The sequence below is a fragment of the Gopherus evgoodei genome, chromosome 7 (assembly GCF_007399415.2).
Source record: "Gopherus evgoodei ecotype Sinaloan lineage chromosome 7, rGopEvg1_v1.p, whole genome shotgun sequence".
Taxonomy (NCBI): domain Eukaryota; kingdom Metazoa; phylum Chordata; order Testudines; family Testudinidae; genus Gopherus; species Gopherus evgoodei.
This window is the reverse complement of record NC_044328.1, coordinates 36,797,060-36,869,148: the sequence shown is the minus strand read 5'-3', so window position 1 is coordinate 36,869,148 and position 72,089 is coordinate 36,797,060. Positions and strand designations below refer to the sequence as shown.

Below are 72,089 nucleotides of genomic sequence, written 5' to 3'. Positions count from 1 at the left end.
TACCCTGTCAGCAAGGAATGAGGGTAAGAAAGAATCCATTATATAACCTCTTTGCCACTTGCTGATTGCCCTACACAAATTTTTTAAAAAATCCTTCATTAGATAGCACTTGATTTATATGATAAACTTCACAATAGTTTAGGGCAAAAATACTGTGCTATTTACCACAGTGGACAGTAGAGGCCTGATACTGGGAGGTGTATGAATAGCATTTGATCCTACTGCTAATGGGGTTTTGCTGTGTGATCACAGTTTCATACAGATGGGAATATTGCTCAACTGATTTTGGTCATACCCCATAGTCTTCCACTGTGGAATTCTTCTTGGGCCATGTAGTTTCATCTCTGTTCCTCTTCAGTTTTTATATATTCCTTAATGAAAAATTTGGGTGTAGGGCATCGCTGTTATACTAATCATAGAATCATAGAACTGGAAGGGACCTTGAGAGGTCATCTAGTCCAGTCCCCTGCACTCATGGCAGGACTAAGTGTTATCTAATGGTACCTGCCTCCAGTTCTTGAGCAGGACATTAGCTGTTATGGCACCTGCATCATAGACATCCATGATTTGTTGGCTCAATTTGTTGTGTATGAGTACCAACAAAGTCAAAATTAGTTTGGTTGGACTGGGCAAGAACTGTGATGTGAATACTATTTCCCTAGCCTGCATTGTCTTTGAGAAATTATTTGGGTAGCCTGGAGCCTGGGCATAACTTCTGACCAGTGGGGAATGCAAGGCCATCTGATGTCAGGCATGATTAGGGCTCAGGTACATTTTTTTATACTTTGAAAATCAAACATTGTCGCTAGCTAGTGGAATCTGACTTAAAGTCTTTTAGCTAACATTAGATTTTGTTTTGCAGCTTTATTTTCTGTGCTATGCTAGTAAAATCTGCTTATTGAAACCAGTCACTTACGAGGCACCTCAGACAGGAGCTGAAGTCAGACAAAGCTTATCAGAGGTGATTAAGAGTTTAAGATCAGGCTGAGAGAGAAAGGGAATTATGATTCCCATCGCCAGACTGCACCTGAAATGTAGTTAGGGGAAGATCCCTGACTTGGGTGGGAGATGGGCCAGAGATTGTTATGGCAATGCCTAGATAAGTTTTACTATTTTCCTGAACTATTAGCAACTATACAATAACTTTTAATGTACACAATATATATAGGATATCCCAGTCCCGTAAGGGCGTGCATATTTTCAACAGGAGGAGGTTCCTCAGAGTTTCAAAACATGAAGCCTTGGGTGTGGGGGGGTTTTCTAACAATACCACTTGTTGCCTTGTGAAAAGAAAATGCAATAGTAAAACCACAAGAAGTGCCAGGAGTACTCAAGAGCAGTATCTGATTTTTTTAAATTGTATTCCTTTAAGTGGTCATTGATTAGCTGTTGACTTTTGAAGCAAGAGAATATTACACACAAAAGTTGGGTTCTTCATTTTTAGAACAAAATAATCAGTGCATCTCATTTATTTCTCCTTTTCAACTTTATAAATCAAAAAACTTCTATTCTTGTTACAGGTCTGACCAACGTATTGGTAAGTAAGGACAGGAACTCAAAGAGGCTTTGAAAGCTGGACTTCTTGCATTACAAATTATATTTCATATGTGCTATGAATACGGTGACCACATGTCCCGATTTTATAGGAACAGTCCCTATTTTGGGGTCTTTTTCTTATATAGGCTCTTATTACCTCCACATCCCATCATGATTTTTCATATTTGCTGTCTGATCACACTAGTTATGGAGATGTCCATAGAAGTAATGTTTCTGATGAGTTCTAAGAGGGTTTTGCCATTGACTTCAGTAGATACAGGATCAGAGCTTAAAGCAATATAACAAAGTTGTGAAGTCAGGTCATGCATGGGTCATACTGGCAACTAATGAGTAGCCTTTGAGCCTCAGCTTTGAAATGTATTACATATTTCCTTGTAGTTTTCACAAAAATATTTCATAGCAATTTAATTGCAATTCAGATAACTATTTAAAAAAAATCAAAGCAATAAATATATACCAGCTTCTGTGACAATAATATGTGCCTATAAAAAAGCAATAATTAGGCTTTAGTTGATTTAAAAGAAGACATTTGCTCTGTAATTAGAGGTGGAAAAGACCTATTATATTGTCTAGTCCATCACCCACCCAGTGCACATTAGTAGTAATTAAGACATTACAAGGAATTAAAGAGAAAAATGCAGGGAACCAGAATAGATATCCCAAGTGGCCCAACCCTAAGTGATAAATAGTTCAAGTGTACAGCATTACAGGGACTATCATCATTAAGTTTTATTGTAGATAATGAAAACTGTTAATAAATATAACAACAGACCAAGAGCTACAAAACAATAAGATCTGAAAAAAAAGCCAACTGTACTGAATGTCAGTGAAGATTTTAGAACCAGGTAGTTTTTATTCTTTTTAACACCTTAAAGAAGAAGAGTCCATTTACTTATACAATGAACATATAACAAAAACTGATCATGAGTTCTTTAGACCTCAGTTCAGTACAATTATGTGACTGAATTTCTACTAAAACATCCTCCAGGCGAAAATCTGCCTTTCATTCAGTTATTCCAATAGGAATGTTACACATGCATTTGATAGCACAATTTGGCCGATAAACTTAAGAGACACCTCAGAGTGATACAGTTTTCTGTACATTATGTAATTTCCTTTAGCTTCACAGTTAGATCGTTAAGTAAAACTGAACACAGCCCATTAATGTAACAATGTTCCGAGGTAGCTATCACTGCTTCCACTTTAAATCACAAGGACAATTTTAAACACATTATAATTAAAGCCCATCCTGCAAAATCTTTACAGATCAACTCAACTTGGCAGGAAAAAGGGGGAGCAGAAATTATAAATACAAAATAGTCAAAGAGCAAGTGAAAAGAAATGCCACTTTTGGAATAAAAAAATATTACTTTTAGTCAAATAGCTATATACACATATAGGTAGCTATAGTGACTACATTTTGCATGACATTAAGTTTCTCACTGAAGGACACACCCTAGCAAAAGTGGAGTTACAGGACTGAGGCCTAAATGAGTATGTAAGATCACATGCATGCATTTGACTTTATGCACTAAGAGATATCCCCTTGATTTCAGATAAAGCACATTCACTTGTCTTTGCATCTCCAGGCTCTCATTCTGTAATGGTGGGACCCTTAGATAGCAGGTTGTGTCCAAGTACAGATATTTATCAAGCAGCAGCTCAAGGAAGAGGTGTCAACTATAACCATTCACATCTCAAGTGGTTTTAAAAAATTGAGAACTAGCTTAGAAGAAATACAGTACTTCATAGTCTTTCACTGTAACGTGTGACACATAAGGCTCGTATGATTAGCGTAACAAACTAGACAGAACACATGCCACTGCACAGTGACTGAGACAACTGCAATGACAAAGCACCAAGGCACTAATTCAGTCCTAGCATTAGTGAATTTTTAATTCTCCTCTGCTGCTCTCTCTGAGGTCTGCTTTAGCCCCAGTCATGAGCAAGTGGCCTAGCAGCATGCTAGTCATTTCCTAGTTCAAAAATGTGGTCTTTCTCAATGAACCCCAAAACAATACACACTATAGCAAGTGCAAATCAAATAACTTTGGCCATAGAGAGAAAATTAACAGATAAAGGTTTATTTTTATGTATATAGCACAGTTTCTTCTGGGTTATTTGTTTTTAGCCCTACAAAAAGCCCTCCTTTTTCTCTACTCCACTCCCTCTGGGCTAGTTTGGTGCATAAGACGAGTGTAATGAAATGCTTCATAGACAAACAGTTCAGGTGTGCTGAGGAGAAGTACAGTAGAATTTTATGGGGCTCTCCAAAAATGGCATATTTGTAGCTTTCATACAATTGCGCCTTTGACAATGTTTTGAGATTACATATTCTTAATTAAAATTAATTTACAAGGTGGTTTTTGCTTTTTGTTTTCTTCCTTCTTTCTATTGCAGGCAGTATTCTTTTCTTCTCCCTTTTTTAATGCCTGTCTTTCCCCAACCTGATTTCTCCTTGTCATTTCCTTCCTCCATATTCTTTCATTCTGTCCCTCCCTACCCTCCATGCTCATCGCTCACATGGCCACTCAGGTGTAGTCACTGCACTCACTCGCTCTCACAGGTGCCCCAATTTCTCATTCTAACACACTTAAACAGGTTACCCAGTTTCACTCCTTCCGGTGCTTCCTATCAAACAAATTTACTCGCTTTAAAGCAGCAGCAGGTTGGTTGGTCTCTGGTGCTCTTTCTAGTGTTTCTATTATACGTTACATTGATGACAGCAGCAACTTGCAGAGGAATATGGGACTTCTAAGAAAGAGTAAGGGTTGGAGCAATGTGACCCCCAAAATACACAGTTTTTTAAGACTAAAATTTGTTATTTATTCACCCTACCCCTTGCTTTCCTGAAAAGTGGGGTTAAAGCAATGATTTTGGCCCTGCCTTAAAATAATATTAAGGAGTAAACAGATGAAGTGCAATACAAAAGGTAGCCACTGTGTGACATTTTAGTGTTTGTCTGATAGATTGAAAGTAATACTGGAAATTATTTTAAGTATGCAGGGTTGGAATATTTTACACTCCATGTGCTGTATTAGCTTTGCACTAAACAATCCTATTTAGTTGTCTTTTTGGACTTTGGATTTGTATATATGTACTTAGATACTTTGTTTTCCAAAGCTGTCACAAGGACCCTGATCCTACAAACATGTCAACAAATGCTCAACTTTAAATATGTGACTTAGTGTCATTTAGTTCAATGGGATTATTCACAAACATAAATCTAAGTGATTGCAGGATCAAGACCTACATTTGTCAGAATGCACAAGGGCATGTAATCGTTTTGGGCTCTGCACTATTCAGTATTGGACAAAAGACGGTTACTCACCTTTATAACTGTTGTTCTTTGAGGTGTGTTGCTCATATCCATTCCAGTTAGGTGTGCGTGCCGTGCGTGCACGCTCGTCAGAAGATTTTTACCCTAGCAACTCTGGTGGGTCGGCAGGTCGCCCCCTGGAGTGGTGCCGCCATGGCGCTGGATATATACCCCTGCCGACCAGACAGCTCCTCAGTTTCTTCTTGCCGGCTATTCCGACAGTAGGGAAGGAGGGCAGGTTTGGAATGGATATGAGCAACATATCTCGAAGAACAACAGTTACAGAGATGAGTAACCATCTTTTGTTCTTTGAGTGATTGCTCATATCCATTCCAATTAGGTGATTCCCAAGCCTTACCTAGGCGGTGGGGTCGGAGTGAGATGTCGCAGAGTGTAACACTGCGGAGCCAAAGGCTGCGTCATCTCTAGACTGCTGAACCAGAGCATAGTGGGAGGCAAAGGTGTGGACCGAGGACCAGGTAGCTGCATGACAAATTTCATGAATAGGCACATGAGCGAGGAAATCAGCCAATGAGGCCTGAGCCCTGGTAGAGTGCACAGTCACTTGGCTCGATGGGACGTGAGCCAAGTCGTAACAGGTGCAGATGCACAACGTTACCCAGGAGGAAATCCGCTGCGAGGAGACGGGTAGGCCCTTGATATGCTCAGCCACCGCGACGAAGAGTTGGAGGGTTCTGCGAAATGGCTTTGTTCTCTAGATATAAAAAGCGAGTGCTCTACGGACGTCTAGCGAGTGTAGCTGCTGCTCCCTGCGAGACGAATGTGCCTTTGGGAAGAAGACAGGCAGGAAGATCTCCTGGTTAACATGGAACGCTGATACCACTTTGGGGAGAAAGGCTGGATGTGATCGCAACTGCACCTTGTCCCTGTGGAACACAGTATATGGGGGACCTACCGTGAGGGCCCGAAGCTCCGAGACTCATCTTGCTGATGTGATGGCCACCAGGAATGTGGTTTTCCATGAGAGGTAGAGAAGGAAGCAAGTTGCTAACGGCTCGAATGGGGCAGACATGAGTCTGGCAAGAACAAGGTTAAGGTACCACATAGGGACAAGGCGGCGTACCTGGGGGTAGAGGTGCTCTAGGCCCTTAAGGAATCTAGACACCATCGGGTGTGAGAATACTGAGCAGCCATTCTCCTCTGGGTGGAAGGTAGAGATGGCCGCCAAATGGACCCTCAGAGATGATACCACTAGGCCCTGTTGTTTGAGGGATCAGATGTAATCCAAGATGTTGGAAATGGAGACCTCAGTGGGAAGGAAGTTCCACTCCACGCACCAGCACGCAAAACGCTTCCACTTGGCCAAATATGTCGCTCTAGTGGAAGGCTTCCTGCTACCCAGGAGCACCTGTTGCACTGGGGTAGAGCAACGCAGCTCAGACTGGGTGAGCAACGCAGAAGCCATGCCGTGAGGTGGAGGGACTGAAGGTCCGGGTGACGCAGTTTGCCGTGGTCCTGGGTGATCAGGTCCAGGTGAAGAGGCAGGGGGACAGGGTCGGCTATGGACAGGGCTAGCAACATGGTGTACCAGTGCTGCTGAGGCCACACTGGAGCTATCATGATTAAGTGGGCTTTGTCCCTGCGTACTTTCAGTAGGACCCTGTGGACGAGCGGAAATGGTGGAAAGGCGTACAGCAGGTGTGTCATCCATGGTACAAGGAAGGCGTCCACCACTGAACCCGGTGAGAGGCCTTGAAAGGAGCAGAACATCTGGCATTTCCTGTTCCCGCAGGATGCAAAGATGTCTATCCGGGGAAACCCCCACCTCCGGAAGAGCGAAAGAGCAACGTCCGGGCGAAATGACCATTCGTGGGAAAGGAAGGATCTGCTGAGGCATCCGCCAACGTGTTCCAAACTCCTGGGAGAAAGGACACAATGAGGTGCATAGAGCAGGCTATGCAGAAGTCCCAGAGTCGTAAGGTTTCTTGACAAGGGGTGAAGATCTAATGCCGCCCTGTTTGTTTATATAGTGCATGGCCGTTATGTTGTCGGTGAATACTGACACACAATGGCCCTGTAAGTGCTATTGGAACGTCTGGCAAGCAAGGCGGACCGCTCTCAGCTCCAGGACGTTGATGTGGAGGGTCAGCTCTTGAGATGACCAAAAGCCCTGGGTGCGTAGGTGCCCGAGGTGAGCCCCCCAACCCAGGGATGATGCGTCCGTTGTCAGGGACACCGAGGGCTGGGGCGGATGGAACGGGAGCCCTGCACACACCATGGAGGGATCCAGACACCACTCTAAGGAGTCGAGGACGGTCGGGAGAATGGTGATGACCATGTCCATAGGGTCCCTGGCTGGTCGGTATTGTGAGTTGAGCCACGAGTGGAGAGGCCGGAGGCGCAGTCTGGCGTAGTTCGTTATGAACGTACAGGCTGCCATGTGGCCCAGGAGAATGAGGCAAGTGTGCACCAAAGTCAACGGCGCCTCTCGCAGTCTCCGGATGATGGCTCCCATAGTCTGGAATCGTGGCAGTGGTAGACAGGCTTTGGTAAGAGTGGAGTCCAGGGTGGTGCCAATAAATTCTATCCGCTGAGTGGAGATCAGAGTTGATTTTTCCACATTGATCATTAGACCTAGATGTAGGAAAAGGTCCTTGAAAATGCGGACGTGACTGAGGACTCGTGCCTCAGAGGTCCCGTGGATGAGCCAGTCATCTAGATAAGGAAACACGTGTATCCGACTGCGGCGGAGGTGGGCGGCGACTACAGCCATACATTTGGTGAATACTCTTGGGGCTGTAGAGAGGCCGAATGGGAGGACCGCGAACTGAAAATGTTGGCGGTTGGCCATGAACCGGAGGAACCTCCTGTGAGGTGGGATGATGGCTGTGTGGAAGGAGGCATCTTTCATGTAGAGGGCAGCATACCAGTCTCCAGGATCCAGGGATGGGATAATGGTCCCCAGGGATACCATATGGAACTTCAACTTTATCATGTATCTGTTGAGTTCCCGCAGATCGAGGATAGGTCTGAGACCTCCCTTTGCCTTGGGGATCAGGAAGTAGCGGGAATAAAACCCTTTGCCCCGCTCGTGTTCCGGTACCTCCTCTATGGCTCCTTTGGCAAGAAGCATTTGCACCTCCTGTAGGAGGAGTTGCTCATGAGAGGGGTCCCTGAAGAGGGACAAGGGAGGGTGGTGGAAGGGGGGGTTGAAATAAATTGGAGGTGGTATCCAAGTTCCAGCGTGCGTAAGACCAAACGATCTGATGTTAGCTGGGACTACGCAGGGAGGAAAAAGGAAAGACGGTTGGAAAAAGGAGGGGACGGATCCTTTAAAGAAACTAGTACAACGCCCTCGGGCGCACCTTCAAAAGGAAGGTTTTGGCCCTGAGGAAGGCTTGGAGAGCTTTGGTTTTGGCCCTCTTGGTTGCCCGATTGCCTTCGGCGACTGGTTCTGCCTCGCCGTCTGGCGAAGTCTTGTCTCTGCCAGGGCTGAGGGTAAGGGCGGTGTGGTTGGGGCCGGAAGGGCCTGCGCTGAGTCACTGGCGTGTGCATTCCTAATGAGCGCACAATGACCCTGTTGTCTTTTAGGCTCTGCAGCCTAGGGTCAGTTTTATACGAGAACAGCCCTTGGCCCTCAAATGAAAGATCCTGGATAGTGTGTTGGAGCTCCGGGGGAAGGCTGGAGACCTGCAGCCATGAGGTCTTTTTATCAATACATTAGAAGCAAGAGGAAGACTAAGGACAGGGTAGGCCCACTGCTCAATGAGGAGGGGGTAACAGTAACGGGAGACTTGGAAATGGCAGAGATGCTTAATGACTTCTTTGTTTCGGTCTTCACTGAGAAGTCTGAAGGAATGTCTAGTATAGTGAATGCTTACGGGAAGAGGGTAGGTTTAGAAGAGAAAATAAGGAAAGAGCAAGTAAAAAATCACTTAGAAAAGTTAGATGCCTGCAAGTCACCAGGGCCTGATGAAATGCATCCTAGAATACTCAAGGAGTTAATAGAGGAGGTATCTGAGCCTCTAGCTATTATCTTTGGGAAATCATGGGAGACGGGGGAGATTCCAGAAGACTGGAAGGGGGCAAATATAGTGCCCATCTATAAAAAGGGAAATAAAAACAACCCAGGAAACTACAGACCAGTTAGTTTAACTTCTGTGCCAGGGAAGATAATGGAGCAGGTAATCAAAGAAATCATCTGCAAACACTTGGAAGGTGGTAAGGTGATAGGGAATAGCCAGCATGGATTTGTAAAGAACAAATCATGTCAAACTAATCTGATAGCATTCTTTGATAGGATAACGAGCCTTGTGGATAAGGGAGAAGCGGTGGATGTGTGGACCTAGACTTTAGTAAGGCATTTGATAAAGTTTTGCATGATATTCTTATAGATAAGCTAGGAAAGTACAATTTAGATGGGGCTACTATAAGGTGGGTGCATAACTGGCTGGATAACCGTATTCAGAGAGTAGTTTTTAATGGCTCCCAATCCTGCTGGAAAGGTATAACAAGTGGGGTTCCGCAGGGGTCTGTTTTGGGACCGGTTCTGTTCAATATCTTCATCAACGATTTAGATGTTGGCATAGAAAGTACGCTTATTAAGTTTGCGGACGATACCAAACTGGGAGGGATTGCAACTGCTCTGGAGGACAGGGTCAAAATTCAAAATGATCTGGACAAATTGGAGAAATGGTCTGAGGTAAACAGGATGAAGTTCAATAAAGATAAATGCAAAGTGCTCCACTTAGGAAGGAACAATCAGTTTCACACATACAGAATGGGAAGAGACTGTCTAGGAAGGAGTATGGCAGAAAGAGATCTAGGGGTCATAGTGGACCACAAGCTTAATATGAGTCAACAGTGTGATACTGTTGCAAAAAAAGCAAACGTGATTCTGGGATGCATTAACAGGTGTGTTGTAAACAAGACACGAGAAGTCATTCTTCTGCTTTACTCTGCGCTGGTTAGGCCTCAACTGGAGTATTGTGTCCAGTTCTGGGCACCGCATTTCAAGAAAGATGTGGAGAAATTGGAGAGGGTCCAGAGAAGAGCAACAAGAATGATTAAAGGTCTTGAGAACATGACCTATGAAGGAAGGCTGAAGGAATTGGGTTTATTTAGTTTGGAAAAGAGAAGACTGAGAGGGGACCTGATATCAGTTTTCAGGTATCTAAAAGGGTGTCATCAGGAGGAGGGAGAAAACTTGTTCACCTTAGCCTCCAATGATAGAACAAGAAGCAATGGGCTTAAACTGCAGCAAGGGAGATTTAGGTTGGACATTAGGAAAAAGTTCCTAACTGTCAGGGTAGTTAAACACTGGAATAGATTGCCTAGGGAAGTTGTGGAATCTCCATCGCTGGAGATATTTAAGAGTAGGTTAGATAAATGTCTATCAGGGATGGTCTAGACAGTATTTGGTCCTGCCATGAGGGCAGGGGACTGGACTCGATGACCTCTCGAGGTCCCTTCCAGTCCTAGAGTCTGAGTCTGAGTCTGAGATACAGCGCATCACGCCAGAGGCCAGAGTCCTGGCAGCTGAGTCCGCGGCATCCAGGGAAGCCTGGAGGGAAGTTCTTGCTACCTTCTTTCCTTCATCGAGGATCGCCAAGAACTCCTGTTGTGCGTCCTGCGGAACCAACTCCTTAAATTTGTCCGCTGCCGCCCAGGTGTTGTAACTATAGCGGCTAAGGAGGGCTTGCTGATTGGACACACGGAGTTGGAGAGCCCCTGCAGAATAGACTTTTCGCCCTAGCAAGTCCATGCGCCTTGCATCCTTTGATTTAGGGGCTGGAGCCTGCAGGCCATGGCGCTCCCTCTCATTAACTGACTGGACAACGAGGGAGCAAGGAGGAGGGTGGCCATAGAGATATTCATAGCCCGTGGAGGGCACCATGTATATTACGCTCTCGCAGCAGGTGGGACAGAGGCCGGAGACTGCCAGATCGTAGTGGCATTGGCCTGTATGGTCTTAATGAAGGGAAGAGCCAGTCTAGTGGGGACATCCGATGACAAAATGTCCACCACTGGATCCTGTACCTCCAGGACCTCCTCGGCTTGCAAGTTCATATTTTGTGCAACACGCCTGAGGAGGTCCTGGTGGGCCCTGAGGTCAATTGGTGGAGGGCCGACAGATGAGGTTCCAGCTACAGCCTCATCAGGGGAGGATGAAGAGGAGAGACCTGGAACAAGCGGGTCTGATGAGGGCTCCGCCTGGTGGATCGTGTCTGTCTCCCTGGGGAGCTCGGAGTCCTGAGGCTGGGTCAACCCTTCCTCCATAGGAGGAGGATGAGGATGGGTGATCGTGGCCTCTGGCATCCTGTGTTCTGAGGTGGTCGAGCGCGATGGACCAGGGTGAGTGCCTTGGGCCTGATGGTATGCCCAAGGCATCCAGAAACGCCACTGCTGCGGTCCATGATCTTGAGGCTGGGGCTCATGGAATAATGCAGCAGGCACGTCGGTGTCTGGGGCGTATGCACTATCCACCTGAGAAGACACGGACGGGTGTCGGGACGGCCATGGAGGAGCCAAACGAGGCTGGTATGTGTCCTTCGCTCCCATCGCTGGAGATCTCCTCGGTGCCGGGGATCGGTACCAGGAATCATACCGGTGCTGAGACCGAGACTGGGACCTGCAACCAGCGTGGTGCCGGGAGGTCGACCTGGATCTCGAATGTGTGCGGCGGGACCAGCTGCAAGAGTCTCGGTACTGGGAGCGGTGCCTAGAGCTGGAGCAGTACCGAGAGTACCAGGCAGGACGAGAGGTGGATCTGTGCCACGATTACAACCAGTACCACCTAGGTGAGCGGTGCCAGGACTGCGAGCAGCGTCTAGACCTGGACCTTCCATGAGACCGCGAGCGGTGCCGGGACCTGGATCGAGATCAGTGCCGGCTCGTCGATTCCATTGAAGGGGGTCTCATAGCGGCTGGCTTGCCTCTGGAATGCAGAACCTGCACTGGCAGTGCCGGGGGTTGAGGCAGGGTAGACTCAGTCATTGCGATAAGGTCCCTGGCTGAGGAGAATGTCTCCGGTGTGGAGGGGACCATAAGCTCGACCACAGGTCTCGCCAGGAAGCTCTCAAGGACCAGATTCGACGGCCCTCGCAGGACCAGAGTCGACGGTACCACAGTTGTCTGTGCCACAACAGGAGTAGGTGCCAGGCGATCCGAACGAGTCTGCGTCGAAGGTGTGGAGGAAGCTGATAACCTCCAATCAGGCCCCTGTGCTGGAGAAGGCCGGTGCCGAGGTGTCTTGGCAGAGCCGGCGCGGTCCGGTGCCAGAAAAGTGCTGTCAGTGCTTGGTGCCGAGGACGGAGGGTTCAGGGCTGCCTCCATAAGGAGAGTCTTTAAGTGAAAGTCCCTCTCCTTTTTAGTCCGCGGCTTAAAGGCCTTGCAAATGCGGCACTTGTCGGAGATGTGTGATTCCCCGAGGCACTCTAGGCAAGAGTCGTGGGGATCGCTCGTAGGCATCGGCTTTTTACAGGCTGAGCACGGTTTAAACCTCAGTGAACTGTGCATGGGCCCCGGCACCGGGTGCGGGGAAGGGATAATGCCCAAGCCCCGCTAAACTATATACAGTAACTATCTAATAGCTATAAGACTAATTACACTATAGACTAAGTCAACGATATACAACAAGAGATCAAATGAACAAGGAGAAGCTAGGGAAGTGGAGGACAGCTAAGCCGCTCTCCACTGTTCCAATGGCAGACACGGGCGGTAAGAAGGAACTGAAGAGTGGTCGGGTCAGCAGGAGTATATATCCAGAGCCATGGCAGTGCCACTCCTGGGAGCGACCTGCCGACCCACCGGAGTTGCTAGGGTAAAAATCTTCTGACGAGCATGCATGCGCAGCGCACACACCTAACTGGAATGGACAGGGCCGGCGCTACCATTTAGGCAGCCTAGGCAATCACCTAGGGCTCCAGAATAATTGGTGGGTGCCGTTTTGTCGGAGGGGGTGGCAGGTGGCTCCGGTGGAGCTGCCGCAGTGGTGCCTGTGGAGAAACCGCTGGTGCGCAGCTCTGGTGGAGCTGCCGCAGTGGCGCCTGCGGATGGTCGTCTCCTCTTGCGGCTCTGGTGGACCGCCCGCAGGCATGACTGCAGCAGCTCCACCGGAGCCGCAGGACCAGCGCACTGGGTGGCGAAATTGCCGTGCGCCTAGGGCACTCAAACCCTAGCGCTGGTCCTGGCAATGGATATGAGCAATCACTCGAAGAAGAACTACATTTTTTCAAGTCCTAACACTCAGCATTTCCAGACCTTCTTTGCATGTTCAAATACTATCAATATATACAAATCCAAACTTTTGGGCACACTTAAGCTTTGTCATTAAAAATTGTTCAGCCTGGAATTGTTACCTGAAATCTGGGATACACAAATTTATAGATCAGTGAAGCCACTTTTAAAAGTTGGTCCTTTACCAGTATGTGACCCAATACAAAGTGGTTAAAAACTAAGCTTTACAGATATTTCAACCAAAAAACCCTTGCTACATTGTAAAATAGTTGTTAACATTTGAGATGGCCCAGAGTTAAAATGCTGAATCCCTGCACTCTCAGCTTGTTCAAAATCTTAACTGGGGACACATCTGAAGTCCTCAGAAGGTCCAGATCCCATTAACTGCTCTGCATGAGCTCTGTGCAGAGGCTCATTGGCTTTGATATGGCTTGATGTTGATGTGACAGTCCACCGACCCAAAGCAACTTAGAGCATTGGGGCCCAAAATGCTATGTTTATACCCCTCAGTGATGGGCTGTTCAAAAGCTAGAGCTGGATCTAAAGTCTTGTCCCTTCTCTGCATAAATGTAAAGGGGGAGGTCACTTTCCTTTTTGTCCTCTTATTTTTCTGACAAAGTATCTCAACTTACTTATTTAGGGAGAATGAGTCATGTAAATATCCTCAGTAAAATGGACTTTCTTCTCCTAGAAAAATTAATTTACTTAATTTATCTTAAATTTGATTGCAGCGAGCACTCCTAATTAACCTGATTTTTTGCTGATAATCACTCACAATGGAATCAAATCAAAAATCGGGGGATGGATTGACCGGCACACAGAAAGAAGCTGCTCTCCGTGCATTAATTCAGCGGACAGGATATAGTTTGATCCAGGTAAGAATGTGTAATCACATGCTTGAGTGCTATTTTTTCATAGCATCTAATTTTAGCTTTAATTAAGTAGTTGTGTCAAGGGCTTGAGGGTAAATATTTAACAAGGAAACCTTCCTTCTTTGTTGGTTCTCTTCCCTCCTCTCTGTTGTGTAAGTCTGAAGGATGCTTTATTTTAATAAGTAGAACTGAATTCTTCCATTGATCTTTTGTTACACTGTAGCCAGTCATGATAAGCCAACCAAAAACCTAGAGCTGAATGTCTCTGAATCTCAGGAAAGTTTTGGATTGCAATCTGAACTTCACAGTTGCACTTTATTTTTATAAGATACCAAAGCAAACCCGCTATCACAATGCCCACGCTGTGGGGACTACAGTGGCATAGCTGAGGTGTTGTAGCTATACTGGCTTAACCCTGTAGCCTACAGCAATTGAAAAGGTTTTTCCATCATCATAGGAACATCCTTTCCGAAGCAATGGTAGTGCGGTCAACAGAAGCAGGCTTCCACCAGCCTAGTTGCATTTACACCAGGGGTTAGATACAATGCTCAGAAGTGTAGATTTTTCACAACCAAGAGCCCTGTAGCTATGTCAACCTGACTCAGAAACCCTTTGTACTTTAAAAGTGTTTAGATCCAGGTCTGAATTTGACATCCTGGGACCATTTTTAGTCTCTAAAGATTAAGTATTTAATTTATCTGACATAGGAGAGGGATTATTTATCAGCCTTAATAATCAGAGGTTTGTTTAAAGTCTGTTTGAGAAGATCTCAAAATCGGAGACATCTTTTTATTTTTACTAAATTTATGGCAGGCAGGGGAGCCTTTCAAAAGTCAAATTATCCATCTGTTTACTGAATTTTGGACTCTTTCTCAAAACAAATGTGGTCTCAACATATTTCATTTTCAAATGCAAAAGAAAATTAGCAATACTATGAAATAATCTGGTATATTCTAAGGGAATATAATTGCAAATGGTAATGAGAGTGAGTTTTATGGCGTTTACGAAGGCTCAGATCCTGTCAGTTATTAGAGACAGAAGTATGGTAAGCAGCACAGCAGCCCAAAGAGGCAGCTTTGGTCTAAAAGGAACCTGGAACTACCAAAACTACAGGGCAGACAATTAAAATAACAAAAGACAGTGTGTTTATATAGCATATACAGCTGTGTGCACATGCTATACATAAGCAAGCATTTGGGTTTGCTTCATTTTAACATTATCTACTATACTTCACACAAAGTGAGATAAAAATAACATACATCTGCTGTATTTATATTCTGTGTTAGTTTCTTTATCACAGTCTTCTTTTCTCTTTCTTACTTTCATCTGTATTTTTCAATATTTGATTTACCTCCATTTTCAGTTACTTCATCTCTTCTGCCTCTGACACTTTTCTTTTTGCTTCCCAGGTTCTTTGTCCTTTTGTGCCATTTTCAGAGTTTATCCTATTTCTCCTTTCACCTGTTCCTTTCCTCACATTCTCTGGGGTTTTATTCAAACTCATCACCACAGTATCCACGTAACTTGCTCCTTATCCCACCCTCACTCTACCTACTGCCTTCTCACTCAACTGCAAAAAAGGGAAGGGGACTTAGGAAAACCATTCTTCCTCCTTCCACCTACTCTGTGGAGAGCTGAGAATTGGCTTGGAATACTTTTTCCCTCTTTCAACACATGAGGTGAAGACCTTGCTGACTGAAATAGGTTTTTTTCCCTGCTGCTCATCCCATTGACTTACAAATACATTAACACAATGATCTAATTCAAAGAGAAGGTTTTGTTTTTCCAGTACTTTGTTTTGCAGTGGCATGGTAAATTTTCTCAAGCCTTTCTCATCTGAATCAACTTTGGGTCAGGGTTTTTTACAAATTCCTTTAACTGAGCCTCTCTTGAATGGATCCTGCAGGATCCATAGGCATGCACTACATAGTAATCACAATTAAGAATGTGGCAAAACTGAACAGATTTATCGCACCTTGGCTATACAAAATGAATCAATAGAAGTTCATACATTACTCAGCAGAATTACACCTTCAGGGACAGGAAATGGTGTTTAACGTCGCCAGCTTCAATGTTTTAAAATCTGATACTGCAGGAATTCACTCCTGAATGAAAGTACTGTTATGACTCTCCCATTATGATGAAAATGTTTACAGTAAGAATGACAATGGATAATTTACTACTGCATCTGTCCAAGTGATAATCCGTAGACAATAGGCTAGAAGAGACTTCTTGGTCCCTCATCACTTATATTCCTAATTAGTTTCCCTTCAAGATCTTAATCAGTTTCACTTTGCTGTGCTTTCTCACTATGTAAGGAGTTTGAAACAGTTTCCATCTTCATTAAATAGTTTAGGGTTGGAATGACTTCAGAGGGCAAATCACTAGAGAATTAGGGCTTGTCTGCACAGCAAGCCAGGGTGTGAATCTACTCTGCACCAGCTTGTCATACAGCAACTCATTGTGTGGACACTGCTGTAGCTTAGTAAAAGTCCCACCCTCTCCTCTTCCAAATACCTCCTGGAAACATAATTCTTCCAAGAGCAGATATGTAAGCTTGTCTCTTTGTTCTGTACAGTAAGAAGCGCGCCGTTAACTACCAAAATCCAGTATAAATGTAATAATTAATAAATGTTTCTGAGCCGTAGGCAGATTGTTGAAAACATGTACTTTTTGTTGAATGTGTTACTAGGTTAGAACCAAAACTAACATATGTTCTGCTGGGTGCACCTGTCATATCAGGTTTAGAAAAGCTGTTGGACGTTGACTTTTTAAGCCAACTCAAACATTTGAAAAAATGTTGCCCCAAATAACTGAAGTCAAAACACTCACCTCTCCAGTACTCTAATGTATGTTGTTTGTGACCCTCAGAGAAACTCTCTACAAACTGGTCATCTCTCAAATACATCATAAAACTGCCATTAGCCACCGTAGAAGGCACACAGGAGCTGATCTTGTTCTTACTGAAGTTGATGGGAGATTTTTTTATTGACTTCACTGGAGCTGAATTATGACACCTGGTTGCATTCTGAAGCTCATAAAACACTAGTAAATTATAAACTTTGACTCTGTAAAGGTAGATCGATGCTAGGCAGGCAATGTTTTAGCCTATGGCAGGCTGGCATCTTGTCCAATACATCATGTTATATTAAACACTATAGCATCAGAAAGGTAGTATTTGACTAGGGTCTATCCACATAGTTAAACTTTAAGTAAACAAAGATAGGTAACATTTTAGCAAATATTGAGTGACTTCATTGGGCATTGGATCACGTCTTAATGAGGGAGAGTTGCACAGAGACATTGTTTCAGATGGCAAGAGCTGAAACGAAGGACATTGCTGAATCAGGATTTTATGAAGGGACAGAGAAGATGCCAGTGTTAGATGAGCAGAGACCAAGTGGGGTGCAGGGGGTAGATGGTGGAGGGATAGAAAGAAAGGCACTGTTATGCAGAAAAGTCCATGGAGAGTTATAGAAAAAAATAAGGCAATTTTGAGAGATTTCTATTGATTCTATATATTTTAAAATATGTTTCTTTTCTTTGATGTAGGAAAATGGACAAAGAAAGTATGGAGGTCCACCACCTGGCTGGGATGCCCCGCCACCAGAGAGGGGCTGTGAGATTTTCATTGGGAAATTACCCCGAGACCTTTTTGAAGATGAACTTATCCCATTATGTGAAAAAGTAATGTTTTATATTGAAGAGAATGTTCTCCTCTTGTACCATATACATGTTCCTGATAAAACTGTGTTCAGAAGGAAGGCTGCATTTTCAAAGGCCTGGAACATGAAATAACAAATGGAAAATTGAAATGCATATTATTCTAATACACAAACATTAGTGACTCTTATTGTGTGTGTGTATACATTGCTAGGTGTATAACCCATCGTACTTCTGTGTTTGGGGAGGCTACTGTATAGTTTGCTCCTGTTACCTAAATCTGTTCTGAGTCTCACTTTCTATTACAGGGCTAAGCTGTATGCTTATACTTGTCTGGAGCGACAGAAATGTGGGGGTATAGAGCAGAAGCACTGAGCAGAGGTGCTCTGACGCATGCTATCTGCACAGGGCTGATACAAGCAGAATGCCTCCGGGAGCACTGGGCAGAGAAAGCGTGCTATAGCATTCCTTCCACTTGATTTTGGGAGGAGCAGCATGCTCCTTCAATGACTCCTTCCAGATCCTAGCAGGTGTGTAGGGCCCTTAATGTGCCCCATCCTGTCTAATGACCCCAACGGGACCATGAAACACTACAGGTTATACCCAGCCTTCACCGATATGTACATGCAGCCACTGTAATTGTATGTGTGACAGTCACTCACATATTTTTTCACACACAAGAAGGGAGCAGTTTAAAAGCATGAAAGTAATACCAGCCACACAATCATTTGATTTACCTAAGTCACCACATAATTACATTATTGTAACACTTCTGCCTCCCCCCCCCCACTGCCCTTCATTTTTTTTTTTATCTCTACTCTTTGTTGCATGAGTTCCAAAATTAGATTGTATACTCCCTGAAGCAGGGACAACATAGGTGAAATCCTGGCTCCAGTGAAGTCAGTGGTAAAACTTGCATTGACTTCAGTGGGGTCAGGATTTCACGCCATGTCTTATTTTTTTGTAAAGTGCTTAGCACACCTTAGGTACTTGATAATAATGGTTATACCAGGGCATGCACATACCACATTCCCAAATATGGAAGCTCCCAAAAGTTTGTCCTCACCCTCCTGCAGCACTGCTGTCTTCCTGCCTCTCTCTGGGCTCCCACCAACGGTGGCACAGAAGAAAGTTTGATCAAGTGAGGTGCACATATTGACTTTGAGAACAGGCTGATGTTGTGTGGTTGTGGAGCCTCCAGTCCTTTTCTTTCATCGCACAGACTGAAATTAATATTTAAAAACAAAGAGCAAATCAGTGCAAGAAATCATTACAGTGACAACTGCACAGTAAGGTTCCTGAGGCACACATTGGAACTCTGATACTGTGTTATCAGATGATGTGAACAGAGGTCATTTACCTTGCTAAAGAGAGCTGAAGTGCTAACTCAGCCCTAACTGTCTCTTAAACATATGTTGCCTTTATTTATTCTGACTTCATTCATGGGTCAGAAAACAGTTCTCAAGTAAAATAGGTTCTGGCTGATGGTCACATTGATGGAGATGTTCAAACAACTCTGAGGTGATATGCACACAACACACGGTCAGGGAAATAACCAGCTTTGTGTAAATAGCTTCTGTGTTGTTGGTGAAAGTTTCCTTTCAGAAAGGGTTATTGATTTTTTTTTTCATTTACAGATTGGTAAAATCTATGAAATGAGAATGATGATGGACTTCAATGGAAACAATAGGGGATATGCCTTTGTAACATTCTCTAATAAACAGGAGGCTAAGAATGCAATCAAGCAACTTAATAATTATGAAATTAGGTAAGCATGAGTGGTATGTTCATATAAAGTGGAAATGATACACTGCTCTGTTTTATTATACTCCATGTGTTTTTCCTGAGACTTACAAAAGGATTGTGTAGTTATCTAAACCTTAAAATCACACCATCCATTGTTCTCTTGTACAGTCAGTCAGTAAGTTTCCCATTGATGAAAATACACTTTTAATTAGTTAGCTGGAAATTTCCTGCTGAAGTGTTTAAAAATGGTTCAGACCTATAGAAATGTCTTTAGATTATTTCAAAACTTTTTTTATTTTGCCCTTTTTTTTGTTTTTAAAAATTATAGATATCAGAGTTGGAAGGGACCTCAGGAGGTCATCTAGTCCAACCCCCTGCTCAAAGCAGGACTAATCTGCAGATCCCTAAATGGCCTCCTCAAGGATTGAATTCACAACCCCGGGTTTAGCAGGCCAATGCTCAAACCACTGAGCTATCCTTAATTAGCTTAAATTTTAAAACTGCCATTTCAAACTACAAAAATCAAACTTTTCATTGATAAAGTGTGAAAATGAAATGTTGTAAGAATTTCAAAACTTTTTTTTTGACATTTTCAGTTGAAACAATCTGTCCAAACCAACCCGCTCCTGCAAAGTTTCCATTTTGATAAATCTGAATTTCTAACAAAATGTGTTTTGTCAAAAATTGTGGATCAGCTTTACTGACAACCCTCTTTGGCTCCTGGGAAGGAAGGGGAAGCTGCTGACTATCCCATCCTGAGCTCTATGGATCCTTCTTAAATTCATAGAGTATGAGTGGGGCATCATGCTAACGCCCATGAGGGACTGCACTTTCTGATGTATTATTTAAGGCAGGCTAGGGATGGAATTTGGAGGCTGTCTAGGAAATGAAGAGCCTTTTAAGGCTTACGGGGAAGGAAGCTGTAACTCTCCAAAAGCCCTCCAGAGGGGCTGGGGAACAAGAGAAGGTAAAATGGGAATGAATGAAGGAGTCTTCATTCCCTGGGGCTCTGCATGAAGACCAGAGAGAAGCAGGAAGCACTCAGAGAGAATAGGGATTAGCACTCCCTATGGCCTGGATCATGCAGGCTGGTGAACAGTGAGAGGTAGAGAGAGGTTGTTTCCCCAGTCCCCCAGTTGTGCTGACCCACAGGCTGACTATGATTTCCCAATTAGCTGACACATTGGTTAACATAATTTGTCCTGATCTACAGTGCCTGTAAATCACAGTTAGCATCATATTAGCTAAACACAATTCTTCACTGTTGTGCTCATCAGTTCTGGGGTAAAGTACAGTGTGGTACAGTTCTGGGGTAAAGGCAAGTCTCACTGGCTGGTTGTGGAAATAAACACCTAGGAAGTTAAAGATTAACATTTATTTCTCCCAAAGTATCAAATTATTTACAAGCAATATCTCTCAAACACTGATACCTGCCTGCAGCTCCAATTTCACCTTCAAATTTGTGCTGTGGAACATTCAAAATCAATTCTGAATATATTCCTTTTTGTCTGGCAAAATTGCTGACTGAGTGTTGGATGGAATACACTGCTCAAAAGGATTGGTCTGATATGTTTTAAACTGTGTTTTTGGGGAAGATGAGGCTTGCGATTTCTCAGAGAACTGAGCCGGATTCATTACAAACTGGAACTGTTGTTTGTATGCAGGAATGGACGACTCCTAGGGGTTTGTGCCAGTGTAGACAACTGCCGTTTGTTTGTAGGAGGAATCCCAAAAAACAAGAAGAGAGAAGAAATTTTAGCAGAGATGAGGAAAGTCACAGACGGGGTCATTGATGTCATTGTGTATCCCAGTGCAGCAGACAAAACAAAAAATCGGGGATTTGCTTTTGTGGAATATGAAAGTCATCGAGCAGCAGCAATGGCAAGAAGAAAACTGCTACCAGGTTTGTCTGCAGTGGTGGTTATGCAGCTTCTTTCACCAACAGCAAATAGTGACGTTTTTCAGCTTTCCTATTGCCTGCCTGCCCAGCTGTTGGAGAGGCATAAAGCCTAGCCACTGAACTTCTTCCCTTCTCCCCAGCTTCATGGCCAGCCAGGCAGAGAGACGGGATACTTAGCCTCTTCAGCCCTGGAGTGGGGGAGAGGGGCTGAGTCTTCCCGCTGGCTGATTGTCCAGTCCCGGAACTTGGGGGAACACTGGGAGGCAGAGTCAGGGAGCTCAGTCTTGGAAGCCCCCCAGAAAGCTATGTCAATTGGAAAGAGCCTTCTAAGCGGGCGGCTGGGGAGCCATCATTTTGATCATGAGATTTCGGGGCAACATTTAAATTTTCCCATGGAAAGTTTGATTTTGAGAGAAGGGCATTTTCAATCGGAAAAATCATTCCAACAAAAATTTCCCAGCCAGTTCTACTGTAATGAAAAGCATAATGTGATCTTTGCCACCGTCACATTGTTAACACTGCTGGTGTGTTACACCCTTTCCCCCTTCCTAAGTATAGCCTATCTATTTATACTGAAAGCTCTTAGTGGCAGGGACTGTCTACTACTCTGTGTTTTGTACAGTGCCTAGCACAATGGGACCACATTCTGCCATAATAAACAATCATCATTACAGCAAGCACTTATACAGCAGTTATCGCTTCAGGTGTTCCACTGATTGGGACTGACCTTTCCCCAGCCACTGCCATCCTCTTTTGGGGCAGCGCTGGCAGCTTACAGGCTTCCTGAAAGAGGAGAAGGTCTGTCTGCTGGACGTACAACAGCCAAGGCCCCAACTCAGTGTCTATGCCATCTTCCATTTGCAGAGTCTCCTGGACTGAATTTGTCCCTGTAAATTATTATTACACCTGAGTACTACTACTTTGCACCATTATAGTCCCTTTTATTTGTGCATTAAGTGACTTGCCCAAGACCAGATAAGTTATTTACTGAGCCAGGAATTTACCCTGTATTCCTGTCTTAACTCCTGTCAAATTTCAGATGCATCAATTTGATGAAATTACCTTTATATAATACAAAGACACCCAACACATACACATGCATGTACTTTATTATATACATCAGAATCAGCTGCAAAAGACAATACTTTTGCAGTTAACACAGGCCAAATTAACCTCCATTACACAGCAGATTGTTTAGTGGAATTCAGTGGAATTGGCCTGGCATGCCATTTTCTTGGTTCAAAGAGGTTTGCTAGGCTCCTTTCAGGAAAAATCATTTGCTCGATCTCTGCTGAAACGAGAAATAAATCTCTGATAAATCCATTTATCATTATTTGTACTGGTGCAAGCTAATATATTTGAAATAGTATAGCTGCTACAGATTTTGCAAGGATTTAAAGTTGCATTAAAGAAGAAAAATATTTTCTTCCCGGGATGGTGGAGGAGATGGCAAGATTGCTGAATGTGGGAATATTTATGGGCCCTAATCCGGGAGGATGGGGACTCCCATTAACTACAGTTGGACTCAATGGTACTCAGAACCTTGCAGGATTTGGAGAATACAATCTAAGGACCTTATTCAGGAAAGTAGTTATGAACATAGTTAGGTTTAGAAATGTGCTTAAGCATTTTCCTGAACAGGGATGCTTTCCTGACTGGAGCCTAATGAAGAAATCTCTAACGAGGAATTGCATTTATGCCTAGACTTAGATTACGCAGGAATATCTTTGAATAAGAATTTACTAGCTGCTACATTTGAAGACATGAGCAAAATTTACTAGTATTTAGCCATGAGATTTGATTAATTTTAAGAAGGCTTGTACAGGTGTTACTAAGGCGGTAATATGAATAATTGGCCTACAGAACCTCTAGTACTTGTGATAATTATCAAGGTGAAAAGAACCCAACTTGATTGTCAGTCCCCAAGATAAGTTTACAGAACTTGCCTTTAGGAGAACAGCTTCCATAACACACATATCATGTGAAAGTCACCATGCATTATTAATAATCAATATTAGATCTTCAAATTGTGCGCAATGAAAGTCAGAAAAGAGAACTAGATCTTGGCACCATCACTCTTACAACACATCTAGTGTTACAAAAGTTCCATGCCTATACTGAACTTTACATATGAGCAGAAGTGTGGAATAGTGACAAAAGCATGGAGATGGGGTTAAGAGTTCAAGATTCTCTAAGCAGCTCTGACTCTCACTGTGCGACTTTGGCCAAATTCCACTCCTTCAGTTTTCCCATTTGCCAGGTAGGAATAATACTTCACAGAGGTGCTGTGAGTGTCAAATAATTGTAAAATGCTCTTGGATCTTCGTCCGAAGTATGGTGCTAGACAGCCATTTTTGTTTATTCTATATTCACCTTGGCTGTGAGGATAATTTAAGATCATATGCTGCTGGCCAAATTAATATCACTCAAAGCTTTTAAAATAAATTATACAGTGAGATCACCACATGATGCAGTGAGCAAAGACTTAAGATATGTTTTGCTTTAAGGTGTATTTAAGTTCTCATTAAAAAGTAAAGCTTCCACTGGTCTGTGAATATACAGAACTCAGGGAGTTGCAGAGCAAGCTACATCATACTATGAGCCTAGCCGCTGCTTGAGGGATTATTTCTAGGGTAGTTCAGGGAAAGAGGTGAAGGTGGTCAAAAACAGGAACACAATTTTTGGAAAAAAAAAAAAAACTTTGTCTCTTCTCTTCCCCCCCCCCACCCCTCCCAATGCAATTTTTTATCAAGTTCTAGTATAAGGGAAGTTTGGTGTCCAAGCTTATGCCTTGAAGAGACTACTAGCAAAACCAGCCTGTTATTTCTACTGATGATTTGAATATGATCACTGAGACCTGGACCAAAGCAATACACGTTACATAGCTAGTTGATAGCCTATCAAATGACTACTTTAAGTCATTACCAGTTCAAGCCAAGTTTAGGCTAGCACTGAAAAGATATAGAGCTCAAGTTAGTCAAATTCACTTCAGATTTATTTTGAACAGAGTGAATCTTGTTTTGAAAGGAAACTTTTTTGTTTTAGTAAATGTTCCAAGTTTTTCAACAAAAATAAGTTTTCAAATTCCTTCCCTCCTTATTTTCTTCCCCTTTCCCACTGGAACAAGAGGAAGAGTTCCTAAAATTTGTTTCTATTTTGTCAAATGTAAAAAAAAAATCATAGAAAGACAAGATAAGAGAAGGACTGCACTGACAACCTCCATTGTTAGGCTGGATAGAAATGCATCATCTGGAGAAAACTTGTTTGCTGAACTCATTAAAATTGCCAATGAAAAAGCACTGAGTCTATCACAACATTTATTATATTATTGGGTGAATCCAGGACAAGGCTGGGCAGGAAATAAGGTCCTGAGATTTTTGTGGCTGAGCTAAGCTTCAATTACTGTTGGAAGAGGAGTAATTCCCTACAAGATGTGCAGGAACGGAAGGAAAGCTGGTCGAAGCAGTTACTGTTGCCATCTGTAGGAGACAAGAGGGGCCTCTGCACAAGGCTGTTTGCCAGTGCTCATTAGCATGATTTGCACGACCTCAAGACCAGCTCTGTGGCTGCATGCAAAGCTATGCCAACACTCTCGGTGAATTTAAAAGCAGTGAATTAATTAACCAAATGTAAATTATTACTATGGACATGAGATTCTTGATGCTGTCATAGGACTGATTTTTATCCATCTAATTTTTTCCCTTTTTTTCCCCCTTTAGAGCTCCCCATATCAGTTACAATTTCTCCTTGAGGGACTCATCCAATACACTAAGGCAGTGAGATTTCTTTCCCCCACATAAGACTCGTCTTGTAATCATTTATTACCTTTCATTCCGCTATCTTCGCTATTTCCATTGAAGCACTATTCTATAGGGACCAAACTACTGCACACAAATCAAATTTCTGAGAACTTAAGTCTTACTTAAACTTATTAGAATCACAGTGTTTGCCATACTATCATCTGTGGAGTTCCTTCCAATCAGCTGCAGAAAGAAACACTTTGAAACCAAACAGTGGAGGGAAGGGACTTTTGGAAGAGAAGCGGGTTCATTAAGCGATCTCTCTGAGTGGTTTATAGAATGAAAATGTTTGAGGACCGTACCATATTTTCTCTCCTTGTTGGATGCTGCATATCTGCAGTGTAAAAAGAATAAAACATGGACATCTGACTATCTGTTTCTGGATACACATGGTATATTTGCCTCTGTTCTAGCATTAAATTTTAGACCTTCTGTATAATCAGTCCATTCTACTACCACAGCATAATTTTATACAAAATATCAATATGCCTAGAAACCAACTGAACAATGGTACTTTAAATTATTTATTATTTTTTGCAGGAAGAATACAGTTATGGGGACATCCTATTGCTGTAGACTGGGCAGAACCAGAAGTTGAAGTTGATGAAGATACAATGTCATCTGTTAAAATCCTCTATGTGCGAAACCTTATGCTATCAACCACTGAAGAGACAATTGAAAAAGAATTCAACAATATTAAACCAGGTAGGAAATGACAAAGTAGGTTTTTAGCTGTTGAAGGGTTAAGCCCATTAAATTGGTAGATATTGTTCAGTTATAGTAAACTAACAGTAGTTGCTCTGTTTCTCTGAAATATTAAATTGGTGGAACACCAACATAAAGGATAACATAGCTGTCCTTTCTCCTGTAAAACATTCAAGTGCTGAAACAATTTTCACTCAGTTTAAGTTCCTAAAACAGCCACTGCTGGAATTAGATCATACAGTAAGCTGCTTGTTTTCTAATTCACAGTACAACTGACAGTTTTAGGGCGGTTTGGCAAGTCAAATAGCTCTGCGGCAGTCCAAAATGGTGTATGAAAAGTCCTAAGGATTCTATGTTAGTAAAAATTACTTCTGTTGTGACATGTTTTTGCATATATGCTTTCCAGTAACTTGATTTCTGCAGAAAGGTTATTTTGTTTTTTTTAAACAGCAGCTTTGTTTTGGGGGGTAGGTTTTACCTCCAAGGAGAGCAAGATTATGTAAGTGGAATAGACTCTTTTCACTATTCTTCTTCCTTTATGGAAAAGGATAATGTTCAGAAGAGAGTAATTCAGGATGGCTGTTTCACTCCTGCCCACTATGATTGACTGACTTTTGAAAATTCCATATGCTTTTTTAAGGTGGTTTTATATAATGAACATTGACATGAAACTTGCACATTGAAGAATCACAAAGTACTTGGATTTTTTAAACCATATTTAACTGACCAGGACATGCAGGTGAATGAAGACAGGCACAGGGAGGGATTTAAGTGGCAGACCACAAGGTTATTAACACTGGGGAGGGGGCTGTATGCCCCTCCTTCTCCATCTCTCAGTACCAGGCATCTGAGTGGGTTCAGTGTGGGATTACAGGTTCCCAGCATATATCCCATAACTCAGGATAGACTCTCCTCAGCCTACGCATAGTACTCATCTCACTCTTCTGAATCCTCTCACCTTCCCCACTCCCAGCAGTGGGACAGAAGGTACTAAAAGAATACCTCAGTCTGTGAATACTTCAGTCCCCTCCTGTCCCAAAGGCATAAGGTACAACAGCAAAATCCCAGTGAATTACCTATAACTGCTGGCCCTTTTGGCTTTGTAACCACCCAGGACTCCAGTTACAACATTCCTGCAAATGACTAATAATTTCTACATTCTACTGCTATTTAAACCAAAATGTACTTCCATGATGCTTCAAGGAAGGCAAAAAACCCTGCAGGCATCTGCCAATTTTGCCCCAAAGGGAAAACTTCCTTCCTGATCCCAAAACAGGCAATTGGTCAGGCCCGCAACACACAAAAACCACTGCTTCTATATTACAACTACAGAGAGGGAGAGTGGGGCAGCTAAGGAGCAGGTTTTTTGAGCTAGATACTCCAAAAAACCCTAGGCAGTTTTTAAAATAATAAAGGTTTATAGGGGTGAGGGGCCACTCAGCTCTCATCTTGCTTTGGCTGGCCAATGGGAGACAGGGGGAAAAACCCCCTGCATTCCCAGACATGTATTCCCACCCTACTCCCAGCTGCCTACCACACTACAGATCTATTCATGGTTCCCACCTAGTGAGATGGGTGGGTGGCTCTGGATTTAATTCACCTATGTTCTATATTCTAGAACTCACATCCAATTCAACTCCTGAAAATGTATAAGATTAATTCCCCATCATAGAAATGAATAACATACAGAAACTTACATAAAAATACAAACCAATATTTATAATTTAATCCATAAATTATCCTAATATTATCCTTATGGCTTCTATTACAGGCAACTATGAGTATGTAGGGTGGGATTTTCAAAAGTTTCTATATGAGTTGAGCACAAGTTCCATTAATTTTCAATGGGAGTTTTGCTCCTAAATCATTAAGAAGCTTTTGAAAATCCAATTCTATATAATGAAGAGCATTTTGACACTCCAAGAAATACAATCATGTCTGCACTACTTTCTTATGCTCAGCATCAGGAAATCATTCATGATCTAACTCACTTCTATTAACTTTCTCCTTAAAGTTTAAAGACGTATTGCAGAGCATCTTAACTCTTTTGCTTTGTCTCTGGCTCCATAAATTTCTCTTTTTCACATTAGGCTGCAGCTGAAAGATCTATTAGAAATTCCTATATGAGTCATTCTTGTCTTTTTAATCCCTCAGTATAATACTTTGAGCAAACATGAAGTTGATAGATAAATCATTTTACTTTCAGCTTCTTCCCCCTATTATTAATCTCAATTTGCTCCAGAACATTTAACTTATTAGCACTCCCTAAAAAACATGTTTATAGTCACCTCAAGTGTCTATAAAACTCCATCATTTTTCACTGAAACCAAATTTGCTCAAAGGAAATAGATTCCAAAACAGTTTATGGAAGCTTTTAAATTGCATTTGCTTTAATTTCTGCAGTTTTATCATTTTTCTCACCACAGATTTTGATCCTGTGCAGGGATGAAATCTGGAAATTTCTTTGTCTCTCCCTCTTTTTTATTAATATTTATTTTTATTATTTTAGATGGATTACAAATCTGGAATAACTCATTTTTGAGGATGTTGCATGTTTTAGAAAACTGTATATAGTAGCTAAATATGACCTTTGGGGACAGGGCTGCCCAGAGGATTCAGGGGGCCTGGGGCAAAGCAATTTCAGGACCCCTTCTATAAAAAAAAGTTGCAATACTATAGAATACTATATTCTTGTGGGGGCCTGGGGCAAATTGCCTCACTCACCCCCCCCCCCCACTCGGGCAGCCCTGTTTGGGGAAATAAGCACAGCGCTAGGGTTATAATGAAATTATAATCAGAAATGTCAGCAACAGTTTGAAATTATTTTTCCCTTCCCCTGAGCCTCTTGCACTGGACATAATGCTGTATTGCAACACCTTGTTACTGAAATGTACATTTGACCCAGTGATCCTATACCTGGAAAGCATTTTGACAGTCATACAGCATCCAGCAACAAATTGTTCAGTTTAGAGGAGTAAAAATCTAGAGCTGCCACTATGGATCAGATTCCAAAGAGTCTTTCAAACCCACATTTCCCCTTAACTTTGGTGGTAATGTTGTGACTGATCCAAGGGCAAAATAAAGCATGAAGACTATTATATTTTATAAAGCTGCAGTGCCAAATTCAATGTTTGCTTTTGGGTTATTTTGTACCATTCGAATAGCACAAAGAGTTTAGAGCACTCTGGACAATTAGGGCAACAGCACCTAGAATGAGAGGCCCATTATTGAATTTAACTTTCCAAATTTGTGCACATAGTCCTAAGCCTGGATAAAAGATTTTTGTTCCCCTGAGTGTGCTAATATCTGACATGGAAGCCAAAGAACAGTTTCTCTGTAAATGTGGGCACACAAGACAGGAATGCATATTATGTTGTAGTCCCTTCTGTCTGTCTGCTCCATTCTGGTGAAGGAATTAATGTAATAAGCCAAAATTCTGCTCAAGAAATCCCAGGCAAGGGGTTAAATTTATGATTCTGGGGAGCAAGAAGCCATTTGGCTCCCATTTCTGGCTGGCTGGCAAATGGGTAGCAAAGTGCTCGGATATATTTCCCCTTTCATTCGAAAGCTGTACATCACCTTGCAGATCCAATCAAGTTTCAAGTGATATTAGAAAAGCTCCAGCTACATACCCAAAAGCAAGCCACTTTGCCTCCCTAACCCTTACCCCCCATATAGGTATCATTTTAGAAAAGTCAACCTGAGTGTCATTTTGAAGTAGTGCACCCAGCATTCAACATTCGAAGCAGGAAAAACCATAAGATTAAGATCTGGTAAACTCTAGGAAATTAGGTTGGCTTAACTGCATCTGGCCGGGTTTGAAAAGTCCACACCTCTGAGCCATATAGTTAATCCAAGCTAAGTCACTGTGTAGACACTGCTAGGCTGCCAGAAGAACCCTTCCCAGGTAGTGTCTACACTGAAGTGGTACAGCAGTACAGTGCAGTGGTGCAGCTGTGCTACTGTAGCATTTTAAGTGTAGACAAGCTCTAACTTAGCATTCACGTGCCACCTTTTTTTCCAGGATCTGTATCTATCATAGCAGATGTCTCAGTAGCAGTAGAGGATGGACATGTAGTTCCACCAAGTGGGAATGGAGAAGACAGAGTCATTAAAAAAAAATAAGGAAGATAAATTCTTAAAGCTTTGATCGCAGGAAACAGAAACAGATGCATCTATTTTTGGTAGGAAAATCAATTACACAGGTTGCTGCTGAATGTCACAGTTCCAAAAAAGATTGGTACTGGCAGCACAGTAAATAAAGGCAAAAAACTACAACAGAAGTGGATTCCAAAAACTTTGAATTGGATTCTAATGAGTAATGCTGAAAAGAATGGCTCTTTTGTTTTCTCAGATTGCCTCACACCCTTCTGTCATAGAGTCATCTCCACTGTAATAATTGTGGAATTCGATTAACCACTAAACCAGTGATCACCTGAGTCTCTGTATAAACAGACTAAACAAAGAATGCTGAAATTAGAACAATTTAAAATTAATGTGGCACACATTAAGTGAATTAAAAGCTGGCTAAATGATACATCTCAAAATGTAATTGTAAATGAGGAATCATTGCTGAGCGGGTGTGTTTCCAGTCAAGTACCACAGGGATCAGTTCTTGGCCCTACACTGTTTTACCAATGACCTGAAAGAAAACATAAAACCGTCACTGGTAAAGGTGGCAGATGACATAGAAGTAATGAAGAGGACCGGTCACTGATTCAGAGTGACCTGAATTGGTTGGTAAACTGGGCACAAACAATATGTGTTTTGATACAGCTAAATGCAAATTTATACATCTAGGAACAAAGAATTTAAACCACACTTATCCAGTACAGGATTCTATCCTGGGAAGCAATGACTCTGAAAAAGATTTGGGGGTCACGGGTAACATCAGCTGAATGTGAGCTCCCAATATGATGCTGTAGCCAAAAGAGCTAATGTGATCCTGGGTTGCATAAACACAGGAACATTGAGTAGAAGCAAAGAGATTATTTTATCTCGGTATTTTGCTGTAGGAATTATTATGGGGAAATTCTATGGTCGTGGAATCTATGAATTTACAACAGTTGAGAATTTGTCCCAACTTTGACTACAGCACAATGCAACCCATTCTTTATCTGCCTGACCATACCAGACAGAAAAAGGAAAGTTTATTTTAGAGAGACTTGGGCAGCTGGAGTTAGATATTTTGTGTGCAAAGCTTTCCAAAGAGAATGAGGAAATTAGCATACAGTCCTGGTCTGTCCCATGACCATCTTTCCTTTGGCATACCCATTTTTTGTTCCCATGCCAGCAGGTACTTATTGTGCATGTTTACTGCCAGCTCTGCTCCTCATGCTAAGTCAGAATCACAGTGCAGGTTCTCTCTTGGAAGTTCTAACTCTCATTAAAGTTTTCCTCAGAGGCAGTCCAAATTGCACTTGTTTGCATAAATGTACCTTACAATAGACCCAGCAAGACCAGTTGTATTGATCAAAAAATCCTACATTTTCACTGAAAATCTATCAATGGATGTATATTCAATACACCATCAATTATAAACTAATTGGATTTAGAGTAACGCTTCTCTCTCTAAAAGCAGCAAAGAATCCTGTGGCACCTTATAGACTAACAGACGTTTTGGAGCATGAGCTTTCGTGGGTGAATACCCACTTCGTCAGATGCATGTAGTGGAAATTTCCAGGGGCAGGTATATATATGCAGGCAAGCTAGAGATAATGAGGTAGTTCTCTCTGACCCTTGTTCCCCCCACTCCTGCTGTCTGGCTGATGTGTCTGTATATTCATGTGTTCTGCAAAATTGCTTGGCAATCAGATGGTAGAACAAATATTCAGAAATCAGGACTGCCGCGCATACTTCAGGACAGATGACAAACCTGTTTGTTGACTTTATAATGAGTGCTGACACACATATCACCTCTCATGTAGCCAGTGGGGAAACAGGAAAAGACTCTGATACAAAGTGAGAAAGAGGCAAATTATTGTAAAAGGAAACTAGTTCTTCTAAACTTGCTGGCTGTGCTGAGGCTGCATGGATATAAAAGTCAGAACAAGCTGCAAGAAATAAACAAAACCAAACTGAATTTGTATCACACTTGCCTAGAAGAAGTCTGAATCCACCATGCAAGCATATGACTCCAAATGACATTTTAAGCCAACAGAATGTGAATGTTCTATGGAATCTGACATAATTCAAGAATATATTGCATAACCAGCTGACAATTGCATTCAGCCATTGTAGTGGAGACTACCAGACATAAAAATTCCAGAGTTGAAATGCACTTGAATATACTTTCTCACTGTAATTTTTTTTTTAATTTTTCATATATCTAGTTCTAGAATACTCAAGAGTTTCACTTAAAAGCTAAGATCATGATTCTATTGCAAGCTGTAAAGGTTGTTGCTCTATTTCATTTACTGCACATGGTTTCCTTCTCAGCCTTGATTTTACCAAGTCTGGTTTAACTGAATTCATTTATCTGAAAATAGGCCTGCAAGAGTAGCCTTGAATTCTTAGTTAAAAAAGGGTCGCTTTAGTGTGTTAATATCACATATATTTAGGTTTACTTTTTCTGTTAAATTAACTGTACATTTCAGTAACCATAAATGAAAAAGTATGACGGGGTAGCTGTGTTAGTCTGGATCTGTAAAAAGCAACAGAGTCCTGTGGCACCTTATAGACTAATAGACGTTTTGGAGCATAAGCTTTCATGGGTGAATACCCATTTTGTCAGATGCATGTAGTGAAAATACATATGCAGGCAAGAATCAGTATAGACTGATCAGTATAGACGCAGGTATACTGCGTCTGGATATTTCCACTACATGCATCTGACGAAGTGAGTATTCACCCACGAAAGGTGCCCCAAGACTCTTGTCGCTTTTTATAAGTGAAAAACTAAAATCAATGTAGTTTTAAAAAGTACTGGGCAATACCAGGTCTGTAGAATACTTAGTTAACTTAGTTCATTCAAACTTTTAAACTCTGAGAAGTGTAACATTCTGAGTTGAGTAATCAGACCAAATTAAAACTATAGCATGACAGGTTCAGTAACTACTCATTTTGATCATGATGCTACAATCATTTATGCACAAGCTTAGCTTTACACACAAGTAATCTTACTGAGTTCAGTGAAATACTCACATGCGTAAGTGTCTGCAGATCAGAACTTTGGTTTATAAAACTGAGTGCTAAAAACACAACCCAGAATGTTAATTCAAATCTGTATTCCTTTGAAAAGACAGTTGCAGAACTAATATCCCAACATTTTTGTAGGTGCAGTTGAAAGAATAAAGAAAATCAGAGACTATGCATTTGTACACTTTAATAACAGAGACGATGCAGTTGAAGCTATGAAAGCCTTAAATGGGAAGGTAATGCTGAACTAGTAGCATTCATATATTGGTGTCATACAACTGTATTTGCTTTTTCGTAATTGTTTGCAATTTATGTAATCAAGTGTCAGCCTTTTGGGAGTTCACAAACTATTCATTTTGACTATTTACCTGCATAATGGGAAACTGGTCACCTAAATCACATAGTCATGTTCTGTTCTGACTCGATGCAAGAAACAGAATAATGAACAAATGACTAATACTGAATAAAAGGTCACAAAATCTCATGCTTGCACTTTGAATACCTTTTCCTTATATGTCAACAAAAAACAAGGCAATGTGCAATGGTCAAACCAAAACAGCTGTTCAGAATTCAAACAAAGATCTGTAAAAGCTGTTTTTTCCCCAGACTTCAGCCAATTTTAATGCCATATACAATTTTGAAATTATAATGCAATAACCAGGCCTTAAAAGTTATTAACTATTTTATTATTTTCATATGTTGCAAATATTGTGTATAATTTATATAATAGTATTACACATTTATCATGGGGTGTTATTCATCCCTCTTTTATTCCTGCTTCTACTGAGGAATCACTACAAATGCGCCAATTCCTTTCCAAAAACATAGGAATAGCATCTGCTCTGATGAGTGTACAGTTTAAAAAAGTGTGTTAACATAACCCCAAATTACATTAATGGGAGCTAAACATACATATTAAAAATGTATTCCTGTGCTGAGAACATGACAGCAAGAGAGGAAATTCAGGATCCATGAATTCAAAGATATGAGATATTTAATCCACACCCTCTATAGACTCTGCATTGCCACTGAATACATGCTTGCTAAGAAAATAAATCCATTTGCCTCTGGTAAAACAAACAGTCATTGATCTGGTATAATACAGCTCAAAAACTCTCTTCAGAGAGACAATTTTTCTTGTAATTGCAGTGCTTTTCAGTCTAGAAGCTGAATAAAGCTATATAAAGCCACCTTATGCATGTACAAATATATTCCACATGTTCTGAGGTGTGCAATCAGTATCTTGAACATCTGTCTTGGGAAAATAGGTAATGCAGTCACTTTTCCATTGAAGGGTGCTGCACTACAGTACCTCACTGAAAAATTGCATGAAGCCCATTAACACATGTTTTGCACCACCTGTTGGAATCAACACTGAAGATGTGGTACTTACAATTAACATCACAAGGAAAACTGACTTCCATTTTCATGTGCTCATTATTGTTTTCAGGTTAATATAAATGGTAATGTTTGAGTTAGGGAAGGGGCAAACAGACCTTGCCTAATTTTGAACCTTCTCAGAAAGTGCAGTTTTAAAATGAGCAGTTGATTGAATTTACACATTACTGTGGGCAGAAGAGGAGGGTCTGTAAGGTTATGTCTACACTTGGAGCTGGGGTTGTGATTCAAATAAGCATACTTAGCTGTCAGAGAGCTAAAAACAGTGGTGTAGCCGTGGTAGCACTGGCAGCAGTGGCACAGGCCAGCATCTTGAGTACTGACCCACGAAGTCCAGGAAGGTTTGTACCTGAGGCAGCTAGCCCACACTGCCACTCTCCACTGCCTGAGCTATGGCGGCTAACCTAATATTTTTAGTGCACTAGCTCCTTGGGAGCTAGCATGAGAATGTCACTGGGAGCTGGGAATCACACACTCTAGCTCCAAGCACAGACATAGCCCAAGTTCCTCTAACCTCACAGCAGCTGCAGGCAGAAGACGAGCAGACTGCCATGGTTCACCCATTTTGCAACAGCAGCCAGGGGCCGTCTTGCCTTTCTGCCCCTGGGAACATGGCCTCACTGCAGAAGATTCTCAAACTCTTTCAGTCACCCCACCTAAGTAGCGGTGGTTAGCAAAATGCAGAACTTGGCTGGGCTTTTACAAGACAGTCATTATGATGTTGGATATTGTACTGCATTTGTGCTTTCCTTGCATTTTTCCATGCATTTCTCCTTGTTTTACAGATGCTGGATGGTTCCCCTATTGAAGTGACATTAGCAAAACCAGTAGACAAAGACAGTTATGTTAGACACACGAGAGGCACAGGGGGACGAGGTACTGTGCTACAAGGAGAATACACTTACGCATTTGGACATGTGTATGATCCTGCCACAGCCTACCTTGGAGCTCCAGTCTTCTATGCACCTCAGGCCTACGCAGCTATTCCTAACCTTCATTTCCCTGCCACCAAGGGTGACCTCAGCAGTAGGGGCATTATCCGACCTCCATCTATTAGAGGTAATTCCAGAAGCTATGTCTATGGCAATCCAGAAATCTATCTTTGAAATAGCTTCCTAACTAGAGTAGGAAGTAACTTTATGAAATCAAATATCCATGCACCACATTAAAGCTATGCATCCATGCATCATATTAAAGCTGGTTCCACTAAAAAGTTTTTTAAAACTTGAGGCATACTTAAGCAGTTTTAACTAGATGGAGAAATTAGCATAAACCACCTTGGATTATATGAGTTGAAGCATACCCCCATCACTCAGGCACTTCAGAGTCCTTCAGAGAGGACCATAAGTTGGGGTTGCTCCTAAGTCTTTAATGATCTGAGGAGTGTCCCAAGGTCATTGTCCAATGGTTCCTCACTATGAAGAAACTCCAGCCCACCGTTCTTAGGAGTTCCAATTGCTAGCATTGAAACATTCAATAATCTTCCTGAAACACACAGTAGTCTCCCAAATTTCCTGCTTTTCTCAGCTACTTCCTTTTTACACCTACCACAATCTCCATTCACTGGGACAGACTTATGCATATAGCCCAGCATTCTATAATTCTGCATAGCCTCAGGTCATGCGTCCTTTTAAGAAAGTGACTGAAAGCCTTCATACACTGGAAAATAGCCACAGTTTTTGGAACCTCTCCTTTAAAAGGGGATGAGAACCTTCAGACAGGCTAAGCAAACAAAAATATATATAGATTCCCTCATCAGCCCAGGAGAAAGCCGAAAGTCTTTTAACAGTCTCTGAATTACTCTTGCTCCAAAATAAACAAACCAAAAATCCTCCATTTTGTCCCAGGAGGGAAAAAAACAAACAAAACAAGAGTTTTCCACTCACAGCAGAACTCCTTGCCCACAGCTGGCTGTTGATTCAATCCCAGAAGCCTAGCAGTTCATTTTCTCCTCTTTTTAATGGCTCAAGGCTGAGTTTCAGAGAAACTAACCAGTCCCAGGAGATTCAGTGCTCTGTGTATTGACTCTTATCTCCCCACAACCAGGACATTTTCTAGTCAGGCCATTACCCTAGTTATTCTAGGGAGCAGCAATACAGCATCATTACAGGGAATGACAAATGAACCTCCAAAACAGAGATGAAAACAAAAAAGTGCTTCACACTGTGCTCCAAGAAGTGGCCATAAGCACTGGCAGATTACACATTCGACATTAAGTATCTTTTCAAGTATGTCGACTACAGAGATCAAAACTGGGGGTGGTTTTGTTTCACTATCTTGTTGGTTGGGTTTTAATTTTGCAACACTCAAATAGTTAGTAGTTCAGTCTGGGGTCCTATTATGTCTCACCGCCACAGATTTGGATATATAGTTCCAATTTTGATCTATCACAGTGTAGACAAAACATTAACTATTTAACATGATAAAAGGTCATGCTCCTTAGCAGAGTTTTTATTTTGTTATGTTTCCTGCAACAAAACAAATTAAAAAACAGTCTATCTGAATGGATAGTATAAGGGATTAGTAAACTTAATTTTGAAATTACTGGTGCAAATGTGTGGTGACTAGAGAGGAGCCTGAATGAAACCTTAGATCCAAAACATTTCCAAAACTAAGGTGTGAATGTTACATAGGCCCACTTACTTTATAATGGGCTTAATTAAATTTTGGGGTGTTCAAAATCCAGATCTTCTCACTCATTTCTAGTAGTGACTGAGATCATTAACAACTGACAGCAGATTGATGTCCTAAGTGAAATCAGATGGTGTTCTCAACCCATTTACAGGTAGAAAGATGTCCTAAAGAACACAGTTCTCAGTCTGAAGTCCTCAGTAGAGTTGATGAGGACTGAATTAACTAACCTAATCTCTAACCCCCTAGAAATGATCCCTTCAGAGAAAGATCAAGACACATTGGCTCATTGGTATGGTTTGGGAAATTTGCACTGCTACTGCTCATGCTTTAGCTTTACTGTGCATATATAAATCTAAAACTCACAAAAATTACATTAGGAAAATGTGTCAAAACTCCCAAATCACTCAGTTCACATTTCCTTAGTATGGTCTCACTTGTTAACCTCCTAAATTCCCAAACAATCCTTCTGAAAGGAACCAGTTCTAATGTGAGAAAATGGTCATTAGTTCAAAGAATGGGGGGAAATCTATGTATTCCAACTTCATTAAAAATCTTAAATTATACCAATGGGCAGTAATCAATCTAATTTTCAACTGTCCCTTTACTCTGCAACTGTAAATAAGGTTAGAAACATGGCAAAAAATCAAAAGTAATCTGTGCATGAATTCAATGGAAAGTTAAGCCTCGTGTTGACTGAACAGAGCAGAGAAGATGGGAAAGTCAGAAGCAACTAGGACATGCCTTCTAACTAAAACATCTCAAGGCACTTTAGGAAAACAACTTAAACGATGATGGGGTAGAGATCTGGTTTATATTGATTAAATTATTGATAATCCCATAGAGAAGTGATACCATAGGAATAAAGACAATCTTAGTTATATACTGTAATCGATTAGAAGATATGGTGAACCAGGAAACAAATCTGCAATGAATTTTCTAAGGAAACTATGCTGCTCTTAGCTTGCAGCCTGAAATTACAGGCACTAAACATAAATAAATGCCCCAAGAAGTATTATAAAAGCCAGAATGATACAGTTGTGTAGATACCAGCTCTATATTCGTGGTATTATTGTATTTTCCTCCAAAGGTAATAAATAAACTTCTCCTTGTGAGTTCTACTTCATGGTGACTAGTGTGGCCTGTATTGTGCAGGAGATGAGACTAGATGACCATAATGGTCCCTTCTGACCTTGAGTCTTAAGTCTAGAGTGTGGTATGAATCTGCAGCAGTTCTCAGTCAGTCAATGTTCCTACCATCTTCTTATCAGAAATCAGTGAATGGGGCTAACTTTTCCATACCGTAAGAATCAGGGTGATTTTCCGGTGATTTGATTCAGTTTAATGCTTCTTACATTCCTAGAAATTTACATGAATGTACCTGTAGGGGCTGCGGGAGTTAGAGGACTAGGAGGACGTGGATACTTGGCTTACACTGGCCTGGGTCGTGGATACCAGGTTAAAGGAGAAAAGAGGGGAGAAAGACAAACTCTATGATCTTTTGCTGGACTGGAGCTTACCCCATGAACCATCTCACTTTAAAACCACATGGAATTAAACTTGCTCCTCAGGTAGGTACAATAAATTAGGAAAAATGCTCTAGTCAGAATATATTCGTCTTTTTTTTAATGCTTTCTGCAATACAATAGATTTAGACCCCAGTTTGAATAGTTACTTATTTTGAAAATGCTGATAGGTGATCATGAGTATGTTCACACACTGATCTGCTCACCTTTGAAAGAGACATTACAGAAAATAACTACAAGTTACTATTGTTATGCCTAAAGAAGGGTTCTGCTGTTTTAGGACCTGTTCCAACTATTCTTGAAGATTACACAAGTTGCATTGAAGTAACTTTTACTATCACTTCAGCCCCAGAATATCCTTGGGAGGAGCACTAATAAAGAGATATCTGCTCAGAAATTATCACTGATATGTTTTATTTTTAAAAACCACATTTATTTTAAGAAGTAATGAAAAAGACTCGTTAAAACAGAAAAATATAAAGAATGGGGTCATATTAAAAAAAAGTTTCTGCTTTCCACAGCATAATCTATTACAATATTAACACTACATAGCTAGAGGCCTCAAACTATCATAATCATTCCAATATGGTAACAGAATAAAAAATTGTGAATTTAAACATGCCCTCAGTTCTCAGCATGTCAGCTCCCATTGACTTTCATAATTTCCATGAGCGTTACATGCCAGATCCTAGGGCAGAACTTTATGCATATTGTATAATCAAACATGAAAGACTACTGCTGAGACTACTGCAGTGAAGCCTCCTTTTAAAGTTAATGTACTGATCCAATCATTTAGTCCTTAACAAAGGCAGAACTTCTATGGAAGTCACAAAGTTATTTAGAGGTAAGAGGTGCAAAACTGGGCTCAACACAGATAACAAACTTGTTGAAATTAGAGAGGGGCTCAAAACAGAATCCCAAATCAGAACAAAATTCCCTGGAATTTTGAGGGTCTGGCCTTCATGATGAGCACACTCTCTCTCTTTAATTGGGCAACACAAAATTCTCAATTCAGACCATCCTGAATTTTGGGGAAGTTCTGGATTTGGATATAAACTTATTGTTATTAATACTGAGCATCACAGTAGTACCTACCGCCTAAGGCTGGTCACAAATTTTCAGCCAAAACTATTTTTCAGTGAAGAATTGGATTTTTGACTAAATGTTTTTTTGCAAAAAAATTTCTGTTCTCCGTAGAAAACTCTGATATTTCATCAAAATATGGAAGACCTGAAAACCTAAACATTTCAATTTAAAAATAGCACCGCAGTGCCTGACAGGAGGCATAGTTTGGGTACCTCATGCTCTCATTGTCCTTTATAGACTGGGCTCCCTGGTTGGACAATATCTTCCATGATGCACCAATGAATATCACATGGTGGGATTTATGCTACTAAATCACTTAGATGTTTTTGAAAATGTTGCCCTTGATATTTAAAAGTGACACTGCTCATTATAAAGAGATCTTTAATAGCCCACGAAACTAGTAGTATAATGCATATTGCCTCTAAAATACGGTTGAAAACTTCTCTCTCTCCAATCACAAGTATGACTCTGTGAGTCTCCTGAGAATCCTGTGTCCCTGTGCCCAGAAAACTGTTCTTAGATAGTATAGATGAATTATCTCCAAAGATTTTAAGGCTATACAAGAGACAACCTGAACTATAATTGATACTGACATTTATTTAATATGAAAATCTTCCTGATAAAGCTGTTTCCTTAGGAACATACAAAATGTTGTCACAGGGACAAATTCAAAGGTGAGTTTAAGTGAATCCAGGCCTGGGACACTACTTTGGTGTAATTTATACTTTCTTCGGTAGGTAAATTATACCAGTTGAGCAGCAGTCTCACTGAGAGCACACCCGTGCCCAAACTTAGAACTTACACTCCTTTCACATCACTTCTGCATTTGGCCTACTGAATCTAAAAGATTCTAGGGTATCGTAGCTGGACAGGCTAAGGAGTAAAAAAAATGTTTAGAAGGAAAAACAATTAATATGCAGATATAAATTAAAGTAACACACACACACACACATACACACACAATGGTAGGATAGAAGAAGGTATAAGTTACAGTAGCTTAGATTCCCCTTGAATCTGGTCAATATATTCATTAATCTAGGTCAATTTCAGAGAGGCCCTTCCAAATTCTGTTTCCTCTCCCCAGCTAAATTTTTAAATATATGTACGTCTCACATGGGATTTCAATACTGATAGGACATCTTAAAATGGGCGTAACCAGCTATTCATAAAGTAGCTTTGGACTGTGGTGGCTAAATATTTTAAAAGCAGCTTCTAAAATTTTGCCAGTAATTTTTATATTTAAGATTCTGCATGTGCAATTTTTCATATCTAAGTTCTTGCATACACAAACATTTGCCCTTTTGCACACAAGCTGCATAAGAATCAGGTAGCTTGGTATACATGAGAATCAGGTAGCTGCCTAACTACCCAATTTATGAACAACTGCCATTTGCAAACTCAAATCCGAATATTTTATGCAAATAAGAATTTAAAAATTAAATTGAACATATGTAAAATTTTAAATGTGAAAAATCACTAATGCAATTTTGATGTATGGATTGTGATGCCTTGAAAAACATAAGCTTGAGAGTTCAGAGCAGTACTATAAGTATGAATAACCTGCACAACATTTATAAAACAAAGATATCACATTAGAAGAGAGATGTTCATGTGGATAAATCAGATAATAGAATCAGGAGACTTTCCTCTATGACTTTTTGAAGTCTATTTACTGCCCTGTGCCTCAATTTCCCCATTTATAAAGAAATAGAATTAATACTTTTCAGCTAAGAGGAGAGCAGGGAGGTAAATTACTAGTGTTTGTAAAGCACTTTGAGCAAATTTAAGTGCAAATCATTACAACACTGAACAAACAGTTTAGAGGAGGCAGCCTTGATGAAAATTTAACTGGAAAACTCCTGATAGTCTTTTGTGCAGTAGAGTGTTTCCATTTTAAGGTCACTGAACATGGTACATGGTAGAGCTACTTGATCAGGATACACAAGTGAATGAGGACAGACACAGCAATTGTTTTTAGGCAGCAGGTTGCAGCTTTGTTAGTGCTCTTCTCCAATGTTAATCTTTCACCAACCTTGTCCCACATCTCCCAATAACTGGCATATATGTGGGTTCAGTGAAAGGTTTACATAGCTCCTATTATATAACCGATAACTCAGAGCAGACTCTCCACTGCCTGCCCCAAGAATTCAGCTTGCTTTGCTGAGCCTTCTCATCTTCCCCCGCTTTCCCTACAAAGGGGACAGAAGGTACCAAAGAGGGTCTGCACAGACTTATGTACCACTGCCATAACCCAAATCTAGTCTTAAACTCAAATCTAGTTTCCCTCTTGCCCATAGACCTGGGGTCCACCAGCAAAAGGCTTTTAGCTCTTCTGGTCACTGGCCCTTTGGCCTTCTGTCCACACCAGACACCGGCTTCGAGTTGCGATGAACTAACATTCACAACTTTCCTCAAATGTATTTCCTAAATCCTATACCTATTTAACCTGAATGTGCCTGCCCAATACTATGAGAAAGGCAAAAAATTCCACTAGACCAAAGCCAGTTTGGCCCCAGTGGGAAAAATTGCTTCCTGAACTTTTAAACAGGCAATTAGTCAGACCCAAAGCAACATAAAAACACAGTTCCTATATATATAACTATTAGGAGGGTGGCTGGGTGAGTTTAGCTAAACATGGGGCAAGAGGCCTGTACTGGGGTTTAAGTAAATGATTGCAGGAAGCAAGAACCAATCACCTTGCATCTCCCTTGTTGGCCGATGAGTAGTGGAGCACCCAAGGGGATATGGGCCTTCCCCGTATACACACCCCCTTTAATTCTAAAGCCAACTGGCAGCTTGAGGAGCCAGTCAAGATTCCTATCCATAAAATTGGTGGATGACATTGTCTGAACAAACAACTGGCTTGGGCGTCATTACTGGAGAGCTATGTAGAATAGTGAGCCTCTAGTAGAGCTCTTAATTATCAGTATTAAGACTGATTTGGGACACTCTATATATTCAGTGATTTGGAAGAAGGAATATAAAGTAGGGTAATAACATTTGAATACAATTATTTATTTTGTAGAATAACATATTGTGGAAGAAACTAACTCCACTTTCATTTCAACCCTTTCTTTCTTCCCCTGCTTCCACACAATGTAAGGAAGAGGGCAATACCACTCAGAATTTCTATTACAGACCAGGAGCATCAGCAAGCAAGTGGCCTTTGCAATAAACTGGACAGAAATGTAACATAACTAGGTTTTAGGCAAATAATTTGGAGAGGGATACACCCATGCTTCATTCACGACACCCCACTACGCAGGAGAAGAAGCAGAGAAATAGTGAAGGATAATATAGTCACAATTCTTTAACAGATGTTAAAAATGCAGAATTCTGGAGCGCAATAAATGGGGTAATGAATAAAAGTCAAGGAAATTCTTCCAATGCTTCATCAAAGTAAAACAGTTAATGGACTAAACTAAAAATACATCAGATTCAGTGTTGTTGACAATTATCTTCATGGAATTACTTGATTGTTGAACGTTCAGGTTGCTTATATTATTCTTAGATTAGGACCCTTTCAACCTTCAAAACTTGTTGTGTGTGTGTGTGTATAAACTAAGAATTTGTAGCATATAATCTACATATGAAACTCATGGAAAGCAATATTTTTGCAGCAGGTAGGACCAGAGATGGGCCAGAACATTAAAATGTGGTTGTAACTGGTATACATTTTCTCTTATAGGTCTTAGAAGAAATCTGCCAGAAAAATAACTGGGGACAACCTGTTTATCAGCTTCATTCTGCAATTGGCCAGGACCAAAGACAACTATTCCTATATAAATCACTATTCCTGCCCTTGCCAGCCAGAATCCTACTATGTATGTAACTATTCCATTTCATATGGTTTTTAATCAGTTTTTAAAATTTCTATTTATTTAGGCATCATTGCTAGAATTAACTACATAGGTCACTATTTATTTTAATTTTTGATTTGGAGAGGAAGGATAAAGTTCTACATTGAACAAGGAGGATAAAACAAAACATTAAATAGCTACTCATTCAGTATGCACTATCCATCCTGTCTACTAAATAAGGCAAAGTCCTGTAGAAAAATCGTATGATCAGGTAATTAAAGGCTGTATCAAAGCATATGTATAAAGGAGACAAATTTAAAGTTGCACAGGCAACCTTAATTCGTGGAATTTCCTAACTTTTAAGTAATTGACTTTGCAACCTTAATAATGTTTGTTAAATAGGTTTTGCTGGGTGATTTCTTAGGAATTTTTAAAAAGCAAATTGAATAAACAGAATTCCATCAAGTGCCATCACATTGATACCCACATGGTTCATCAGCAGGTTTGGAACCTTTAGACCCACCTCACAGACTTCTGTCACCTGAGCTAATAGCAGTAGTGGGCTGTTATCCTCTCATGAACAGCGCTAGAGCAGGATTCGTCACACACTCTGCTAGTGGGTTTCACAGGTATTTGCTGACAAACAGAGGAATTGTGAGACTCAGGAATCTGGATTCTATTCCCCAGCCCTGTAGAGGCTCAAACTCTTCTGCCTGTTCCCCTCAAGCTTGACTCTTTCTGCCTTGGCCCCTCCAACTATCCCTATCCAAGGCTCAACTCTTCCCCACTAGCTACTCATCCCAGTCTCCTTATCTACCCAGTCCCAGTCTTCACTCCTCAGCCCTCTCATACAGTCTCAGTCCCCTTGCCCAGCTAGCTGTAGTCTCCCCCCTTCCAGGCTTAATCTCCCCCTCCAGTTCCTTGTCTCCAGACATTTGTCCAGCCAAACCCAGTTCCCGCCCTCCTAGCCGCTTAATTAATCTGTCCCCCACACTCAGCCCCGGTCTCCAGTCACCACCCTACCCTTATATATCTTGCCTATCCCCACTGTCTCACAGACTCTGATTTCTTTGTACAAATTCAGTGTCCAGCCACCACGGCTGCTGTCTCAGTTCTGTCTAGTCAATGCCAGTGCTCCCCCTGTACCCCATCTTCTTGTCAGATCTGACCCTCCCTCCCTACAACTCCAGTATCCCTCTTCCCCTGCTGCCAGCTTCCAGTCCCAGATTCCACCCCACACACACTTCCTTGTGCCAATCTACTCCCTCTGGCCCCCCTTGGTCCAGCCCTCGTCTCCCCTGCATTCAAACCCGAAGTCTCTTCCTCCATGTTGCCTGGGCCCGTGGGGGAGGTGGTGACACTGAGAACATAGAAGAGACAGGCTCCATGCTCTCAGTTCTGGTACTCAATACAGGCCTGGCCCTACCATGACCAGCCTTTATAAAGCAGAGCTGCAATTGCAGGATAGTCATGCTCATCTTCTGACTGGATCATTCCCAATGTGCACAAAATCATTGGTGAACTTAGCTGCAAAGCTCTATCAAGACTCTACTGAGCATGTGTGAACTGCAGTTTTTCAAAGGCTTTTTCACAGGGATGGCAAAAAGCAGATCCCTGATGCAAAGGCCACCATGACCCTCTTCCAAATTTCAAGCCCCTTCTCCAAAGCATTGCGGCATTACAGCTTTTCAAGAAAAGATATCCAGGATTTTTTAACAGTCAGCAAAAACTATATATTTTTCCATAAAACTCAACTTTTGGAAATGGCTGAACCATTTTTTTAATTTTCCAAATTAAAAAATAAAATCAGTCTGAGGCAGACAACTAGCTTGGAAAAATTTCAGTCCAAACAGTTAACATTTAGCAAAGTATAAACAAAGTACAATGGGAAGTGTTGGGTACCTTAATAAGAGGCCATGCCACTAACCCTGTCTCTAATTATACCCAATTAGAAATCAAATAGGGTATATTTCCACTGCTAACCTATAACAATATTTTGGATTACATTTCACTGGGTCACACCACATCATGTCATCAAAAGAATTGTTGATGAGTCATATTTAGCAAATATCCACTCCATATTTAAAAGTTACACCTCCAGTTTGAGGGAATTTGCAAAAATAAGCAGAAATATGCAAGTTTTCAATGATACAAGGCTTTTTTCCCTGCCTGAACCATGAACTTCTGGTGCTAATGTTTTGTACTAGTGCACACACTAATATTTAAGTAAGTGTTTTTCTTTTATAGTAGTGTTTTGCTCAAATACATATTCTCTCAGAATATCAATAATGCACCATTTTTCTATTTGAGCAAAATACTTGACAGGAGGTATGAATTGTCAAACTGTCATCCTTAGAATAGGATGCAGTTTGTTGTAGCCTGTTGGTCCCAGGATATCCAAGAATCAAGGTGGTTGAGGTAATATCTTATATTGGACTAGCTTCTGCTGGTGAGATAGACAAGCTTTGAGCTTACTCAGAGCTGTTCTGCAGGCCTGGGAATTGTACTCTGAGAGTTTGTCTACACTGCAGTTAAAACCTCTAGCTGGGCCATGCCAGTGACTCAGGCTCCCAGATTGCAGGCTAAGGTACGTTTAATTGCAACTGTAGATGTTCAGGCTCAGGCAGGAGCCTGGGCTCTAGAGCCGTTGCAAGGTGGGAGGGCCTCAGCGCTCAAACTCCAGCCTGAGTCCAAATGTCTACATCAAAACTAAACAGCCCCCGAGCTGTGACTCACTGGCACAGGTAAGCAACAGGTGTCTAATTGCAGTATAGGACATACCCAGAGAGTCACAGCTAAATACATGGTAGAACAGACTAGCATTACTGACCCTTAACACCCCTCCAATCATAGGGGGGAAAGAAAGGGTGAGGGAAACCAAAGACATCTGTGGCGGGAGGGGTGGTAAGAGTAAGCGAGTTAGTAGTGGTTTAATAAGCTATAAATCAGTATCTCTGTTCAGTCCATGGTTTTAGTCTTGTACAGTTATGAATTTAGACTCCCAGACTCATCTTTTGGAGGTGTTGTGCAGGATAAAGACTGAGAGGAAGATATGTAATGATATTTGTGAAAAGTGTTCACCCATGGGTGATAGCGTGTTTCTGTCTTTTATCATTTGAATTGATTTGAGGAGCGTTAGTGCTTGTCGGTTTATCCACATAGTTGTTTTGGGGGCATTTAATGCATTGGATGAGACACATCACAAGTTGTGGTCAGCAGGTGTAGGGCCCATGGAGCTGAAGGTGCATTGTGGGAGTTTTGATCATTGTAGCAGAGGAGGTATGTCTGCAGGTTTTGCATCTGTTGTTCTGGCAGGGGCTGGTGCCACTCTGAGTTAGTGTGTCCTGGTCTGTGAGGAGTTTGTGTCTGATCCTTAGAATAGTAAAAACAGCTAATGTTTTATGTCTGATTCACAGACATCCCTTACACCTCCTAAGCTAGTGCATCTATTGAGGAGCCAAGACATATGCTGCAGATATATCCTCTTCAGACCTTGGGCATTCCTACAGAGGAGCAGAGACTCCTGCTACAGCTCTGCTTTTCCAGGTATGTGAAGGTCTGTACTGAGATGCTCTTCTGAAGATATATTTTTGTTAGCTACTTTATTACATATAGTGGGATTGCAGGCATGTTCAGATTCAAAACTACTGAATGGAAATGCACATATTGTCTATCTGTTTACACATCTATGTATCCATTCCTGTCCCCTATTTGTGGAGAACATAATATAATACTCTGGGTTATAATAGCAGCAAAGAATCCTGTGGCACCTTATAGACTAACAGACGTTTTGGAGCATGAGCTTTCATGGGTGAATACCCACTTCTTCAGATGCATGGGTTATAATAGTTTGCTGACATAAGAATACATGTTTTCAAATGATGTACTATGACTTCACTGTAGGATCAAGTGAGAGAGGATGAGAGGTTAAGTTTTAGAGATGGGCTTGAGCTAAAAAGTTTGGATCTGGAGCCACATGAGAACTTCCTCAAATTTGGGAGTGTTTGGAGCTACAGTTTTGATTTGACCCACTAGAGAAATGAGGGCAGTCACTAAATTTAGGTCCTGATCCAAACTTTTCCCAAATTCAAAAGCATTAGGACTCATTATTCAGTCTGGTGGCCCATTTCTGATAAATAGCTTAATAACTAGCCAAAATGGCTAGGAAAATTATGGAAAATGTCAGGCAAAAACACAAATCCAGTTTATAGACACTGCATTACACTGTTATCCATTGTGAATGTGCTTCTGAGATCCTGGGAATGCCTTGAGCCAAACCTGCCACGAAGCATGCATTAATCATACTGCTGAATTGTTTGCCGTATCTTGAGGAGGATTCAATAATATTATATATATATATATCCAGCTTCCTGCCACAGAAGTCCGCAAAAGCCACAGAAAAATCAATTTGTCTGGGTTTGTGAAGGCTTCCGCAGCATGTAAGCCAAATGGACTTTTTATGGAATCCAGTCCCCACTTACTGCTTCATTATAATCTCTCCCTTCTTTCACCCACTCTTTTTATTTGTCTTGGAAGCTTGACAAATACATGTACATTAACTTTTCAGCATGCAACACATTTGACTTGCTGTTATATTTCCATAGTTTTCTGCATATTAAGTTAGTCATGTGGGGATAAATCTTGCCTTTAAATGTGTGTGCCTTCAGAGAAGCTCATGCTCCTATGGGACTGGCTGGGCACAGCTCTCTGCTCCAGGCTTTTCAACCTGGCCCCTGGTGCATGGGGTTGCAACACTGCTCACATTTGGCCCAGCGCTCCTAATAGTCTTGTTGCTCTTGAACTCCACCCAGGGGCCAATGCAAGTCCTTTCCACCGCCTCCCACCCAACCCCAGGATCAGTACCTGAATCCCTCCCTGGAACTTCCCCTTCCCGGGACCACCCACTTAAGGCCCATCCCACTTGAAATGTTGGGGACATGTGCTATATAGCCATATGAAGTGCAATTTCCACATTTCCCCAAGAATAAGTATTGAATATCTCTGTCTTCTCTACGTGATGTTACTTATACACACATACACATTGTGAGAGGAGACTGTGGTAGTGATTAAGCGTGACTGAATGTGGTATGCAATTCCATCATTTATACAGATTTCTCCTCATGAACCTGACCGGGAACGTCCTTGTGTTACAATATATGTCTTGTCCTCCATATGCCAAGTTTGAAGTAGAGAATAGAGGCCTATAGTGGACATCCTAGTTAGAGATAACCAAATACTGGGGGGAAAATCATTCAGCGAATAGCCCGGGTGGGGGAGGGGGGAAGAGGGTCGGAGTTGGGAATGATGTGTTTACAGATTAGCAGAGTTTTCATATATAATATAGCTATACCAAAATTGTCACTGTCCAATATGATGCAAAGGAGAGAAAATTATCTTTATAACAGTGATTAACCCAGATGTCAGAACAAGTAAGTATATTTAATCTAACAAATATACTGTTCCATTGACAATGAAATCTCCACCTGTTTACATAATCGTATAGACAAAAGGTGGTTATCAGCTATATAGGTATATTTGCGTGAAAATGCATTTTGTGTCTGTTTTTTTACTGCAGGATACACCATTGCTAATCCAGCTGCTACTGTACCAGCTACACAACTAAAACAAGCAGTGACACTGGGACACGATTTCGCACCTTACGCAAGTATGAAGCCTACCCTGCCTTGCAGTGGCTACTCGTAGTGATGGTTATGGAACATTTTGAGAGAACTATTTTAATTTTTTTTAAAATCAATGTTTCTTTGTAATCAAGTGCAGCAAGAGGCTAGCTCAGTGTGATAATTATGTGACCTCATGATTTTAAACTAATCTATTGGCCAGAATTAGATTTAGTGATAGTTTTATACGTCTAGATTCATAGTTTTTACAATGGAACATATACCAAAACAAATTTTAAAAATCAGTTAAAATCAATTTTCACACTGGAAATAAAAAATTACCTTTACCCAGGAAAAGTTCTAAAGGTTTCTCAGGTATATATTACTGTGTGTGTTTCAAACAATAATCCATGCCAAATACAGAAATATTCCAATTATGTAGTGACTTTAGAGTTTGAAAAGCAGTTAGACTTCTCAGATTAGCTAGCTATGTTATCATACCCATATTCGTGGTGCATAGCAAGATGTAAAAGCAGAAAGGAGGGCAGTTTAGGCACCCAACTCCCACAATTGTTTTAAGTCTCCCCCTAATTCCTCAAGGGGCACAAGTGGGCTATTACACAGGGGCAAACGGGAGTAGGGAGAACAGATCCTCTTTCCAGCTGCTGAGTGGTAGTGTTGCTCCACCCCAAACCACTACTGCATGACATGAATGGTCAGTGGGATCACTGTCCTTCTCCTTGAGAAACAGCAAATCTCTCACCCCCTTCTACAAAACAATTCACTTCCTCTGCATAGCAAAGCTCCCATGCTATCCCCAAACCGAGCCTGTGTGTGCTGGCTACCCTCCTAGTCCAGTATCACTGCCTGGCTCTCACTAAATTAGCTACATTATGTCTCAGTCTCTGTTTTCTTCTTCCTCTCAGCTGTGTGTATGGATGGGAGTGGCTTTTTGTGTCTTTGGATGCCTCTTTTATACTTGTACCTCATTCACATAAGCCAATGGGGAGTTGATTCTCTACCTGCTCATCTATAATAAGCATAATGAGTTAGATGTGCCCTAACCATGCCTAACTTTCATGAGCATATGTTGGCCCATGTGCACCTCCACCCAGCTAGAAAATCCTACTATACCCTAGGTCAAGCAAACAATGTGTGAAATTTAAGGCAACCCTGGGTGCACAGAGATCCTGCACACAGACTGGTTTCTTTGAAAATCATGTATGAGCCTATCTTCCATATAAACACTAGATTAGAGGCATTAAACACTCATTTAGGTATCTAAAATGTTTTGAAAACTCCAGCCAATATATCAAAGGCCAGGTTTATACTGACTGCAAAGCTAGTTTTCACACATTTAGCAGTAAAATCTGATGTGCTTGTTTATGTGCATTTCAGAGCTGATTTGACGTTTAATGTAGAGGATAGGTTTTAGTCACTGGAGTTTTCTCTATCCCTTGTAGTGCTAGGTCTGTATAAAGAAGGCAAAATCTCAACAAAATAATGTAGCATTTTCAACTCCTATCCTTTGCCATAGGAGAGCAATAATTTAGAAAAGCAAGCCCATAACTACTAATGGTGATATCCAAAAAAGGGCTTGTTTATTATGGCTGATTTTCAGTTAAACCAGGCCCATGAGAATCAGAAGTGAGATTTAATCATCATGCTTGCTAAACCTTTTCTGAAGTCAGTGTGCTTCTAGCACAAAACATCTCAATGGGACAAATTCTCTGCAGGCTTAAGCAAGTTCTTGGAATTACATCCTTTTACGCTAGAAATTGTCCCTGAGAGCATTGTCCTACTTAACAATTATACTAAGAGAAATTTAAAGCCATATAAAATGTAAATAAAGGATACTGTGGAGAAATCTGCCTGTGTTCATCAACAGTTTAGCACGACACTGAAGCCATGTCAAAGTTGCATTATCAATTTAAACCAACAGAATATTTTAATGGCCTTTTGGCCCAACATCCAGTTGCAGTAATCAATTTAATAACTGAAATATCTTCTCTTGCAGTCTAATAGCCAGCCCTTGCAATTGACTAATTAATTGAACAATATGTTTTCCCATTTATTTATTAGTCTTGTAACAGGTATGGTAAGGGTTTGTGCAGTACCTGGTCTTATTACATATTTATGAGGGTTGCAAGTTGATAGTGATCTTTTGAACCCACCAAAACCCATTGTACCATAGCTCTTACAAGTTTCTTTAAAAAAAATTAGCTGTTGAAACTACTGATATCTCATTAGCCTGAGGACACAGATCCCGAAACTGTTAAAATGAATTATATCATACAGGCAAGCTATGGTGATATTAAAATTCCCCTTTGATTTACAAGCATGGGAGAAAACGATTTCATTGCAATATCAGTCACCTCAGACCTACCCAGGAAACCATCCCTCTCCAGCAACGTGAAAAAGACTGTGATATAGCACACATCTTTTAATCACACCAAACGTTGGAGAGCTTCCAACTGTAAGATACTGCATTCCAGTTCCTGAGGGGATTGATATGGTAGATTGGTCTTTCTGAGCATCTCAGAAAGCTTGCATCTCCTTTCACATATTTCTGCAGGATGTAGAGCCATAAGTTCATACTGTAAGCCACACAGACCCTTACTACTTATCCCCACTGTACCCCTGATGGTACTCACTCACTTTAAGCCTATTGAGTCAACACTAGTTATGAAATTGTTTGCTCAGAAACTGTGACATTTTTTAAAAGATAGCTCAAAAAGTTTGCTGAATATGAGACTTGATTTTTTTTACCACTGTAAATACGCAAACATTATAGAAAACGTAGAGCTCTTTGGTTCCAGACATATCACACAGAAATGTACCTGAGGCACCAGATCTGGACCCAATTTTCCCAAAATTCAAGACTGTTCATGTATGAGGTTTTGATTTGGGCCCATTTTTAATTAATAAAACTTGAGCTAAGACTAAACTATATTAAATTACAGAAGTTGCACCTAATTAACATCAATAATTTGCAATGCTTGAAATGAAATGAAATTAAACAATCAGCAAGAAAACACACTGTAAATTGTTCATAGGGTGAGGAAGCAAGAACCAGACACAAAATAGTTGTGCAGCTGCAGACAATAGCAATCACACAGTGTAACATGAACTTGCTTTTAAAGACACAAAGTACTGCCTTGAAAAGTGCTCTGATGACAACTGACATCACTCTAACAGGATCCTCCTGAGACAGTGCAACAGTTTGCTACAGTTTGCACATATAGGAGCAGAATAAGAAAGCTTAACCTATGGTCCTGGATTTCTAGTTTTTCCTTATTTGGTGAACTGTAAATGTTACTCTATGCATATGAAATCAAGAAAAATAAGTCCTGACCCAAATCTCTCTTCCTTTAAAAAAATCTTATATTTTATTGCACAATTTAGAGTATGAAGCAATTATAAGTTCAAAACTAGTAGAGTCCAAAATATAGAGACAAAGAGAGAGAGCAATAAGTTATTATTCACAATAATTCAGTACTAGTCTCTTTTTTGTGACAAAATGTCGTGCATGTTAATAAATGGTTATTAAGGTCCCCAGAGATAATAGTTTTATTAGAGAGAGAAAGGAACCTTACAATAGCTCAGTCTATATTGCAATGTTATGCACGAAGATTTTCCATTATTCACGGAGAGGATTTACAATATCAGATTTTCATATTGCAGTCATTGGTCATTTTTTTAATGTCACAATTTCAGCTACGCATCTTCTCCATCAAAAAGCAAAACAAGTACTTTCACCACCTTTCACCCACTGTCACACAGGTCACATGAGAGGCACTCAATACTAAAAAATTACCTGATCCTGCCTGCACCCAGTGTAGTTAAGACTGTTGCCTTGATTTCAGTGAGAAATGGATCAGGCCCCAAATTTGTAAACCAGTATATGTGAAACAACAACACTGTGAAAATTATTTTGCTTTTCTAAGTAGAGTTTTATATATATAAAGCTCTTCAAAGCACATTGGTATATGAAATAGTGTTTACTAGACTAGTCACAGTTAAGTGTTTGTATTTACCTTTTTCTCATATTTTTGTGACTTACTTGTAGTAGTAATGGAACAAATGTATAAGTTGTATAGTCTCTAATGGTATTAGTCTACCTATTCCTACAGTGTTTTGCAACTTTGTTATAGAGACACAGGGATCACTCTTCTAAATCCTAATCACTCTTTTCAATGTATATGCTCTATAGAATTTATATAGGAAACTTAAAGGGATACTGTCAAGATATTTGTAATCATTTTTAAAACTCTTGGTTTTTCTTTTTAGTTCATTCTTCTCTGTAACCCACTGGAGGCTTGAGAGTAAACTGTGGTTTTAACAAGCAACAAAGAGTTCTGTGCCACAGGACTCTTTGTTGCTTTTTAAAGATCTAGACTAACATAGCTACCCCTCTGATACAATGTTTTTAACATTAGGCTTGCTACAGTGCCATTGAAATCCATTGTCCTTGACTACAATGGGAGAAGAATAGGCCTATTTTCTCTCCACTCATCACACTTATGCCCTGGTTTGGCATCATAAGATCACTTATCCATGCTGTTTCCAGATTCCAGACTGTTTGTTCATTTTAAGTTTTAAAGCATTAGCTTTGGTAAGAAAAAACAATAGTTTTTTATATATGGTCTGATTCTGATTGCATTTGATACACACCCATGTAGTTCCACTGAGTTCGATGGCATTATTCCTGATTTAGGCCAGCATGAAAGGAGAATCAAGCACATTGGCTTTGCAGAGTTGTATGAAGGAGGATGGTTTTATTACTTAGAATGAGGAACCCTGCTTTTGGCAAGTCACTTAATGCCTTTGTGCTCACTTCCTTTATCTGTAAAACTTGCCTAATAAAACTGTCCTTTCCCCTTCTTCACAAATTAAATTCATTAATGTCTGTAAAGCATATTAGTATCTTCAGACAGAGAGTGGTATCTAAGTGCAAAGTACTCAGATATAAAAGGGGACTCGTAATTTTACCCACCTTGGCAGTATCCCTTTAAAGGTTTTCAGAAAACAAAAGGGAAATTACATTGTTTGTCAATTCTTTGGTGCCCCCTCGTCTCTAGAGTTTCATATTAATTTAGTTCATTGTTGTACTGTCACAAGCTTATTCATACGTCAGAGCCACTGAAATGAAATGTACCCCAGTCCGACTCTTATTAGGTGAGGTAAAACTCTCATTAACTTCAATGGATGTTTTGCCTGAATAAAAAGTGCAAGATCTGGCCACATTTGTGAAAGTTCAGGTCTTCTGTAATTGCTGGAACTAATGGAGCTTATTTCTATTTATACACTTTAGACACTATCTCATTAAGGTGATTTAAAAAAAATCATGGCATTCTCCTCTACAATTGATATAGAACTATTTGCTTGCAGAGAATGACAGCACTGCAGGGAAACCATTTAAGCCTAGCCATTGTACTCAGAGGTTTAAATAATTAATACTATTGTTGGTGTTTCAGCTCAATTTTCCCTCATACATATCTGTTTTAAATCATTTTTAGCAATGATGCACTAGTGAAAATTGCCAAGAACTAATGTACCCATACATCTACTATTAACGAAAAAGGCTACTGTCAGTAAAAAATGTTTCTCACTTTCATTTGTTAAATAACTATATACTTCTTTTTTTTCCTGCTATTTATATGAGGTAAGTTATAACAGGTGCCAAAGCCAAGAAACAGGAACAGTATTAAAAAAGTGTGTGCATAAAGCACTTATTTTTGTACTTTTAGTACAATATTTGTATAGCGTTCTAACACTGTGAAATGTAATAAAAATCATACCATCTATTTACTGGAAAAGCAATCATCTGTTTTGAAAAAATAAAATGAAATTGCCATCTAAAAATCAGGAATTTAAGGAATATTGTAAATTGGATTAAATACTGTGAAGCAATTTCGTAATTATAGGCTCATCAAAGGGCATTAACTGGACTTTGAAATATCATTAAACTTTCTAAACTAACATCAAAGTTTCTTTGGGTTTTTTGTTTGTTTTTGGTCAGTTGGCCATAGCTTCATCTAAGGGTCATTCTGTGTATAGTACAAAGGAAAACAGTTCAGGTTCTGTTGAGCTCAATATAGAGTGATGTAAACATAGTGATGCCACATAAATACATATGCAAATAAAAATGTATCATTATTAAACTGCATCTTCAAATCAAAGATTAAAGGTGTTTTCAGAATTATGTCCCACTTATAATAAATGATAACTGAAATTAAACTTTAACTATGCCACCTAGTGGAAAAAATAAACAGTTGCATTTGCTTTTTAGAATTGTTACAATAGGAATAGTTACGGTATATACACTATTTAACAGTTCTGTGTCCCAGCAGATCAGTCACAGCAGACACACAAAGGAGGACTGACGATCTCTGTGGGAGTGGCTCTGCAACAATAAGCATTGAGCCCTTTGCTGACTCTCACTCAGGACTAGATATGTAATGTCTTCAATTTAAAAGAGCCCCTAGGATTTCAGAAGGACATTCCATAAAGATATAATGTATCTGAAAAGGATATATAATGAAATCAAGATCCAGAGGTCCAGTTATTTTCCTTTTATTTTAAGTAAAACATGCATCTTCTAAACTGAAAACTGGAATAGTTGGAAGTTTAAGAGGTTTGGAATCCAAGGTGGGTTCATGTGTATAAAACAGACAGAAGAGCCTAGATATTATTCTAAAAGCAAGCCAAAATATAGTCTGCAACTTGCAAAAACCTCAATATTAGTTTGAGCAATGAGGAGTCCTTCTGGTACCTTAGAGACTCACAAATTTATTTGGGCAGAAGCTTATTTTAGCCCACGAAAGCTTATGCCGAAATAAATGTGTTAGTCTCTAAGGTGCCACAAGGACAAGTAGTTGTTTTTGCTGATACAGACTAACACGGCTACCACTCTGAAACCAATATTAGTTTGGTTCCTCTCTCCTGCTTTAGGCTGAGCTAGAGCACACACAGCATAAGCAGTTCAGAGTTTACAGAGCTACCGTGTTTTCAAAGCAATCTGTGCCTTCTGTACAACTGCAGTCCATCAGGATAGACAGTACTAAATTGTTTTATACAGTCAAGGTCATTCCAATACTTCAGATAACCGCATTTGTTTAAAAGCTGGCCAGCCCTGAACTATTAGAAAAACAACAATTTTTCAAAAGCTCACTACTTTTTTTTTTCTTTATGGAATGTCTCACAAGTACAAATTCCCAAGCTTCATATAAAAAAAAATCTGGTTTGGCACATACATATAAGCCATTGGTGAATGTAAAATCATATATAAAATACAATAAAAGTATTATAAATTCTATTAAATCTAAGAATTTGTGAATGGTATATATAAGATCTGAATCAGTGCTACAGAAAGGATGGGTTTGGGACTTTGATTATATAAGCATTTAAAATTCTGGCTTGTTATCTGAATCTTTTCCAATCTACCTGTGCTTCTTAGGTCTGTAAAACTGGATAAGGAATCTTGCAAGAAGAAAATTTCTCATGATATTTCCAGTACTTTCAGAATACCAGAATTTTACACTGGTTCTCAGTTAGATTACTGGACCTAGATTTAATAAAATTCCATGGAATGGATTAGATAACTCAATATATTACATAAATATATTTAAAGGAACATATAGAAATACCACTAAGATAGTACTCATAATGAAGTAACCCATAATTTATACTAGTCTCTTGCCCTCCCTTTCACCCTACTTCAGCCAGATTGAATCAATTCTTTAATTAGATTATAAACTCCTCAGTGCAAGGATCATGTATTTAATTTGTTTAGCAAAGAGCCCAGCACTCTTTGGGCATTGTCTAAAGAAAGAAGGGAGAGAGAGAAGGAATGCTCAGAAACTGAGAACAGACAGGAGAGAGAGGGGCAAAGGAAAAAAAGCAAGACAGACAAGTTTTAGCCAGTGTGTACAGTGACACCCTGGGGAAAAAAGCGAGAGAGAGCAATGAGGTCTGTTGGCTAAAAGCTTGTACCTTTGCTCCTTTTATTCATGATTCCTCTTGCTTTCAGAGAAGCAGGACTTTGTACAGGCCTTGTAAATAAACAAGATTGCATCAAAGAAAATAACAGACTCCATCAATTTCTTCTCCCGCCTGGAACATTCCAGTGTACCAAATGTTGAATAACCACTCAAGTAAATTTAAAAAAAGAAAAAAAGGGTGTGCAGGCACCAAGACAAACCTTCTCTGGGACTGCTATTGCAGATGCCAATTGAAATTGGATTTGTGGCAATAGTTATCAGACCAAATTCCTGATGGTATAAATGGGTGAGTCCTCATTAAAGTCAGTGGAGCTGCATCAGGAGCGGCCCCAGGATTTTTGGCGCCCTAGGCAGGGGTCCTGCTGCGCTCTTGGCAATTCTGTGGCAGGGGGGTCATTCCACACTCCCAGTCTTCGGGGCACTTCGGCGGCGGGTCCCGGAGCGAGTGAAAGACCCGCCGCAGAATTGCCGCCACCGACCCAGAGCGCAGAAGGACCCCCCGCTACCGAATTGCCGCCCTCCCAAATCCTGGTGCCCTAAGAGACCGCCTAGGTCGCCTAAATGGAAGCGCCAGCCCTGAGCTGCATTGATTTATATCAGCACACAATTTGGCCCATAGAACACAAATGTGTTCACTAACATCTGAAAAGCTGCTGTTTATTGAAAATGTATGTTTACAAAAGTTCAGGTTTTGTGTAATTTTCATTTCTCCTGCTAATGCAGTGACTATCTTGAGTAAAATGATCCCAAATGTCATTTACTGTGCTGACAAATGGAAGCAGTGTATAAAGATACCACCACGCTGTAAATGCATTTTGATGCAGCATGCTTAACCTTGGCACAGGCAGTGATTTCTGTTGGGTATAACAACCAACTCTCAAAGTGTCTGGCTTGTGCAGTGAATTTCCCCTCAGACTCCCAAGAGAATAGGGTATTTGCTGGGTTGTCTAGTTCCCCCATGATAGACACAGGCATGACTGGTCTCAGCTCAATCACTATTAGCTTAGACCCGGCTCTTTCAGGGAATAAGGCACCAACAAAAAGTGCTAGCAGAGAAGTAAATGAAATTATGAGACATTGACAAGAGGCAGCCTTTTGCTGGATAAGAGACTTCTGTAGGTTATACTTGTTGAAGGAGACAAAGAAATATATGTGCATCACATGGATATTTTTTCCTGCTTGTTCTGCAAAGTGCAATCAGACAGCACTGGTATCACTACCAACAAGGACAAGAAGAAAGCAAAATGTCAGAAAAATGCCACTATATTGGACAACTGCACAGCAGCATTTTCCCATGCACTAACCTTCTATTAAGAAACACTCTAACTGATGTATTATGTAACACCTTAATTGATGTATCGTGTAATATGGAGGTAGGTACAAGAACGAGAGGCCAGTCAGGACACCTGAACAAGGAAGTGTAGCTCAGGGCAGATAAGGATATAAGATTATGATTTGTGTCTAAGGCATGACCACAGTTTAAATCTCCATTCAACTGCAGAGCCCACAGGCTGACAGAAGGTCAGTTGAGTGTTTAACAGGGGAAATGGATTTGTTCCTGACATACATTCAAACATGGGTCCCTGAAAGGTGCAGGGCTTCATAGAGCACATGTGAGGTGAGGTAAGAGTATTCAAAGTAAGAAGTGGGTGGTCAGCCAGAAGGTGGTGTTACAAGACCTCAGGCAGATGGTGAGGGGTCAGGAGTAAAAGACCCCATCACCAGTTAGTTTAGATGCTGGGGTATTCGTTGGACACCACTCCCCTCGGGAAGCCCCAGTTCCTTTCAAGAGGAAAAGACATGGTGAAATGAGCAGTTTGGAGGAGACCATCTCATAGTTGCGTGGGAGGATATGGCCTATCTTTCTGGGCAAAATCTGAATTAGTTGACTGGAAGGGCAGGGTGAGTGGGTAGCCAGTTAACTCTTGCAGTAGATAAATTCAGTTCAATCAAGTTTTCAAAACAAAATTTTGGCCAAAACCTTTAGCCATCATATCATGTCAGCGAGTTCATTTTGGGGCAGTGGAGGTGACAGTCAGCAATGATGCCATTATTAGTAACCTGCTAGAATTGCAAGTTCTCGGACTTGTGTGAGCAGAAGTTATAATGTAGTTTCTATTGAGCTTGTCTCAGAATAGAGAAGTGAAAATTATTCCTTAAAATACCTGAATGTGTATATTTACGTATTTTTCTGCTTTACATTAATTCTGAATTCTGCCTGTTCCATTGAATTGGGCAGTAGTGTCCAGAGCTCCCAGTGCTAGAATAGGTAGCATTATAATTTGCTTTGTTCCTGCATTCTTCAGTATCATTATTTATGGAAGTACTGAATCCTAATGATTAGAGAGGTTTCAACATTCTGCTGCTAACTATTTATATTACATAATGTTCACTAGGAAGGGTCCCAAAGCTGGGCAGATACTTAATCAGAAAAAAAATAACAGCCTAGGAAGAACTGAAGAATAGCTTAAATACCCAGAAGCAATTTTTGAAGAATTTTAAGGAGGTCAGCTGTATTCTGAGCTTTACTCCATCAAGAAGAATTTGTTCTGCCAGTTCTATTATTGTACCTCATTTAACTCCACTCATTTCCTGCTCTCATTTTGTTTTAAAATCATGGCAACACAGAACTCAGGTTTATTCTTCTTCAAAAGTTTCCTTAGAGCTCTCAGAAACTGCCATTCACTTTGTTTTCTCACCTGACTAGATGACACATTAAGCAAGTCAGATTTTCTTTATGAATACCAATGGCTAAAATTCAAAAACCCAAAGAAGGCCAGAGAAATACTACTTCCCTAAATTAAAGCAATATGTTCATGTTGGACAGTAAGATGCAGCTGAAAATCATATTAGTGCTCTGAAATAGAACAAACATGGAGAATTGAAACCTTCAGAGAGAAGATTGAAGACCTGGAAAACCTGAAGATGGCCACTCATACATCAGTTCATTGGACAGAAGGGGCCAAAGATTGGGACTATGTTGGCACTGTCCTCACCCTCTGGTGCTGTCAGAGCTTTCCTGAGAGTATCTGTGACATATCTGAGGTAGTGAAGCGAAAACAAACCTTGCCTGTGAGATCCCATATTTGGAGCTAGGCAGATGTTAGGCAGGGAATATAAATTTGCTATTTCACTAAGACATTGAAAATAAGTCAGACAACCTACTAAAATCTCTTCCTCAACTATAGAATACTATTGTATAGCACTGCGAAGACAGTTTCAGTGGAGTAATTGTGCCTACAAAGCTGGAATGGCATTGACGAATTTCCTTCCCCTATTCACGGGGCCACGAGGCCTCACCCCCAGCAGGTCCCAGCATATAAATTGTTCTCTAACTTCACATGACCAGTATTGTCAGCAAGGAAACCCAGTCAACTTGGTGGTAATTCACCAAACAGAGAAGATATTGCTCGAGGACCTGGTTAATCCCCTCTGTTTTCCTATTACTGTATGGGTGACAAACAGACAAGAGTTGGGTTTATGTGCCCAGAAGACTTAGAAACTCCTTGCCAGAAATGGGAGATGAAGTGCTAGCCTCTGTCTCACATTATGGCAGTTGGCAATCAGTGGTAATGAAAAAGTGTTCCCAGGAAAAGACAGGCAGTCTTTGGAGTGGTAGGATTGTGGGGCCCTGGGTACCATTTTGGTAAAAAGGTCCACCATCAATAAAAATCATTGTATGCTCCTGAGAGAGTGGCAGCTCCACAATAAAGTCCATGGACAAGTGGGCCATGGCTGAGGTGAGTGGACAGGGGCTGGAGAAGACCAAGAGGTCTTGAGCATGGGCATTTGGTGAAGACATTGTAGATTTTATACATTGCTTGACAGAGATATGCAGGCCTGGCCACAAGAAGGTCCTTGAGACCAAGTTACAAGTTTTGAAATAACTGAAGTGGCCAGCAAGAGGGGTATAATGACAGAGCTTCAAGACTTGAAGCCAGGACTATCTGTCTGGGACATAGATACAATCCTTGTAATAGAATGCCATCTTGTAGCCTGAACTCAGCAACAGTACCAACGTCACCCGTGGTCTGGCAGGTTCAGGTGGCAAAGGAGATGGGGTAACGGAATAGATGGAAGACATCAGGTTGTTCTCTACCATCTCAGAAACAAAGTTGGACAGCTTGTTTATCATGGAGGGAGTTTTTCCTATCAGGCTCGTGGTATTCATCATTTCAGGGCAGGGCATCAGCCTGTCCATTTCTGACCCCCAGGCAATAGGTGACCACAAAAACTGAACCAGGCAAAGAAGAGGGACCAGTGGCTCTGATGTTGATGAATATGTCTCTCTGTCCAGAGGTATTCCAGGTTTTTGTGATCTATCAGAATCTGGAAGGAGTACCTGTCAGTAAATGACACTATTCTTCAAATGCTGCTTGGATGGCTAACAGTTCTTGGATCCACATTTCATAGTTTTTCTTTTCCTGAGTTAGTTTACAGGAGTAGAAAGCTCATAGGTACTGTGATCACAAGGGCCCACTGGTTGGGACAAGACCAGCCCTAGCACAAAGTTGGATGTGTCAGCCTCTACTGTAAATGGTTTTGTGGCATCTAGATGGATCAGGCACCATGGTGAACGTCTTTTAGTTGACTGAAAGCAGCTTTTGCCCCTCGGGACCAGATTATCTGAGTTCTATTGCACAGAAGGGCAATCATAGGGGTAAATTAAGCTAGAAAACACTTTAATAAATTGCCAGTAAAAATTGGTGAACCCTAGAAATTGCTTTACCCCAGGGATATCCTTGGGTGCAACCCAGTCAGAGATGGCAGCAACATGTCTATGGTCAGTAATCTGGGGGGAGACAACATACGCAAGGAATTAAATAGCATCCTGGTCAAACTTGCACTTTTCTGGCTTTGCATAAAGATGATGTTGATGGAGCCTCTCTAGAATACTGTGGACATGATGTTCATGAAGGGTCTGATTTTCAGAAAAAACAAAAATCCACTCCAATTGCTTTTTTGTACTCACACTGACTTGCATACATATATCTATTTTTTTTTTCATCCTCACAGTTCGAGACAACAACCGTCAGATCCACAGCAGAGATTTCTTCCATTTCTACTAGAGGAATAATGGGTTCTTTCAGTGGAGGGAGGAGCTTTTAGGGGGGAAATGTGGATTTTGTCCAGACTGATGAAAATCACTACTCCCTTTATTACTGGACTTCACCTCATGGTGCTGCAACTGCACTCAGCTCTCTAGACATTTCCTCCCTTTGTACACTGCACTCCAAGAGCTAAAACAGCCCCCATTGTACCAGCCCCTTCATCTATTCCCTCTCCACCACTTCTGCCCCTGGCAGAGACTGCCCTGGGAGAGAAGGCATCTAGCAGAAAGCTGCGGTGGGGGGAGAGAGGCAGTTTAAGAAAACTAAAGCGGTAATGTGTTTGGTGGGGCTTCACGCCATTAGCCCCTCATGACTGCAGTAAATGCTTATCTCCACAAACAGGCATGTATACATTTAGCTTGCATTAACTCAGATGTAAATTATGCATGTAAGCTGTCAGACATGAAATAATAATCAGAGGATCAGAGCACATTGCAATGGATCACAGACATGTCCTTAATTCGGCAGAGCAGCAGTATAGGAATTGGTCAATTAATCACAGTTAACTCACGTGATTAACTCAAAAATGTAACCGCGATTAAAAAAATCACGATTAATCACACTACTAAACAATGGAATACCAATGGAAATTTATTCAATATTTTTGGATGTTTTTCTACATTTTCAAATATATTGATTTCTATTACCACACACAATATAAAGTGTACAGTGCTCACTTGATATTATTACTTTTATTACAAATATTTGCACTGTAAAAATGATAAAAGAAATAGCATTTTTCAATTCACCTCATACAAGTACTGTAGTGCAATCTCTTTATCGTGAAAGTGCAACTTATAAATGTAGATTTATTTTGTTACATAACTACACTCAGAACCAAAAATATGTAAAACTTTAGAGATTACAAGTCCATTTGGTCCTACTTCTTGTTCATCCAATTACTAAGTTTGTTTACATTTAAGAGAGATAGTGCTGCCTGCTTCTTATTTACAATGTCATCTAACAGTGAGAACAGGCAGTCACATGGCACTTTTGTAGCTGGCATTGCAAGGCATTTATGTTCCAGATATAGTAAACATTCGTATGCCCCTTCATGGTTCAACCACCATTCCAGAGGACATGCTTCTATGCAGATGATGCTTGTTAAAAAAAAGAATGCATTAATTAAATTTGTGACTGAACTTGTTGGGGGAGAATTATGTCTCCTGTTCTGTTTTTCCCACTTTTTGCCATATATTTTATGTTACAGAAGTCTTGGATGATGACACAGAACATGTTCATTTTAAGAACACTTTCACTGCCGTTTTGACAAAACACAGAGAAGGTACCAATGTGAGATTTCTAAAATAGCTACAGCATTCAACAGAAGATTTAAGAATCTGAAGTGCCATCCAAAATCTGAGAGAGATGAGGTGTGGAGCATGCTTTCAGAAGTCTTAAAAGAGCAACACTCAGATATGAAACTAAAGAACCTGAACCACCAAAAAAGAAAAATCAACCTTCTGCTGGTGGCATCTGACTCAGATGATGAAAATGAACATGCGTAGGTCTGGTCTGCTTTGCATTGTTATCGAGCAGAATCCATCATCAGCATGGACGCATGTCCTCTGCAATGGTGGTTGAAGCATGAAGGGACATATGAATCGTTAGTGCATCTGGCCTGTAAATATCTTGCGATGCCGGCTACAACAGTGCCATGCGAATGTCTGTTCTCACTTTCAGGTGACATTGTAAACAAGAAGCAGGCAGCATTCTCTCCTACAAATTCTAACCAACTTGACTGGCTGAATTAGAACTGAACGGACTTCTAGGCTCTAAAGTTGTACATTGCATTCAAAAGTAAACAGTTATCTTTTTGTACATAATTCTACATTTGGAAGTTCAGCTTTCATGATGAAGAGATTGCACTACAGTATTTGTATGAAGTGAACTGAAAAATACTATTTTTTGGGGGGTTTTTTACAGTACAAATATTTGTACTAAAAAATCAATATAAAATGAGCACTGTACACATTGCAGGGGCAGCTCCAGGCCCCAGCATGCCAAGCGCATGCTTGGGGAGGCATGCCGTGGAGGGTGCTCTGCCGGTCATGGGGAGGGCAGCAGGCAGGGTGCCTTGGGCAGCACGCCTGTGGAGGGTCCGCTGGTCCTGTGGCTCCACCAAAGCCACGGGACCAGTGGACCCTCCGCAGGCATGCCTGCGGGAGGTCCACCGGAGCCGCGGGACCGACGAGTGGCAGAGCGCCCCCCACGACATGATGCCATGCTTGGGGCGGCGAAATGTCTAGAGCCGCCCCGACACATTGTATTCTATGTTGCAATTGAAATCAATATATTTGAAAATGTAGAAAACATCCAAAATATTTAAATAAATGGTATTTTATTATTAAAAGTGTGATTAATCCCATGATTAATTTTATTTCATGTCCTATAACGAAAAGTAGAACTCTAGATTGCTAACACAAATGCATGTTTTTAAAGGACAGAAATTTTAGATGCAGTGTTGTAGCTGTATTGGTCCCAGGGTATTAGAAAGATAAGATGAGTGAGGGAATATCTTTTTCTGGACCAATTTCTGTTGGTGAGGAAGACAAGTTTTCAAGCTTACATGGAGTTCTTCTTCAAGTCAACTCTAGGGAAAGATAGAAGCATATATAAACGATTAGTTCTAAATCTGAAGATCTGACACATTAGCTAACCATTCTCATTGAATTTTACATACATCAATTTATTTAGTGACTGCCTTGTTTTGTGTAGAACAATACTGTCACCCACTGGCTGGTAAAATTAGTGACAGTTCAGTGTTTTGAATAGTTCCCATAATAATTCCCACAATAGTCCCTGGAGGCTGAGTTCGGGAGAGAGGGGAGAGACCTATCCTCTCTCTGGACCTGCGCCCGCAACACCTCAAGACGCCTGGGGAAGAGGATCGGCAGCTGATGGAAGTGGTGCGAGGAAAGCCGGGAGCTGGGAATACTGGTGCCACGCATAAAGACCCCGGACCACACCATCGCCACCCTGACTGCCAGAGCCATACTAGAAAGGTCCCTGAAAGACGCCATCCGCTACCACTACGCCGAGAACCTCAAGCGGAAGCTGGACCAGTGCAAGGTGTTTGAGGTGTCCAGCAAGTGGGATGCCAGTAACCACTTCCTCCCCGGGGGCAGCTTCACCAGGTTCGCAGACTGGCGGTTCATCCACAGGGCCCGACTCAACTGCGTTCCCCTCAAAGGAGTCATCCGCCACGGCAGCCAGAACAAGCGCTGCAGGAAGTGCGGCTACGTGAACAAGACCCTGCCGCACGTCCTGTGTGGATGCAAGCAGCACTCCATAGCCTGGCGGCACCGCCACAATGCCATCCAGAACCGACTAGTGAAAGTCATCCCACCTTCCCTGGGGAAGATCACCGTCGACTCCACCATCCCCGGGACAGACAGCTGACTGCGACCCGACATCGTCGTGACGGATACAAAAAAGAAGAAGGTCCTCCTGGTAGCCGTCACGGTGCCTTTCGAAAACCGGTCACCTGCCTTCCACGAGGCCCGAGCACAGGAGGAGTCGAAGTATGCCCCGCTGGCTGAGACCCTGAGAGCCCAGAGCTATGAAGTCCAGGTACACGCCCTGATCGTGGGAGCCCTGGGCTCATGGGACCCCCACAACGAGCCGGTCCTGAGAGCATGTGGGGTCGGTCAACTCTACGCCCGGCTCATGAGACAGCTTATGGTGTCCGACGCCATCAGGTGGTCCAGAGACATTTATATCGAACACATCACCGGACACTGCCAATACCACACTGAGTAATTGAGACAGCCGACCAGGGAAATAACCCACTTCCTTCCCTGAGCGACCAAGGGACACACCCCACCCATGTACCTATCCGCTCCACCGATACTGACTTGGATTCCTTATTCATTCCATGAGTGGCGAACCCGAGCCTACTTATTCACTGACACTTTAAAAACTCTTGCACCCCAATCTGGGTCTATGCCGGTTATGCGATATGTATGTATTTTTTTCCATCCTTGCAAACATATCTGTAACCCCCCATAACCCAAGCCTGACCCCAGATGTACAGTACCTTCCCTCTCAACCTGTGCATATTTCATTTCAAACATTTATTTTAATAAAATTTTTATATCTCAGAGCCAATGTTCTATTGAAGTTACTGTGCTAAACTGGATTTTAGAACCAAGTAAGGTAAAGGCTACACGACAATTTTTTGTTGGCATAGTTATGTCAGTCAAAGTGGCAGAAAGCAAGAAAGCTACTGTCAAGGGGAATGAATACCCCAGGGGGCACACCGACAATAAACCCTACAACCAAGGGCAACCCAAGACCCCTCCTACAACCCAAGGAAAGCCACAGACACCCTATTCTTCCACCTCACCAGTCTCCAGTAACTCACCTCGACCCAGTGACCAGTCAGCTGGAAGATGCTTTAAGTGTAATGAACTGGGACATATAAAGGCCAACTGGCCAAAGAACCCCAACCGGGTGCAAGTCATTACACCACCATCACCCAAAAGATCCCCAGGCCCAGATGCCTCTCAAATACCCTTGGAGCGAAGGGAAAATTTGAGAGTGGGTGGAAAGAAGGTTACTACGTGGAGAGACACGGGGGCACAAGTGTCAGCTATCCACCAATCCTTCGTGGATCCCAAATTCATCAACCCAGAGGCCCAAGTGACAATTTACCCCTTCATGTCACAAGCTGTAGACTTGCCTACAGCTGAACTGCCTGTCCAGTACAAAGGCTGGTCAGGAAGGTGGACTTTTGCAGTCTATGACAATCATTCCATCCCCATGCTAATGGGGGAAGATTTGGCCAACCAGGTGAAGTGGGCCAAGAGAGTGGGAATGGTTACACGTAGCCAAACCAGGCAAGCTTCCAGACCCATTCCTGTTCCTGAGCCTTCCACAGGAAACCCATCTGTGCTACCAGAGACCCAGACAGAGGTAGTGGACCAGGATTCCCTGCCAACAACGGAAACAGCCACAGCACCTCCAGTCCCAGGCCCGGAACTGGAACAGCTCCCAAAACCAGCACCAGCGCCAGCAATCGCAACCACATCTTCAACCTCACCGCCAGAAAGCACCAGGGAGCCAGAACTGGCAGAAGCAACAGACAACCATACCAAAGAGGCTCAGCCAGAGCCTGAAATACCCCCAGGTGCACCACTGGAGAGCGGTTCACCAGCAATGGAAACAACCCCATCACCTACATCGCTTCCAGAGGGAGAGTTCCAGACTGAGCAGGAAGCAGATGACAGCCTTCAGAAAGCTTGGGCGTCAGCACGGAGCACCTCACCGCCTCTCAGCTCTTCTAATCGATCCCGATTTGTTGTAGAACAAGGACTTTTATACAAGGAGACTCTTTCTGGTGGACACCAGGAAGACTGGCATCCGCAAAAACAGTTGGTGGTTCCAACAAAGTACCGGGAAAAGCTCTTAAGCTTAGCCCATGATCATCCCAGTGGCCATGCTGGGGTGAACAGAACCAAAGACCGGTTGGGGAAGTCCTTCCACTAGGAGGGGATGGGCAAGGACGTTGCCAAGTATGTCCGGTCTTGTGAGGTATGCCAAAGGGTGGGAAAGCCCCAAGACCAGGTCAAGGCCCCTCTCCAGCCACTCCCCATAATTGAGGTCCCATTTCAGTGAGTAGCTGTGGATATTCTGGGTCCTTTCCCAAAGAAGACATCCAGAGGAAAGCAGTACGTACTGACTTTCATGGACTTTGCTACCCAATGGCCGGAAGCAGTAGCTCTAGGCAACACCAGGGCTAAAGCTGTGTGCCAGGCCCTAACTGATACTTTTGCCAGGGTAGGTTGGCCCTCCGACATCCTTACAGATTCAGGATCTAATTTCCTGGCAGGGACCATGAAAGAACTGTGGGAAACTCATGGGGTGAATCACTTGTTTGCCACCCCGTACCACCATCAAACCAATGGCCTGGTGGAAAGGTTTAGTGGAACTTTGGGGGCCATGATACGTAAATTCGTCAATGAACACTCCAATAATTGGGACCTAGTGTTGCAGCAGTTGCTTTTTGCCTACAGGGCTGTATCACATCCCAGTTTAGGGTTTTCACCATTTGAACTTGTGTATGGCCACGAGGTTAAGGGGCCATTACAGTTGGTGAAGCAGCAATGGGAGGGGTTTACGCCTTCTCCAGGAACTAACATTCTGGACTTTGTAAGCAACCTATAGAGCACCCTCCGACACTCTTTAGCGCTTGCTAAAGAAAACCTAAAAAATGCTCAGGAAGAGCAAAAGGCCTAGTATGACAAACATACCAGAGAACGTTCCTTCAAGGTAGGAGACCAGGTTATGGTCTTGAAGGCCCAACAGGCCCATAAGATGGAAGCATCATGGGAAGGGCCATTCACGGTCCAAGAGCGCCTGGGAGCTGTTAACTACCTCATAGCATTTCCCAATTCCTCTCTAAAACCCAGAGTGTACCATGTTAATTCTCTCAAGCCTTCCTATTCCAGAGACTTATAGGTTTGTCAGTTTACAGTCCAGGGAGATGATGCTGAGTGGCCTGAAGGTATCTACTATGAAGGGAAAAAAGACGGTGGCGTGGAAGAGGTGAACCTCTCCACAACCCTGGAACGTCTGCAGCGGCAACAAATCAAGGAGCTGTGCACTAGCTTTGCCTCATTGTTCTCAGCCACCCCAGGACAGACTGAACGGGCATACCACTCCATTGACATAGGTAATGCTCACCCAATTAGAACCCCACCCTACCGGGTGTCTCTTCATGCCCAAGCTGCTATAGAACGGGAGATCCAGAACATGCTACAGATGGGTATAATCCGCTCATCTACCAGCGCATGGGCATCTCCAGTGGTTCTGGTACCCAAACCAGATGGAGAAATACGCTTTTGCATTGACTACCATAAGCTAAATGCAGTAACTCGTCCGGACAACTATCCAATGCCACGCACCGATGAGCTATTGGAGAAGTTGGGACGTGCCCAGTTCATCTCTACAATAGACTTAACCAAGGGGTACTGGCAAGTACCGCTAGATGAACCTGCCAAGGAAAGGTCAGCATTTGTCACCCATGCGGGGGTGTATGAATTTAATGTCCTTCCTTTCGGGCTGCGAAATGCACCCACCACCTTGCAGAGGCTGGTAGATGGTCTACTAGCAGGATTGGGAGAATATGCAGTTGCCTACCTCGATGATGTGGCCATTTTTTCAGACTCCTGGCCCGAACACCTGCTACACCTGGAAACGGTCTTTGAGCTCATCAGGCAGGCCGGACTAACTGTTAAGGCCAAAAAGTGTCAAATAGGCCAAAACAGATTGACTTACCTGGGACACCAGGTGGGTCGAGGAACCATAAACCCCCTACAGGCCAAGGTGGATGTTATCCAAAAGTGGCCTGTCCCAAAGTCAAAGAAACAGGTCCAATCCTTCTTAGGCTTGGTTGGGTATTACAGGCGATTTGTACCACACTACAGCCAAATCGCTGCCCCACTGACCGACCTGACCAAAAAGACCCAGCCAAATACAGTTAAGTGGACTAAGGAGTGTCAGAAGGCCTTTACCCAACTTAAGGCGATGCTTATGTCTGACCTGGTGCTAAGGGCCCCAGACTTTGACAAACCATTCCTAGTAACCACCGATGCATCTGAGCATGGTATAGGAGCAGTTCTCATGCAGGAAGCAATGGATCACAATTTCCATCCTGTCGTGTTTCTCAGCAAGAAACTGTCTCAGAGGGAAAGTCACTGGTCAGTCAGTGAAAAGGAATGCTATGCCATTGTGTACGCCCTGGAAAAGCTACGCCCATATGTTTGGGGACGGCGGTTCAAACTACAAACTGACCATGCTGCACTAAAGTGGCTTCATACTGCCAAGGGGAACAACAAGAAACTTCTTCATTGGAGTTTAGCTCTCCAACATTTTGATTTTGAAATTCAGCACATTTCAGGGGCTTCTAACAAAGTAGCTGATGCACTCTCCCATGAGAGTTTCCCAGAATACACTGGTTAAAAAATTGTCCTTCATATGTAAAAGTCTTGTAGTTTACATACTTAGTAGTATATGTAAAGGTGTATGTGTTGTATTCATCTGTTTCTTCAAAAGTTCTAGGAAAAATATCACCGCCAGTGATGTTTCCCACTGTCTGTGATTTGGGGGGCGTGTCATAAACAGATAGCTAAGGGTTAATGTTCTTTTACCTGTAAAGGGTTAACAAAGGGAACCAAACACCAGAGGACCAATCAGAAAACAAGATTTTTAAAATGTCAAGGGAGGAAAGTTTTTGGGTGGGTGTTCTTTGTCTTGGTTCGGTGGCCCTCTCGGCTCTGAGAGTGATCTCTCTATCTCCAGGCTTTCTAATCTTCTGTTTCCAAGTTGTAAGTACAAGGATAGTAGGTAATAGGTTTATATTGTTTTTTTTGTATTTACATGTGTGTAGTTGCTGGAATGTTTTAAATTGTATTCTTTTTGGATAAGGCTGTTTGTTCATTTTTTCTTTTAAGCAATTGACCTTGTATATTGTCACCTTGATACAGAGACCATTTTTATGTCTTTTTCTTTCTTTTTAAGACCTGTTTGAGTTTTTTCACTGGTGAAGGCTAAAGAACGAAGGGAGGGGGAAAATCTCTTTGTGTTAGATTTACTAAGCCTGACTTTGCATACTCTCTGGGTGAGGGGAGAGAGAGATTTGATCTCTCAGTACTTGTGTTTCAAGGACTTGAAGCAGGGAATATCCTAGAGTACCAAGGGCGGGGAAATCTGGGAGGAGGTAAAGAAGAGGAAGGGAAGTGGGTTATTTCCCTTTGTGGTGAGACTCAGGGCATTTGAGTCTTGGGGTCCCCCAGGGAAGGTTTTGGGGAGACCAGAGTGAGCCAGACACTGGAATTTTCTGGCTGGTGGCAGCGATATCAGATCCAAGCTGGTAATTAAGTTTGGAGGTTTCATGGTAGCTTCTCATGCTCTGAACTCTAAGGTTCAGATCTGAGTAGGAAAGTTATGACATGAGTGGCAGCGGTGTGGAAAGATAAGAATCCAGAAGCCAGTAGAATATTATTTTCTTTTTCTCTGCTAGGGCTTTTAAGCAGAGAGAAAGGGTTTGGTTTTAAAAGGAGCCAGAGAGAATTTTTTTTTCTGTTCTCTCGTTGCAGTTTGGCTTGCATATTAAGCAAGGAACTATTAAGGTTGACAAAGGGTCTTTTGTTAAACTATAGCACTCCGATTGAGAGTCAAGTACCTAGCACAACACACATGCAAATAAAGTGGTTTTTCTGGTTTATTTTACATTTAAAAGATTAGCTAGAGGAAGAAAAAAAAAGGCACTGTTGCTAGGCAAACCCCAGGAGACAACAGAGAGCCAGCAGTTCAAACAATAAACACCAGAGGGCACCCCAACACAAGAAAACAGGAACCATGACTTCCAAGGCAAAACTCAGATCTATTAAAAATCTGCATTCATTATTGAGACTTAGTAGGGGTTATAATTGATTCGCTATCTGCTATTCACAGGGACATGATTTTTCATGCATAAACTGTCATCCACCATGCAGTCCTTTTGCCACATGAGAACTGAGAGAACTGAGATCATAGAATCATAGAAGATTAGGGTTGGAAGAAACCTCAGGAGGTCATCTAGTCCAACTCCCTGCTCAGACCAGAAGCAACCCCAACTAAATCATTCCATCCAGGGCTTTGTCAAGCTGGGCCTTAAAATCCTCTAAGGATGGAGGTTGCACCACCTCCCCAGGTAACCAATTCCAGTGCTTCACCACCCTCCTAGTATCCAACGTAGACATCCCCCACTGCAACTTAAGACCATTGTTCCTTGTTCTGTCATCTGCCACCACTAAGAACAGCCTAGCTCCATTCTCTTTGGAACTCCTCTTCAGGTAGTTGAAGGCTGCTATCAATCTTCTCTTCTGCAGACTAAATAAGCCCAGTTCCCTCAGCCTCTCCTCATAAGTCATGCGTCCCAGCCCCCTAATCATTTTTGTTGTCCTCCACTGGACTCTTTCCAATTTATTCACATCCTTTCTGTAGTGGGGGGCCCAAAACTGGATGCAATACT

General features: G+C 41.6%; 1 protein-coding gene across 1 annotated transcript; it reads left to right on the top strand.

The window, feature by feature from the left end:
* The first annotated feature begins 13,851 nt into the window (after positions 1-13,851).
* Positions 13,852-65,613, top strand: A1CF (APOBEC1 complementation factor). The gene is given in 13 exon segments (XM_030568901.1): positions 13,852-13,950; positions 17,500-17,634; positions 19,248-19,378; positions 21,021-21,259; positions 25,597-25,761; positions 33,037-33,134; positions 35,082-35,355; positions 38,291-38,406; positions 38,408-38,445; positions 38,447-38,498; positions 43,228-43,324; positions 43,327-43,363; positions 65,265-65,613. Coding segments are annotated over 13 exon segments (1,830 nt in total).
* Positions 65,614-72,089: the final 6,476 nt, after the last annotated feature.